At 47.5% G+C, this 72089-nt stretch overlaps 2 protein-coding genes across 2 annotated transcripts; both read left to right on the top strand.

Moving 5' to 3' along the window:
• The first annotated feature begins 16792 nt into the window (after nt 1-16792).
• Nucleotides 16793-54624, top strand: LOC123101462 (uncharacterized). Its single transcript, XM_044522910.1, has 6 exons — nt 16793-16847; nt 18213-18478; nt 52688-52928; nt 53332-53359; nt 53412-53580; nt 53804-54624. Exons 1-6 carry the CDS (start codon nt 16793-16795, stop codon nt 54362-54364), a joined length of 1320 nt encoding a protein of 439 aa, XP_044378845.1. The 3' UTR covers nt 54365-54624.
• Nucleotides 54625-54658: 34 nt separating this feature from the next.
• Nucleotides 54659-55824, top strand: LOC123101461 (uncharacterized). The gene is made up of 2 exons (XM_044522908.1): nt 54659-55430; nt 55511-55824. The coding sequence occupies exons 1-2, from the start codon at nt 54659-54661 to the stop codon at nt 55822-55824; spliced, it is 1086 nt and encodes a 361-aa protein (XP_044378843.1).
• Nucleotides 55825-72089: the final 16265 nt, after the last annotated feature.

Raw genomic sequence — 72089 nt, 5'->3', positions numbered from 1 at the left:
TATTCAGAGGCACATTTGAAAATATTCTCAACAGCCTAAAAATACTTTCAGGATTATTTGGGCATTTTAAAATATTTATAGGATTTAAATTGCCTAAATGCAAATAGTAGTGATTTAATCCAATGACCTTATGTGTCATGGAAAAATGTGAACCCATTTTGTCTGAGGTTCTAACCCCAAAACAAAAAGGGTGGACTTTTTAAAAGGGCATTTCAGGTTCATTGAAAAAGATTTTAGTAAACCCTAGTTGTTTCCAGGGGGTGCTGGGGGTTCTGCCATCCCCTTTTCAGTTTTCTGGTAAAATAAACATGATGCAACACTCTAATGCATGAACTAGCTAGGGTGTGACACCGATCACGTGTTTATATATTACTCCGGGATTACACGTGTTCGATTCAAACAACTATCGCACCAACTATACCGTTATAGACATATTTGCACAATCTTATAACAATACTAAGATCCCGTTGGGCACTTGGGCTTTACGTGTTGGCCTACTTTCATCATGAAAACTCAAGTTGATTATAACATCTACAGCAGGGCTCCTCAACCCCCCTCCCCCCCACACACACTGTACGTCCTTGCGGATGTCCGGTCAGTGACCGACCACAAAAACGTGACCCAGTCGGACTCCTCAAAGCGGCTCTATACGTTCGACCTGACTGGCATGCTTTATCCAGCCCAAATATGCGGTGGATGTGAGGAGGTCTGGACGCATCCGGGCACAATTGCCACGTCGGTTCCGACAAGGAGGACCCACCACAAATTGCACCAATCCCCCCTAACCGACCTTGTCGGATGAGACATTCGCCTCTCCTCTCTTCTCCCTCGTTCGCCCAGGCCCTCAACTAGCTTCGACGCAACCCTAGCACCGCCGCCATCCTGTCCAATCAGCGTCGTCGCCACCGCCATAAACCTCCTCCCCGGCCATCTCGCCTTTTCGGACACCATCACTGCCCCATACGCCGCTGCGGTATGTCTGACTTTTCTCGGACTGCACCTTGCCTGTATTTGACAAATTGATCGACCCGTTTTTTTGTGATTCTCTTGTTGGAAAATGATGGATTCAAATGGCTCATCTGATGAGGAGTATGGCAACATGGAGCTTGATGAGTTAATGCCAAAGGAATTCTTTGATTCATTTAAGTCCGATGAAAATGCCGTGATGTTGAAAATGATGAATATCTAGGAGGAAATGGAGAGGGAGGTGGAGCATATTTTGAATTTCAATGGTTCGATCGAAGGGAGAAGAATTTTGAACCGGGATAGGGTTCCTAGAGAATGGTTGCTCTACAAGGATTACTTCCAACCCATACCAACATTCCCTGATACATGATTTTGTCGACGCCTTCGTATGTGCAAGCCCTTGTTCTTGCATGTGGTGGAGGGATTGGAGGCACATGATTCCTACATTAATCTCACCAGGGATTGTTGCAGACAACTCTCGTTCTCTACTAAGCAGAAGTAAACGGTTGCTATGAGGATCCTTGCACTAGGTACCGCTGCTGATCTTGTTGTGAGATGGTCTGAATGGGGTGAGCACATGCCTCGAGGCCACAATGATATGCCCGCACCCTGGTGCGGGTGTTTGGAGCAAAGCATCTGAGAAAACCAAATGTGCAAGATGCAAAAAACTGATGGCTATTCGAGTGGTAAGAGGCTTTCCAGGTATGTTTGGTTCAATTCAATTGATTGCATGCATTGGCAATGGAAGAACTGTCCCAAAGGTTTGTGTAGGATAGGGTTGGGCCGACAAAATCCAAGGCCCTATGACAAACTCTATTATTGGCCCTACCTCACTATACAAAACTACATAAATATACCACAAAACTAGATAAATATAACTACAAAAATATAAAGATCACAATATCTTACATAGCAATGGGAAATATCAATAATCGTACATATTCTTGGTTGTAAAGTCTTCACCTAAATAACGTCATTCTTTTAGTCTTCTTTGAAATAAAATCTCCAATAATATCCTCATAATCAATCTTCTCCAATACTTCACTCTCAAGTGCTATTGTGGCCAAACCAGTAAGTAATTTGTAACGCCCGGATAATTAGGCTACAGTAAAACTCTCCTAATGATGCCATGTAATCGGTGATAACTGTTGCTAAACTTTCGTTAGTTCAAACCGATTCAAAAATCAATTCAGAAAATGGCAAACAACAAAAGTTTTTAAAGTTGAAACAAAAATGTTCGGTGGGTGCCAAATATTGCACTGGTAATTATGGTGAAGTAAACACATTATTAGAAAATGCCTAAATACTTTAAAATGAAATAAAACAGAAAAGAAAATAAATAAAAAGGAAAAGGAAAACACAGAAACAAAAGAACTAAAAAAGGAAAAAGAAAAAGGGGGAAGCACCCCCCCACTGGGCTCCGGCCCAGCAGGCCATTGGGCCACCCACCCGGCCGGCCCACCCTCCCCCCTCACTTCCCTTATCCACCCACCTGGTGGAACCCTAACCCACCCCGTCGCCCCACTACTCCCACTCGCCCCCACTCCCTCTCCCTCGCCCCCCTGCCTGATCTCGATCTGGATCGGGAGGGGCCGCACCGACGTCGCCACCACCCAACGCCGGCGCCCGCAGCTCGCAGTCATCGTCGTCACCTCACCGGCGACGCCTCCCCGCCCCTTCATCCTCCTCTGTGACTGGCCACCTCGTCGCCGCGCCCGTCGCCGTACCGCCTCCCTATCTTTGCCGACGTCCCCGTCCCCCACCACAACGCCCATTGCCATAGTCCCCACGCTCCCGTGGTGAGGCTCCGTCCTCTCCTCCTCCCCCACGCGCGCTCGCTCGCGTGAGACCGCAATCGAGCCTCCAGCGCTCAGCGCTTCACCGCCCGCGCCGTGACCCCCGCACCGGCCAAGCCTGCCACCGTGCCCGTCCGTGCTCACCGCAGCTCCGCGCGCGCTCGCGTCGTCGCCCCTCGCCCCCGCGCTTGCCTGCGCTGCCCTACGCCCGCAGTTCCCGCACGCGGCGGCAACCCCTCGCGCGGCCCGCCACACCTCTGGCCACGCGCCCTCGCGCACGCGCTCGCACCGGGCGCTCGCGCCCACCCAGCACTCGAGCTTCCCCGCCTCGGCTCGCCCATCGGCCGCCCGCGCCATCCATGGCACACGCGTGGCCGACCCCTGCTTCCCCCTCGACGCGCTCGCCCCCCGCGTCAGCCCTCCCTGGCCTCGCCCCGTCTACCGCGACTCACCCCCCCCCCACTGGCCGGCATTCTGGCTACCGGCGCCCACGCCACGGGCTGCGTCCCGGGCCAGCCCCGTTCGGCCTCGGGCACGGGCACCGCGCCTGCACCCGCACCCGCTATGGCCTCTATGCCACTGAACAGAGGGCCCCGCCTCCAGAACGTATGTCAAAAAAATAATAATTTATTAATTAAAGAATTAATTATTTTAAATAATTTTGATTAATTAAACTAAAACAACTAATTAAGCCTAACTAATTAACCTAATCCCTAATTAACTAAAACAGTCAATGACAGGGGGGTCCCACCCTTGTTGACCAGTCAAACGTTGACTGGTCAACTGGGTCCCTCTGGCCCACCTGTCATTCACTGGGTACACTTTTATGTACACTGTGCTGGGTGCGCCTAGCAATTTAGCAATTATTTTCGAATTAAAAATAATTACAGAAATTAATAAAATCTTTAGAAAATCATATCTTTTAATCCGTAACTCGGATTAAATTATTTTCAACATGAAAGTTGCTCAGAATGACGAGACGAATCCGGATACGCATCCCGTTCATCCGCCACGCATCCCTAGCATAGCAAAGACACAACTTTCCCCCTCCGGTTCATCTGTCCGAAAATGCGAAACACCGGGAATACTTTCCCGGATGTTTTCCCCCTTCACCGGTACCACCTCGTACCGCATTAGGGCACACCTAGCATCATGCTTTGTCATGTCATGCCTCATCATGCATTTGTTTGCATTATATTTATTGTTTCTTCCCCCTCTTCTCTCGCTAGACACCGAGCCCGACGCCGCTGCTACCCAGTATGACTACGGTGTTGACGACCCCTCTCTCTTGCCAGAGCAACCAGGCAAGCCCACCCCCTTGATCACCAGATATCGCCTACTCTTCTCTATACTGCTTGCATTAGAGTAGTGTAGCATGTTACTGCTTTCCGTCAATCCTATCCTGATGCATAGCCTGTCATTGTTGCTACTACTGTTGATACCTTACCTGCAATCCTACATGCTTAGTATAGGTTGCTAGTAATTCATCAGTGGCCCTACATTCTAGTCCATCTGCCATGCTATACTATCGGGCCGTGATCACTCGGGAGGTGATAACGGGTATATACTATATACTTTATACATAATACATGTGATGACTAAAAGACGGGTCGGCTCGTAGGAGTACCCGCGAGTGGATCTTTGTGGCGAAGCGACAGGGCAGGTTGAGACCACCTAGGAGAGAGGTGGTCCTGGCCCTGGTCGGCGTTCGCGGTTATTTCAAGATAACACGTTTAACGAGATCTTGGTATTTGATCTGAGTCTGGCTACTGGCCTATACTCACTAATCATCTACGCGGGGACAGTTATGGGCACTCGACGTCGTGGTATCGGCCGAAGCCTTCGTGACATCAGCGACTGAGCGGCGCGCGCCGGATTGGAACATAAGCATGCTCTTGTATTAAGGGGGCTAGTTCTGCTTCCGGCCACCCCGCGCAACGTGCAGGTGTGCAATGGGCGATGGGCCCAGACCCCTGCGCCATAGGATTTAGACCGGCGTGCTGACCTCTCTGTTGTGCCTAGGTAGGGCTGAGACGTGTTGATCTTCCGAGGCCGGGCATGACCGAGGAAAGTAAGTCCGGCCAAATGGGATCGAGCATGTTGGGTTATGTGGTGCACCCCTGCAGGGAAGTTAATCTATTCGAATAGCCGTGATCTTCGGTAACAGGACGACTTGGAGTTGTACCTTGACCTTATGACAACTAGAACCGGATGCTTAATAAAACACACCCTTCCAAGTGCCAGATACCACCAGTGATCGCTCTCTAACAGGGTGACGAGGAGAGGATCGCCAGGTAGGATTATGCTATGCGATGCTACTTGGAGGACTTCAGTCTACTCTCTACTACATGCTGCAAGACGGAGGCTGCCAGAAGCGTAATCTTCGAAAGGACTAGCTATCCCCCTCTTATTCCGGCTTTCTGCAGTTCAGTCCACATATGATATACTTATTCCATTTGATACCAATGCGTACCAATGTAGTGTAGCTCCTTGCTTGCGAGTACTTTGGATGAGTACTCACGGTTGCTTTTCTCCCCCCTTTCCCCTTTCTTATACCCGGTTGCTGCGACTAGACGTTGGAGTGCAGGAGCCAGACGCCACCGTCGACGACTACTACTACTACTCGGAAGGTGCCTACTACTACGTGCAGCCCGTTGACGGCGACCAGGAGTAGTTTAGGAGGATCCCAGGCAGGAGGCCTGCGCCTCTTTCGATCTGTATCCCAGTTTGTGCTAGCCTTCTTAAGTCAAACTTGTTTAACTTATGTCTGTACTCAGATATTATTGCTTCCCATGATTCATCTATGATCGAGCTCTTGTATTCAAGCCCTCGAGGCCCTGGCTTGTAATATGATGCTTGTATGACTTATTTTATTTGTAGAGTTGTGTTGTGATATCTTCCCGTGAGTCCTTGATCTTGATCGTACACGTTTGCGTGTATGATTAGTGTATGATTGAATTGGGGGCGTCACAAGTTGGTATCAGAGCCGACTGCCTGTAGGAATCCCCCTTCCACACTCCTTGGCCGAAGTCGAGTCTAGACATTGCAAAACTTTTTACTAACATCGTTGTGTGCCTTACGGGCCCACGTTGCCATCTGGGTGGTATTAGGATCTTTTACTCCTTGATCCTTACTCTGGGACTCTGAACTCTCTCCTACTAGGGTTAAACGATTTTACTAACTCTAACACTAGGATCCCGTGACCACATTCACCCCAAAGTTGGGTAAGCCCTAGTTATTCTTTAGAGTAGTATTTGAACATTATCCATATTGTCATTTGACTCCTGTGAAAACATCTTTGTTTTCAGATGGAACCCACGAGGCAGGTCGTGCGCCAGACGACGACCATTGGTGCCTCAGGATCACCTGCTGTGTTGGTTGACATGATGACCTATCTGGGTTATCGTTGGCACCCTGAGTACACCGTCTATGAGGAGTACCAGGACTTCAACCAGGAGCACTACCATGCCATCGTCCACCTCTACTCTCGGGAGTATGACTCCACTACCGTGCTGCACACTGCTCATGGTGTTGGAGTGACTATCGACATGGCGGTCCACGATGCTGCTTATGCTGCTCTGACACGTCTTCATGGAGAGTATCAGGAGTTGGACACCTCCCCCTTCAGGCACATTACTCTCGCATCTGATGTTGGTGCAGAGGGTTACTACACTGCGGCCTACTCCACTGTCACCCGAGAGCCCTTCTACGATCAGAACCTGGTTCTGCATGCTGATGGGCTGGATAGAGCTAACCGAGCTCTTCGCCACGAGCTGTACACCACCCGTCAGCACCTGTACCGTGCTCTGATGTTGTTGCACCCCTCTGTCCGATGTGGTGATCTGTCGCGTTCTGCGATCTATCCTGCCAGGACCGTGATGCCCCAGGGCGTCGGCTGGCCAAATGTGGGAGGCTACTCTCCTGCACTTGGTCCTCTCCTGCCACCTACGCATCGGGTTCCACACCAGAGTATCCGCGGACCCCAGGCTACTCGCGTGGAGGTCTTCCCTTCGCGTCACTACCAGCTGTCAGGCTACACCTACCTCCACAGTTCCTCCTGGGACTGATGTAGGCTTGCTTGTTAGTGTTAGATGCATTTGTATTGTTACTTTCTCATTACAAATTATCTTGCTATCAAACTACTCGCTACTTACAGTTTCAGCACTTGCAGACATTACCTTATAGAAAAGCGAGCCTGCGTGCCGCCTATGATGTATTAGTCTATGTACTGAACTCTGTGTACTAAACTCTATGCATGATCTCTTTTGTAAGATATGCCGACTACTATGTAGTATCTATCGTGCTGCTTTCATTGTGCATGTTTCATCATGAATGATTCTTGTCTTTGCAAATTTCTCGATGTTGAACTACCCCTGTTATATATTAGCAGGATGGTTAGACCAGGTGGTCGTGGACGTGGTGGCAACCTCCCACCACCGCCTGAGTACATGGCTGGTATGATCCAACAGCTTGAGATGAATCACCAGTTCATGGAGAATATGATGGCTCAGTTTCCTCGCCCCAATATGAACCAACAGCCAACCCCAGTAACTCTGCAGGATTTCATGCGCCCGAACCCAACTGTGTACCGCAGCTCAACTCAGCCTCTGGATGCTGATGACTGGCTCTGTGACATAACCTATGAGATGGAGTCTGCTGATGTAGCCCCTGCCAGCTATGTCACCTTTGCTTCCTTCTTCCTGAAGGGACCCGCAGCTCAATGGTGGGACAGCCACAGGCGTACTCTGCCAGTTGGAACAATCATCACCTGGCCAGACTTCCAAGCTGCCTTCCGTTCTCGCTTCATTCCTCAGGGAGTCATGGATCGTAAGAAGCGCGAGTTTCGCAACCTCACCCAAGGCAACAAGACTGTTAAAGCTTATCAGCGGGAGTTTCTTGACTTGTCCTGCTATGCTGAAAAAGATATTGCAACTGATGCACGCAGACAGGAGAAGTTCCATGATGGCCTTCAAGCTGACATCAAGCTTGCACTTCTAGTGCATGACTTTGCTGATTTCGCCACCCTGGTGAACAAGGCCATCAATGTCGAAACTGGTCTGCAGGACTACCAGAGTTCTCACAGGCGCAACCGTGACACGGGCTCATCTTCGGGCCCGTCCTTGCAGAAGCGCAAGATATGGATTCCCAATAGCATGTACCAGCCGAATGCACCTGCCCCAAGGCAGACCTATGCTGCACCTTGTCTGCCTGCTCCTCCAACTAGGCAGCCAAGACTTCCAGCTCCACCACCACAAGCCCCTGTTCCCACTCTCAATAATAGACTGTGCTACAAGTGTGGTCAACCAGGTCACCGTGCTAGGGATTGCAATCAGCACCAGAATCAACTGGCCCTCCCAGCAACTGGCCGTGGAAGCAACCAGCCCCGCAACAACAGTACCAAGTCTTATGGTCGTGTTCATGCCAACCACGTTGATCTCAATGAAGTTCTAGACCAGCCCGCTACCGTGATGGGTACACTCCTCGTAAATTCAGCACCAACATCTGTTTTATTTGATACAGGTGCATCACATTCATTCATGTCAGAGGATTTTGCATTCATGCATGGCATTAAAAGCGAGGACCTGAACACTTTGCTATTAGTGCACACTCCCGCTGGCCAATGTCGGACCTCCATGATTTGCAACAACGTCCCCGTTGAAATCGAAGGACTAGAATTCCTTGCCTCTCCCATCGTACTGAAGTCTTGTAGCATCGACCTCATTCTGGGAATGGATTGGTTGAAAGCGCATACTGCTTCTATAGTTTGCGCCACTAAGGTCGTCCATCTGCTACACCCTTCTGATGAAATAATTTCTTACCAAGCTCATCTAGTTCAGAACGCCGAGGCACGTCTTTATGCCTTGAATGCGTTGAACGCTGCACCACTCGAGGGCATTGAAAACATTCCCGTCGTTCGTGAATTCCAAGACGTCTTCCCAGAAGAACTTCCAGGGATCCCCCCTGCTAGAGCTGTCAAATTCATCATCGACTTGAAACCCGGCACCACCCTTATAGCCAAACGACCCTACAAGATGCCGCCACATGAACTCAATGAGCTTAAGGAGGAAATCAACAAATCTCTTGTCAAAGGTTTCATTCGCCCAAGTTGCTCTCCTTGGGGAGCACCTTCTCTCTTTGTTAAGAAGAAGGATGGGACAAACCGATTAGTCCAAGACTACCGTCCTATAAACCAAGCTACCATTCAGAATAAATACCCTCTTCCTCGGATCAATGATCTTTATGATCAACTGGCTGGCTCATCAGTGTTCTCCAAACTCGACTTGAGGTTGGGTTACCACCAGATCCGTGTTCGTGAAGAGGACATCCCAAAAACCGCCTTCGTGACTCGGTATGGATCATACGAGTACACCGTCATGTCATTCGGCTTAACGAATGCTCCCGCCACCTTCTCCCGTCTAATGAACTATATATTCATGGATTACCTCGACAAGTTCATCATGGTTTATATGGATGATATCCTTGTATTTTCCAAGAACAAAGAAGAACATGCTGAACATCTTCGTCTTGTGCTGGAAAAGCTTCGAGAGCATCAACTGTATGCTAAGTATTCCAAGTTTGAATTCTGGCTCCCCGAAGTAACCTATCTTGGGCATGTCATCTCCAAGGATGGTATTGCCGTCAACCCTGAACGAGTTCAGGCTATTCTCGATTGGACTCCACCGAAGAATGTCAAGCAAGTCCGAAGTTTTCTCGGTCTCGCCAGCTATTACCGTCGATTCGTCGAGAACTTCTCCAAGATTGCCAGGCCTCTGACTAATCTGTTGCATAAGGGTGTCAAGTTCGAATGGACAGACAAGTGTTAGGAAAGTTTCCAGGCACTCAAAGACAAGTTGACTTCTGCCCCAGTGCTTGCTCCACCTAATACTAAGAAGGACTTCGTCATTTACTACGGCGCTTCTCGTCAAGGATTAGGCTGTGTCCTAATGCAAGAGCGCAGAGTGATTGCTTATGCCTCTCGTCAACTGCGCCCTCATGAAGAAAACTACCCAGTTCACGACCTCGAGCTTGCTGCTGTCATTCATGCACTGAAGCGGTGGCGACATTACCTTCTTGATAATCATTGCGAGATCTTCACCGACCACCAAAGTCTGAAGTATCTGTTTACTCAGCCAGATCTGAACCTCCGTCAGCAGAGATGGATGGAGACTGTTGCAGACTTTGACGTGGGTATATCCTATACCCCCGGCAAGGCTAATGTAATGGCTGATGCCTTGAGCCGCAATTCTTACTGCAACCACCTCCAGGTTCACAAAGTTCACCCCTCGCTTGTCAAAGAATTTAGAAAGCTGAACCTTCATATTGTTCCTCCTGGAGCACTCGCTCCCCCTCTCCCGGAGTTCCGCAAGATGAATCTTCTTGTTGTTACTAAGGGTTCTCTAAATACCCTGGTTGTCGTACCAGATCTCGTAGCTGGTATAAAGACTATTCAAGGTTATGACTCTGAAGTCCATAAGATTAAACGCCATCTAGCAAAAGGAAAGCCCTCATTCTTCACTATCGCCAACGATGGCGCCTTGTACTTCAAAGGTCGCCTAGTGGTACCATGTTCGAAGAAAAACCTGGATAAGACTAAAAGGGTTATGCAAGAAGCTCATGATACGCCTTTGTCCATCCATCCTGGTAGTACAAAGATGTACCAGGATATTCGTCGACGATTCTGGTGGTCTAATATGAAGCAGGACATTGCTCGTTATGTTGCTGAGTGTGACATTTGCCGCCGTATCAAAGCAGAGCATCAAAGGCCTACTGGAACTCTGCAACCTATCTCTATTCCTGAATGGAAATGGGACCATGTTGAAAAGGACTTCGTCACTGGATTTCCCAAATCACAGAAAGGTAATGATGCTATTCTTGTCGTCATTGACCGGCTTTCTAAAGTTGCACATTTTCTGGCGGTCAAAGAGACAATCACTGCTAGTCAGCTTGCTACTCTCTACATGTCCAGAATTGTTTCACTTCACGGTATTCCACTGGTTATCAGTTTAGACCGTGGCAGCTTATTGTTCAGTACGGCGTTTCATCCTCAGTCGCAAGGATAGGTTGAACGTGTCAACCAAGTTCTCGAAGACATGCTTTGAGCTTGTGTAATTTCATTCGGCAAGAAATGAGAGGAATCTCTTCCATATGCCGAGTTCTCTTATAATAATAGCTATCAAGCTAGTCTGAAGATGTCCCCCTTCGAAGTGCTATATGGACAAAAGTGTCGAACCCCTCTGAACTGGTCAGAAACTGGGGAACGTCCACTCTTCGGTCCAGATATTATCCAATAGGCCAAAGAACAAGTTCGCATTATTCGCGAGAATCTCAAAACTGCTCAGTCACGTCAGAAAAGTCAGTCACGTCAGAAAAGTCAATATGACCGTCATCACCAAGATAATTAGGCTACAGTAAAACTCTCCTAATGATGCCAAGTCATCGGTGATTACTGTTGCTAAATTTTCGTTAGTTCAAACCGATTCAAAAATCAATTCAGAAAATGGCAAACAACAAAAGTTTTTAAAAGTTGAAACAAAAATGTTCAGTGGGTGCCAAATATTGCACTGGTAATTATGGTGAAGTAAACACATTTTTAGAAAATGCCTAAATACTTTAAAAAGAAATAAAACAGGAAAGAAAATAAATAAAAAGAAAAAGAAAAACACAAAAACAAAAGAACTAACAAAAAAAGAAAAGGGGGAAGCACCCCCCCCCCACTAGGCTCCGGCCCAGCAGGCCATTGGGCCACCCACCCGGCCGGCCCACCCTCCCCCCTCACTTCCCTTATCCACCCACCCGGTGGAACCTAACCCACCCCGTCGCCCCACTACTCCCACTCGCCCCCACCCCGGCGACACCTCCCCGCCTCTTCATCCTCCTTTGTGACCGGCCACCTCGTCGCCGCGCCCGTTGCCGTACCGCCTCCCGTCTTCGCTGACGTCCACGTCCCCCACCACAACGCCCGTTGCCATAGTCCCCACGCTCCCGCGGTGAGGCTCCGTCCTCTCCTCCTCCCTCATGCGCGCTCGCTCGCGCGAGACCGCGACCAAGCCTCCAGCGCTCAGCGCTTCGCCGCCCGCGCCGCGACCCCCGCACCGGCCAAGCCTGCCACCGCGCCCGTCCGTTCTCACCGCAGCTCCGCGCGCGCTCGCGTCGTCGCCCCTCACCCCCGCGCTCGCCTGCGCTGCCCTACGCCCGCAGTTCCCGCCCGCGGCCGCAACCCCTCGGCGGGCCCGCCACACCTCTGGCCACGCGCCCCCGCGCACGCTCGCACCGCGCTCGCGCCCACCCAGCACTCGAGCTTCCCCTGCCTCGGCTCGCCCACGGCCGCCCGCGTCGTCCATGGCTCACGCGTGGCCGACCCCTGCTTCCCCCTCGACGCGCTCGCCCCCCGCCTCAACCGTCCCTGGCCTCGCCCCGTCCACCGCGGCTCGCCCCCCCCCACTGGCCGGCGTTCTGGCTGCCGGCGCCCATGCCACGAGCTGCGTCCGGGGCCAGCCCCGTTCGGCCTCGGGCACGGGCACCGCGCCCGCGCCTGCACCCGCTATGGCCTCTATGCCACTGAACAGAGGGCCCTGCCTCCAGAACGTATGTGAAAAAAATAAAAAAATTAAATAAAATAAAATAAAATAAAAATAATCAATTGATTAATTAAAAATTAATTAACTTAATTAACTTTGACTAATTAGACTAAAACAACTAATTAAGCCTAACTAATTAACCTAATCCCTAATTAACTAAAACAGTCAATGACAGGGGGGTCCCATCCCTGTTGACCAGTCAAACGTTGACTGGTCAACTGGGTCCCTCTGGCCCACCTGTCAGTCACTGGTACACTTTTGTGTACACTGTGCTGGGTGCGCCTAGCAATTTAGCAATTATTTTCGAATTAAAAATAATTACAAAAATTAATAAAATCTTTAGAAAATCATATCTTTTAATCCGTAACTCGGATTAAATTATTTTCAACATGAAAGTTGCTCAGAATGACAAGACGAATGCGGATACGCAGCCCGTTCGTCCGCCACGCATCCCTAGAATAGCAAACACGCAACTTTCTCCCTCCAGTTCATCTGTCCGAAAACGCAAAACACCGGGAATACTTTCCCGGATATTTTCCCCCTTCACCGGTACCACCTCGTACCGCGTTAGGGCACACCTAGCATCACGCTTTGTCATGTCATGCCTCGTCATGCATTTGTTTGCATTATATTTATTATTTCTTCCCCCTCTTCTCTCGCTAGACACCGAGACCGACGCCGCTGCTACCCAGTACGACTACGGTGTTGACGACCCCTCTCTCTTGCCAGAGCAACCAGGCAAGCCCCCCCTTGATCACCAGATATCGCCTACTCTTCTCTATACTGCTTGCATTAGAGTAGTGTAGCATGTTACTGCTTTCCGTTAATCCTATCTTGATGCATAGCCTGTCCTTGTACTACTGTTGTTACCTTTACCTGCAATCCTAATGCTTAGTATAGGATGCTAGATTATCATCAGTTGTCCTACAATCTTGTCTGTCTGCCATGCTATACTATAGGGCCGTGATCACTTGGGAGGTGGTCACGGGTATATACTTATACATAATATATGATACTTGTGGTGATTAAAAGTCGGGTCGGCTCGTAGGAGTACCCGCCGAGTGATTCCGATGTTGGGGGCTGAAGGGGCAGGTGGCTCCCATCCCGGTAGAGGTGGGCCTGAGTTCCTAAAGGCCCCCAACGGTTACTTTGTGGCGGAGCGACAGGGCAGGTTGAGACCACCTAGGAGAGAGGTGGGCCTGGGCCCTGGTCGAAGTCCGTGGTTATTTCAGAATAACACGCTTAATGAGATGTTGGTATTTTGATCTGAGTCTGGCTACTGGCTTATACACACTAACCATCTATGGGGGGACAGTTATGGGCAACTCGACATCGTGGTATCAAGCCCGAAGCCTTCATGACGTCAGCGACTGAGCGGCGCGCGCCGGGTTGGACTGCGTAACGCAACTTCCTTTGTAATGGAGGTTGCTAGTTCTGCTTCCGGCCGCCCTCGCAACGTGCAGGTGTGCAATGGGCGATGGGCCCAGACCCCTGCGCCATAGGATTTAGACCGGCGTGCTGACCTCTCTGTTGTGCCTAGGTAGGGCTGCGACGTGTTGATCTTCCGAGGCCGGGCATGACCCAGGAAAGTATGTCCGGCCAAATGGGATCGAGCGTGTTGGGTTATGTGGTGCACCCCTGCAGGGAAGTTAATCTATTCTAATAGCCATGATCTTCGGTAACAGGACGACTTGGAGTTGTACCTTGACCTTATGACAACTAGAACCGGATACTTAATAAAACACACCCTTCCAAGTGCCAGATACAACCGGTGATCGCTCTCTAACAGGGCGACGAGGAGAGGATCGCCGGGTAGGATTATGCTATGCGATGCTACTTGGAGGACTTCAGTCTACTCTCTACTACATGCTGCAAGACGGAGGCTGCCAGAAGCGTAGTCTTCGAAAGGACTAGCTATCCCCCTCTTATTCCGGCTTTCTGCAGTTCAGTCCACATATGATATCCTTATTCCATTTGATACCAATGCATACCAATGTAGTGTAGCTCCTTACTTGCGAGTACTTTGGATGAGTACTCACGATTGCTTTTCTCCCCCTTTTTCCCCTTTCTTATACCCGGTTGCTGCGACCAGACGTTGGAGTCCAGGAGCCATACGCCACCGTCGACGACGACTACTACTAATCGGGAGGTGCCTACTACTACGTGCAGCCCGCTGACGGCGACCAGGAGTAGTTTAGGAGGATCCCAGGCAGGAGGCCTGCGCCTCTTTCGATCTGTATCCCAGTTTGTGCTAGCCTTCTTAAGGCAAACTTGTTTAACTTATGTCTGTACTCAGATATTATTGCTTCCGCTGATTCGTCTATGATCGAGCTCTTGTATTTGAGCCCTCGAGGCCCCTGGCTTGTAATATGATGATTGTATGACTTATTTTATTTGTAGAATTGTGTTGTGATATCTTCCCGTGAGTCCCTGATCTTGATCGTACACGTTTGTGTGTATGATTAGTGTACAATTAAATCGGGGGCGTCACATAATTGTTGTGTCATGTAGTGCGCATATAACACTTCACTAGTTTCAATTTAGAAAAGCTCAGTTTCAATGATGCAACAGTCAAAGGGATGGTCTAGAAAACTTTGTATGCAACACTTGCATTGAGAAAAAAATGATGCCGCTTTAAGAACTTTAGAATTTCAACTAGCCCAATATTTTCTTCTTGCAAAGCTAGACGCCTAATGGATGAAAGAATAAGATAGCTACAAAGTTCTAGCAAAACCATATATGGGATTGAAACTAAAACTCATAGTCAAGCTGTAGGGGTCGCGGAATCACCGGTTGCCGATAACGCTTAAGAATTGGAGACACTTTGAATTTTCGTGCCTTCCTGCTGGCTGCCACTCCTGATCTTGTTGTCCTCCATGTTATCGATCTAATCTCATGATCTGCAGCACGAGACAATGTTTGGGATGCTTGCCCTAGCCGCCGCACGAGAAAAGAAGGGAAGGGAGAAGGGACGATTCCCTCACTCGGTTGCTCCTATTGATGGCCATTCCCTTTTTAGCTGAATCTCGATTCGTCATTCACTAGTACACACGTGGATGTTGTACGCACGCATACGCTGAGATGTGAGGAGCAGAGGCGTTGCGATCGGGGGAATCCTATTCCGCGCATAGGTCGCTACTTAGCGACCTAGCACGTACCCCTCTCGCTCATCTTGTCCTCTATTGGGCCAGCCCATACCGGTTTTCTTGTTTTTCCTTTTTCTTCTTTCATGTTTTATTTTTCTTTCCTTTTAGTTTTTATTTTTCTTTTATGTGTCTTTTTTTTCCTTTCAGTTTTAAAATTATTTCAAATATTTTTTTATTTTTCATTTTGAACATTTTTAAAAATTAAATATTTTTTCGTAACCATGAACATTAAAAAATGTACATTTTTGAAAACCATGAACATATTTTGCAAATTCACAAACATTTTTTTAATTTCTGAACTTTTAAAAAATCATGAACATTTTTTGTATCGGCAAACGTATTTTGGAATTTGGGAACAATTTTTAAAATTCAAGAACATATTTTTTGGTTTTGACAGACAATTTTTTGAAACGCATGAACATTTCTTGTACCGATGAAGTTTTTTTTTCAAATTTGGGAACAATTTCTAAATTCAGGAACATTGTATAATTTTTGTGAACATTTTTTCAAAATTCATGAACATTATTTGAATTCATGAAAGTTCTTTCAAATTCATGAAAGTTCTTTCAAATTCATGAACATTTTGTGGATACGTGAACATCTTTCCAAACCGTGAGTATTTTTTGAATATGCGAACGTTTTTTTAAAAATCATGTTCATTTTTTAATCTATGAATAGTTTATGGTTTCTCAAAAAAAATTCAAAACCAGGAAGATTTTTTAAAATTTCATGATCATTTTTGTTATTTTTAATTTTTTTGATTTCGTGAACTATTTTTGCAATTCATGAACAATTTTTGCATTCACGAATAAAAACATAAGCAAAAGACAAATAGAAGAAAAAAAATCAGGGATCCCTGCCCCGCCCTTGGGCCGGCCTAAGTTCGTGCTTGGGTGCGAGGGGCGTGGGTTTGATCGGCACTGGCTGCGTATCGTGCGATATAGGAGCTCCCTTGTGATCTGATGGACATGCGTGCAGGCGCGGCATGAGAGTAGTCAGCAGCTGCCAGAGCAGAGATTGGTAGGCCCATCGATCAATAACTCAAAACGCGCTTATATTTCTTTACGGAGGGAGTACTACTTTGCATAAAAAAATATGAGGCCCTAAGCGGGCGCAGAGGTTACATCCCGCAAGACCGAGCCTGATGTGTGTGGGATGTACTAAGATCATACCAAATACGCCACCGTCATACATGAAGATGTGTCATCAGAAGAATTGTGGATTTGACATGTTTTTTTTGCAATGTCTGGTTCTCACAACAACATCAAAGTGCTCCAGCGATCTCACATGTTTAGGATACTTCGCAATGGGGAAGCGCCATGGTGCAACTACATTGTCAATGAGCACGACCACAACATTGGGTACTACCTTGCAGATGGTATCCATTTTCAGTGGACGGTGTTTGTGAAAAGCATATCCGATCCTCATGGCAACAAACAAAGCCACTTTATAGCAATGCAAGAAGCAACTAGGAATAGAAAGGATATTCAGAGTGCTCCAAACTCATTAGGGAATTGTTCATGGAGCTGCAATGATGATGGAATCAAAGACTTTTTTTTAAAGATTCAACATCGCTGGCATTTCATTGATAATAGTAGGAAGCAACGAAAAAACAACAAGATGATGAAGGTCCTAGGACCAGATCCGAAGATCAAAGAAAGAGAAAAGAAAAACAACAGCCCTAAAAGCTGCAGCCGAACACTCCATACAAACCATACTAAGGCAGCGCAGCTCCGACTCCGACGGTGAACTACTAAGAAGACTAGGAAGGGCTGGCGTCACGGAGGATCACCGAACGAGCTATCTGCCACGCGTCATCGTATACCACCGGCCCCCCACCGCGGTTTCGACTTCACAACAACAGGCAGTCCAGGCACACCCACGGACTCGCCGGAGAAGAAGAGCCGACTACCACGACCAAGGCCACGCTTCCAACATTGCTCATCGCCGTCATCGTTGCCACAGAAACCACCGTGCACGTCAAGTTGTAGGAAGCACCACGGGGATCAAAGTCTTCAAGACTGCCCTAAAGAGGGGAACGGCGTTGAAGACGATGCCACCGCCCGACCCTGCAGCAGGATCTGGTTTTCACCTGAAGGACTTGATCCGGGAGATCTGGTTGTGATATTCCCGACGGCGCCTCCAAGGAGAATAGCGATGCCCACAGGCGCCGTCGCCGTCGACCGGCCAGCACTGGCTAGGCTTTCACCGGGGGCAGCCACTCCCACGCAGCAGGCCGAGGACGACCCATGCCTCCATTGAACCGCACAACCCCCACACAGTGAGTGCGCCACCGCTGTGTAGGGCCACCACCAATCCTCCGTGACGGCGGGCCTCCATAGACTAGATCCGGTCCTGCACCCCGCATCTGACCACAACCAGAGCCTCTCTGCTCCAGCACCGCCTAGCGCCACATGTAGCCGTCCTTCCACGCAGCCTCGGGACCCCTCCTGGCTGCACATCTCGCTTGAGACTGGATCCGCGCTGCCACCGCCTCGCGAGATCCAGGACAGGCAGCACCGGCGCTGACCCCGCACGCCATTTCCGCGCGCCGAGCCGCGCACTGCGCACACCTCGCGATGTGCGGACCCGAACCTCCGCCGTGCACCGGCTACCTCCGCGTCCGCTCGCCCGCTCGCCGCGCACCGTCCACCGCCGCCAGCCCTGTCATGCCGCCCGCGCCAGCTCTGCACCTAACAACCCGCGATGCCGCACTCCCGCGCCAGATCCACGCCTGACGACCCGCGAGGCCGCTCTCCTGCGCCAGATCCGCGCCTCCGTGCGCTGCCTCGCCGGCCAGCTATGCCGTCCCGAGCGCGCGCAGTTGCTCGAGCTCCCGCCGCAGATCTCCGGCCCGCGCCAGCACCTCCGGACGGAAGGAGGAAAGAAGGGCCCCGCCGCCGCCCAGCCGCCCGGGCTTTGCCCGATGACCGTTGCCGGCGGCGGCGAGGGGAGGGAAGGGTGGTGGTTGTGGCTGCTGGAGGAGGCTAGGGTTTGCCCCCGAGCCGCCCGCGGGAGTGACGCGAGGGGCTCTCTAATCAAAGACTTTGTGGTAGTTAATGACACATGTTGTGTCATTTTGCACAATGTGACTGTCGATGACAAGGGTGAAGTGGCAATCTGAACCCATAATTTTGAGAAATACGAAGAACAAGTCCATATCCCGGATCAAGATGCAGACCAGATTATGAATTTTATGCCAATGCATCAGAATCTCTGAGATGAAGAGGTGTACATACAGTTCCTCAATGATTTTGTGGAGCATATGTAGACCCAGAATGAAAACCAAGGATTTTAGTGTTTGAATTGTGCACTTTAATAAATCTTATGTTTGAACTATGTTTACATTGTGGAACTACTCAATATCTTGTGATATTTATGCGTATAGCGGACGTATGTGGATGTGCATGGATTTGAGAATGTAGATATGAGGAGCACGGCTGTTCGACGAAACTATTGAGGGGCCATTCGTCGTCTCTGTAGATGCACCCGTGAATGTTTAGAGCAACTCCAATGGGGCGACCCATCGTCCGTGGCCGTCCATTTGGGTCGGCACGGACAGAAAAGGCGGCCCAACGCGCCAACTTAAACGGACGCGCGTCCGTTTTTTGTCCGTGGGCAACCCATTCCCGGCCCATTTTTGAGCCTGATTTACGTCGGCGCGGACACGCGACGGACGCGCGTGCGCTCGCCTACTCCTGCCCCCAGGCCCGCTGGTCTGTGGCACATTGGCCTCCCCTCTCACCCCCGGCTAACAAGCAACCCTCCTCCGTCACCGCCGCCGCCGCCCATTTTTGCCGGCGACTCTTCCAGCTGCCGGCGCCTCCACATCCGCCCAGCACGCCGCCCCTGTCCCTAGTCGCCCACCGTCGTCGTTTTGCCGCCGGGGAGCAAACTGGTTCCCGCCGCCGCTTCCCCCACCGCACAGTCGCTCGCGACCAAGAAGACGCCTCTCCGCCCCCGCCACATCCGACCGGCATGCTCGTCGGACGCCGTCACACTCGTCGGACGCCGGCAGGGCAGCTAGCTGGTCTATGGGCTCCCCGTCTCCCCTCGCCGGCCGTCTCCTTCTTCGACGCTCGCAAGTTGTTCGACAGTTTGCCAAGGTACGGAAATGGACTCTGCCGGCGAGTTCTTTTTCCACAATTTCCTTTGCGACTCCGACGATTCGTCAACCGACGACCAGGAGGAGATATTGGCCGCCGTATTGGTCCATCACCACCTCAACAGCTAGCGGCCGTTGTTCCGTGGCTCCATTCCGGGCCACCTTCAGGCGTTGAATCCTAACCGAGAGAGCGGGCATTTCCTTCTCTGGAAGGACTACTTTGATACAACAAACCCGTTGTTCAAACATCATAAATTTCGCCGCCGGTTCCGTATGAGTAGGCATGTTTTCAACCGTATTAGAGAGGGGAGTGGTCGGCTATGATGACTACTTCGAGTGCAAAGAGGATGCCGTCGGCATGATTGGTTTCTCCTCTTATCAGAAATGCACTGCGCCATCCGAATGCTTGCATACGGAGTGCCCGGTGATCTCATTGACGAGTACGTCTGTATGAGCGAGTCTACATGCCTAGAGTCCCTATATAAGTTCTGCAAGGCTGTGATTACCGTGTTTGGCCCTGAGTACTTAAGACAGCCGACAGCTGAAGATACAACCCGTTTGTTGGCGATGAATGCCAGCAGGGGCTTCCCGAGGATGCTTGGCAGCATAGACTGCATGCACTGGGAGTGGAAGAACTGCCCTTCTGCTTGGCAAGGGTAGTATAAGGGACATGTCAGGGCTTGCACTGTCATACTAGAGGTCGTGGCGTCTCAAGATCTCTGGATCTGGCACTCTTTTTTTTGGCATGGCTGGATCACAAAATGATATCAACGTGCTTCAACGCTCGCCGGTGTTTGCTAGGCTTGCCGAAGGCAACAGCCCACCGGTGAACATTCCTGTCAATGGCCACAACTACGACAAAGGGTACTATTTGGGTGATGGTATCTATCCTCAGTGGACCGCTATTGTCAAAACAATACCCAACCCTGTCGGAAAGAAAAGGAAAAGATTTTCCCAAGAGCAAGAGAGTTCTAAAAAGGATGTCGAGCGTGCCTTTGGTGTTTTGCAATCTCGATGAGGCATTGTTCGGTATCCTGCTAATACTTGGAGCACTCGAAAACTATGGGAGATGATGACTGCTTGTGTGATCATGCACAATATGATAGTAGAAGACGAGCGCCCGGAACGTCTGTACGATCAAGACTTTTAGTTTCAGGGTGAGAATGTTGTGCTTGAGCATGGAGTAGCAGCAACATTTGAGCAGTTCATTCAGTTTCATGAAGACATGCGTGATTGGGAAACTCACGTGCAACTGCAAAATGATTTGGTTGAGCATATGTGGACTCATGTTGACAACCAATAAATGTATCTTCTTTTATTCGTTTGCAAAACTATATGAAACAGTTTTATTTGTATTTGGCTTGTAAAACTATACTATTTATTTGGGCGGCTAAACTATTTTACTTGTTATTTCATTTCACAATATATTTGAATGCAAATCAATGTAAAATTGGGCGGCCAGCCGGCCACGCCTGTACATATGGGTCGGCGCGTTGGGCGCGCAGCCAACCCATATGAAAAACAGGGCGGACGCCGGGCGGACGGCCGACCCAAACAGACAAAAAACAGACGAAATCGCCGTCCGTTTTGGTTGGTCCGTTGAAATTGCTTTTAAGGGGTCGGATTTGCTAAGTCCAGATGTACTTGCTCTTGACTACCAACGTGGGTGCGACATGCTACAGCGGTCGTATACAATCGGCGGAAAATGGAACTAGCCAGGGTAGGAGCACGCGAAGCAGCAATAACGACAAACCGCAGCCCCGCCGCCCGGTCAAGATGCGGCGCGGCAATCCCGGGGAGCAGGAGTGGCGTAGTGTTGTCTCATCCGTGCACCGGCGTGGCGGAAAGGAACTCCTCGCTATGGCAAGCCGCACCATGGATCTGTATCTGTCCATCACGTGGACGCATGATACTCCTAACACGACCTATTAGCGCACTAATTCTCGTTTTGCCGGCAGCAAGGTGTATGCTTCACAAATCTGAATCGCAGCACAGTCCAGTCAAAGATGCCTCGCGTCACACACCACCACTTTGCATCTCCATGTTACGAGATGCAAATTACCCTAGTATAAGAAAGTGCCATCATCCATCAGCGAAGTATCCTGCTCTTGTATTGTATTTTGCGTCAACACATTTGTTTTTGCTCTGTCCACAGTTTCTGCAAAACTTCAGCCATTTGTGCAAACAGAGGCTTTTTCTGCACAAACAGAGGTTTTTGACTGAATGGACACACTCATTGCACCTACTATATGTTCGGTTGAATGCTTATTTGAAACAGTCGAATTTTACTCCGTGATCCTTGTCGACCTAGTTAATCTCAACCTATAGGCTATGGCTAGGAGCGCGGCGTACTTGCACATGGCAAGCAAGCGATCGGATCGGCGCCACATCTGTTACATGTGAACTTGCATAAGAGGGGTTCCATCGATAACTTTGTTTTATGGAAGTGGCGCCACACTTAACCGCATAAATCTACACGATCGTCAGTTTAATCTTGGATCCAGATCACTGCAGCAGGCCTGACCATTAAGCCCAAATCCCATCCATCCTAGCCAAACCTCCGTCTTTAACCACTGTCCACTGCCATTCTCTGCTTGCTTGCACACACATCCACCTGACCAGCGAATCGACCGCTCACAGTGCTAGTCATGGCCAGATTCCGATCTTTGCAGTCTGCAGCTCTCCTGCCAGTCTTCTGCTTCTTCTTCTTCTGCTGCTGCTGAGCGTGTCGCCGGTGTCGGCGGCAGCGCACCGCTCCTCCAGGAAGCTGCTGGTGACCGCGGCCCGAACCTCGTCGTCGGAAGAGCAGCAAGACATGGACGTCGGCAGCTGGCGGACGGTGGTGCCGTTCAGGGGAGCGGGGGCCGACCTCGGGGGCCGTCGGGTCCCGAAAACCCGCGCAAATCCGTCGCACAACTAGCTAGTGTAGCGGCAGGTAAGTACACCAGGACTCTGAATCACATCTCTTTTGCAAGCCCGTTGTAAAATTGCCCATTTCTCGGCCCAGCTGATCTGATTTCCTGTTTATTTCAGTAGGGCCGAAGGGCGAGCGGTGTGGTGAGATCGATCCTGATCAACCCTGCGGTAAGAAAGATCATCAAGCTTGGCCGAAGTTGAGCGACAGGCAGCTGGTTGTAGGTGGCAGGCGTTTAATCTAGAGATTTATTACTAGTTCAGTAGCTAGGTAGAGTAGCTTTTTCGTTGTATTCCCTCCATCCGGGTTTATTAGGTCTAAAGACAACTTCTCTTAGACCAAAACACATAGTAATTTGCTCACATTAATTCTTTCATTTCACTTTTAATGCACTCTCTCACATGCATGCAGCCAATGAAAAAACACGCATGAAGTGTATTAATTTTTCAGCCATGGCACCAACAACAATAGTTTTCAATGCAACCAATGAAATGGTTGCATGCATGCACCTTTCCAACACGGGGCTTTATAAAAGTGGACATGCTTGTGATGCTGAGAGGCGTAACAAATCCGGACGGAGAGAGTACATCATATTGTACTTTTGATTGACATATGTATGTATGTATGTATGTATGTATGTATGTATGTACGTACGTACGTACGTGAGATTAAGTTAATTTAACGCAATTTTTACAAGCAGAAGAATCGCTTTGAAATTAGCAAGGCCATGTAACAGTTAATTTTGAGGGTACAATATAATGACCTGATTGTTACTTTTATCAAAATACCTGTTTAGTGACTATGTCCATGACCTGTCTTAACTAGAGGATGCCCCACGCGGTACGGTGGGAACATTACTGGAATCAGGGCCTTTGCCGTCAGCCAGTTTTTTGCCGCAAAGAAGGTTTTTGCCGTCAGCTTACAGAAAACTGATGGCAAAGATCATATTTGCCGTTAGCCAGTTCTTTGTCGTCTGCTAGCAGACGGCAAAGAAAGTGACCAAGCTAACGGCCGTTCCCTCCGGCCCCACCCCACTAGCTAGGCTCTTTGCCATCTTCTAGCAGACGACAAAACTTCTATGCCGTCTGCCAGCAGACAGCAAAATAATTTGACCTAGCTAAAACAGTCAGCGCCCCACCCACCCCTCTCTCTTCCCTCACCTCACCCGCGCCGCCCTCGTAGCCCGAGCCGCCGCCGGCCCACGCCACCCCCGGAGCCCGAGGCGCCGTCGGCCAGCCACGCCCCCCGGAGCCCGCCCCGTCGCCAACCAGCCCGCCCGCCCCAGCTGGTGGAGCCAGGCCACGACGGCCGCCCTGTCCCACCCCATCGTCAGAGCCGCGTTGCACCGCGCCCCGCCGCCCTTCCCCGCGGCCTTCCTCAACCCGCACCCCTCCCCATGGCCTACATCCACGGGCCGACCTCGCCGGAGGTCAGTTTTCTTGTGTTTTTTTAGATTTAGTTTAGGTTAGTTTAGTTTAGTTTAGTTTTTTTTCTTCTGTTTTTTAAGAATAAACAAGAAGATGAAAAAAAAGAAGTAAAAGAAGAAGAGGAAGAAGAAGATGAAAAAAAGAACAATAAGTAGTAGAAGAAGAAGAAGATGATGATGAAAAAAGAAATAGAAGAAGATGGAAAAAAAGTAGGAAAAGTAAAAAAAGAGGGTCGCCGAGGGTCGAGGGTCGCCGAGTGGTCGAGGGGTCGAGGATCGAGGGTCGCCGAGGGGTCGAGGATTTGCCATCCCAACCCCGACACCCCGACCCGGACACGGCACCCCTGTCGGGGATATACCCCGCGGTATGACCCGACCGGAAGTATGACCCGTCTGGACTTGGGGATTCACTAGTGACCCGCCCTGACTTGGTGACTCACTAAGTGACCCATCCGGATCTCTCCACTCACTGATGACCCGCCCGGGCCTGGTAACTCATTGGTGGCCCGACAGGCGGGTCAGAGGAGCGACAAGACCCAGTGGCCTAGAAGGCAGCTCATGGAAGGCCGGCTCATGTTATAGTAGGCCGGCTTAAGAGGAAAGTATAAGGAATATTCCCTTACAAAGGAAGCAAGACTAGGACTTCACTTGTAATAGAGTAATCATAATCCTACTAGGACTAGTCATGTAACCCGTCCCTTCAACTTATATAAGGAGGGGCAAACACCCCAAGAGGGACAAGTTTCACAAGTTTAGACAGATAAGTCAATAACTCTCGAGATAGAGGTAGAGAAAGAGCACCCTTGTAATCGTGAACATTATCATCATCAATATCAATGAAGCAGGATGTAGGTTTTTACCTCCACCGTGAGGGGCCGAACTTGGGTAAAACCTCGCGCCTCTCGTCCCATTCAACCCCTCTCAAGCTATCACATAGATGTGTTGGCCTCACGACTAAGTCCTCACACTAAAGGCATCTGCCTGACAAATCTCCGACAGTTGGCGCCCACCGTGGGGCCTGCGCATGATGGTGTTGAGTTCTTGGAGGGAGCTCTTTAGGGTTCGAGAAGCTCGTGATTGACTAAATGAAAAAGAACTAGAAAAAAATCGCGCGGGATGACCTGGCATGAGCAAACTTGGATAGAGTCAGCTGATTCATTGTTTGATGATCAGATACGTCTAATCCGCCAGCCACGAGTTTCACAATCAAAAAGAAATCAAGATGACGTCGGATGCGTTTCCGCAAGTCGCCGAGTGATACGTCCATTTCGCATCATGCTTTTATATCGATATTTATTGCATTATGGGTTGTTATTACACATTATGTCACAATACTTATGCTTATTCTCTCTTATTTTACAAGGTTTACATGAAGAGGGAGAATGCCGGCAGCTGGGATTCTGGGTTGGAAAAGCAGCAAATATTAGAAACCTATTCTGCACAGCTCCAAAAGTACTGTAACTTTCACAGAAGTTATTTTCAGAATATATAAAAAATACTAAGCGCAAGAAGTACCAGAGGGGGGCCACCCACCAGCCACGAGGGTGGGGGGCGCGCCCTACCCCCCTGGGCGCGCCCCCCTGCCTCGTGGCCCCCCTGGTAGCCCTCTGAAGCCCATGTTCTGCTATATGGAATCTTTCGTCGAGGAAAAAATAATAAGCAAGCTTTCGGGACGAGACTCCGCCGCCACGAGGCGGAACCTTGGCGGAACCAATCTAGGGCTCCGGCAGAGCTGTTCTGCCGGGGACACTTCCCTTCGGGAGGGGGAAATCATCGCCATCGTCATCACCAACGATCCTCTCTTTGTGAGGGGGTCAATCTCCATCAACATCTTCATCAACACCATTTCATCTCAAACCCTAGTTCATCTCTTGTACCCAATCTTTGTATCCAAACCTCAGATTGGTACCTGTGGGTTGCTAGTAGTGTTGATTACTCCTTGTAGTTGATGCTAGTTGGTTTACTTGGTGGAAGATCATATGTTTAGATCCATTATGCATATTAATACCCCTTTGATTATGAACATGAATATGCTTTGTGAGTAGTTACGTTTGTTCCTGAGGACATGGGAGAAGTCTTGCTATTAGTAGTCATGTGAATTTGGTATTCGTTCGATATTTTGATGAGATGTATGTTGTCATCCCTCTAGTGATGTCATGTAAACGTCGACTACATGACACTTCACCATTGTTTGGGCCTAGAGGGAGGCATTGTGAAGTAATAAGTAGATGATGGGTTGCTAGAGTGATAGAAGCTTAAACCCTAGTTTATGCGTTGCTTCGTAAGGGGCTGATTTGGATCCATATGTTTCATGCTATGGTTAAGTTTACCTTAATACTTCTATTGTAATTGCGGATGCTTGCAATGGGGGTTAATCATAAGTGGGATGCTTGTCCAAGTAAGGACAACACCCAAGCACCGGTCCACCCACATATCAAATTATCAAAGTACTGAACGCGAATTATATGAACGTGATGAAAACTAGCTTGACGATAATTCCCATGTGTCCTCGGGAGCGCTTTACTTCATATAAGAGTTTGTTCAGGCTTGTCCTTTGCTACAAAAAAGATTGGACCATCTTGCTGCACCTTATTTACTTTTATTATTTGCCACTCGTTATAAATTACCTTATCACAAAACTATCTGTTACCGATAATTTCAGTGCTTGCAGAGAATACCTTACTGAAAACTGCTTATCATTTCCTTCTGCTCCTCGTTGGGTTCGACACTCTTAGTTATCGAAAAGGCTACGATAGATCCCCTATACTTGTGGGTCATCATCGAGTTCATGCTACTATCATTATTCATGGTCCGAATTTGTTTCTGCTACAAGCTGCTAGGGCATGTACAATGGTGCTATCTTAGGAATGTCACGTAGGATAAATGATGAGGTGGAGGAGAGAGAACTAAAAAAAGTTTTCTTCTCTTATTTAAGAGAAGACAAGAGATGATCTCTTAACACAATATGTCTCATCATATTTTTAGGAATGACTAGTTATTGAAGATAAGGCAAATAGATGACCCATTGTAGACCTTTTTTTGGTCATCTTTAAATTACATATAAAACTTAAGATAAAACTATCTTACCTACCATTGTATATGCCCTATACACCCGCTCAAGAGGACACTAGATCAAAGAGGGAAGCAAATCTCAGCCGGCTAGCTACGTCTGGTTCTTGTCCGTTTTTAAGTAAAGAACCAAGTGACCCGGATGTGGGTTATCCAATCACCACGACCTGGAGGAGGAATCGGTCCACCTCTGCTTCCTGCTTGCTTCGCCAGCGCCTTCTCGCGGACGCCCCCGCTCCGCGCCTTCTCACGCCCGCACCGGCTATGCATTCGCGCGCCCAACGTCGTGGCCTCAGGCCTCCTCTACAAGTTGCGATCGGGCCGCCCCGTGGCCGTCGTTGAACGGCCCGCCGGCTGTGACCCGGTCATCGGCGCCTAAGGGCTAAATTTGGTGTTTTGACCCTTTTTTAATACCTACTCGATATCTGATTCTAGTTTGAATTTTTTTGAGATCTGATCTTTTTGCTACCCCAGGGTCCATGGAGGTAGGGTATAACTGCCTACCGCTAAGGTCCCTGACGGTAGGGTTGCATGCCCTACCACAAAAAATTGCTAAATATTAAACACAATGCATGCTCGTCCCTACCGCCGAGCACCTTGGCGGTAGGGTTGTACATGCCGCTGCCATTCTATTTGACGATAGGGATGTTTCCTATCGCCAAGGTCCTTGGCAGTAGGCTGTTACACCCTACCGACATGGACCCTGGCGCACTTGTTCACTCCACCTCCAAGCTGCTGCGCCTTGAGCCGCTGCCTCCGTTGGCCTTTACTGCAAGCTTGCCCTCGCGGCCATCTCAGAGCCGCCACGCCTCGCGACGAGAGCCGCCTCCGCTGTTGTCGTAAGTCGCCTCGACCACGTGACAACCTGCATCAACTTGTGCCACCACTTGGCTGGCGCACGCCTGACCTGCCGAGCCTCTCCGCTCTACGCCGGTTCAGCTCGTGCCTCCCTTTTGCACCAGCGTTGGGTTCGGCCGCCCTTGTGCGACCTCGCGCGCGTAGCTCCGCACCGCCGCAGCTTGCAGCGTCATGTCTAAGCCGCCTGCACCACCCACTACTGCTGTTTCCCCTTGCTGACAGCTCCTTCACAGCGGAAATCCGCCCCCTCGGACCCGCTTCAGCTGTCGTTTCTGCTGGGGTCCGCGTCTGCCACCACGAGCCGCCGCAGTCGCCACCCGCCCTGTTCCGGACGGTGCCGGTGTGCTGCTGCCGCTCCAATTGGCTGTTTACACGGGCCGCCTGTTGCTGTAGCTACGGCTGCGCGCCAAGCCGCCTCCGTCGACCCTACCGTTTCCACCGAGCCGCCGCCACCGCCTTGAGCCGCCGCTCCGAGTCGCTGCCACGCCGACTCGGACTATCACGGGGAGGGAGCACGCCTTGGACCAGATGCTCATGCGGCTGGCCCTCGTCGGATGCCCGCCTCGCCCCGCTGCTTGCTATGGTCCTTGTATGTGGGCTGTGTGTGAGTGGCCAGTATGGGCCGGTGTGCGCGTGTGTACTGTGGGGTTGCACAGTTAAGTAGCTGCTAGGTAGCTGTGTGGGGCATTGTTGATTAACTGAACAAACCTTATCTTCTCCTTCCTCTGAATCAAGTCTTCCTCCTCGGCTCTTTCTTCCTCTCCACGTCTCTGTGTTGTGAGCAGTGGCGGAGGCAGGGGTGCCAGCAGGGGTCCTGGCCCTCCCTAACATCCTTAAATTCAAGCTAATATGCATGTCAGTAGCTGATTAATTCCTGCTAAAATAGTGTAGTTTGAAGGGCCGACCCTCCCCAACAAAACTAACCAACGCTTGCCCCCCCTTATTCAACTTCCATGGCTACGCCACTGGTTGTGAGTTCGACGATTCCATACCCCAGCCATGGCTAGGGAGTACTACCAGTCGGTAGCAACCTCGTCGTTTCGTTTCGCCCCGTTACTCCATCACTTCATTTCGCCTCCACCTTCGCGTCCGTACGCAAGCTTGCTATGGAGATACTCATCCACATCAACAAACATGTGAAGCACAGCCCTGAGATTTATATGCCCAGACTTGATTTATGGAAGTTCTATACTGAGTCTGCTTCCACGTCAATTGGTCGCAAATTCTGTATTGTTTACATTGAGATGGCATTTGAAAGAGAGGAGAAGGGAAGCATTGCATCTGATTTGTTAATCAATATATCAAAAGTTCCTGCTCAGTCTCAAGGAATTATTTTGAGACTTGTGATACAATACGCGTAAGGACTCTCAAGTTGCCCAAGTAAATCATTTTACTGGGAAGCTAGGGTTGAGAAAATTGGTGCAAGTACATCACCTAAACCGCCACCGTCTCTGCGGCGGGAGAGCCGCCGTCGCAGCAGGAGAGCTGCCGCCGCCAAGCCACCATCCGCCTCCGACGGCCATGCCGCGTACCATGGCCTTGTTCTGCCTAACCCGCCACTATCGTAGCGTACTTTGCCTCAGTGTCAAGCCGCCCGGACCGCTCACTTCGGCAGCGGCCTACTTTGAGCCGCCCCCGCGTGACCCGGCCGCAGCAGCCACCAGCGAGACGCTGTGGTTTCAGTTGCTGTTTTCCCTGCTTTGAGCCGGCGGCTTGTCTCTGTCACTGAGGCCTATTGTTAAACAACGGGAAATTGAAGATGAGCTGCTACAACACTGAAGGACCAAAAGATGCTTCTTTCACAAAAAGGGAAGGGGGAGGTTGACACAGCGTGGCACTCCTGGACAATCATTATTGAAAGAAAAGAAAAGGACATCTATATCCACCACACGTGTGGCCTAAAAGGCATTTGCCCACACATCGTGTGTGGCATGAGCAGGGGGCAAGCGACACGGGCTGTGTGTAAGCGAACAGTAGAATTGCCCACGCGTGTGGGCGCAGCTACTTCGTGCCACACGCCCAACAAATACTATTCATCCCTACTTCGCGCGAGTGGCACGAAGCAAATATGTCCACACGTCCTGGCGCAGCTACATTAGGTACCCGCGGGATGACGATTTAGTTGCCATCTGGGATGGCAGATGTAGTTATCCGGGATGGCAAATATGGTTGTAAAAGCATGGCAACTCTCTCTGTTTTGGTTAAGTATAGTTGTCATGTCTAATTTATGGTAGTTGACGCGTGTAATCAAACCATAGTTGTCATGTGTGATTAAGTACTTGTCACATGTGGTCAAACAATAGTTGCCATGTGTGTTTACCTAATTGCCATGTGTGGTTAATCACAGTTGCCATGTATGTTTATCTGATTGTCACATACGCGCAACTGCAGTTGCCATCTAGCAAACGATTCAAAGTTGCCATGTGTGTTTGCCTAGTTGTCATGTACGCGCAACTGCAATTGCCATCCACAACTGCAGTTCGTCCACACGCGCGTAGACTAGGTGGTGGCTGTGTGGACAGAAATTAGTTCACCCACACAGCGCAGTTGGCAACCATGTGTGGTGGGGCGTGTGAGCGACCTCTCCAACACCCACACACCGGCCTTGTCCTACATGGCACGCGAAAACCGCCTCGATGTGTCAAGATTCGTGCAAACTTAACTGGACGGTGATTCAAACGTGTGGACGAGTGGCAATGTTGTCACACGTGTGGACGTTAGCGTTTTCGAAAGAAAAAAACAAGTCTGCATGCAACCCTTCTACCCAATTGATAGCTATCCCCGTAAGCACTTCATGCACGTAATAATGTTGGGCGTCGCTAGCTATGAACGCATGCATGAGTTTAGTGGTAAGTGATAGACTTTAATGTTTCCCTAATAACTTGTTGCTTGTGGAAGGCCTAGGTGAAGGGAGAATTGGTGATGTGGCATAAAGCTAATGTGGACAGTGTGCATGATGAGAAAATAGGTAGAAGTGAGAAGCAACTTTTTAAAAATATTAGATGTGTGACAAGAGTAGGAGCATCCGACCTCCTTTGGATTGGACCTGGTTCTCTCTCTACTTTTTTCCGCAGTGGTCCTGGTTCTCTAAGAAAACTATCTGCACTACAGTGTGCAAATAATTCTAAGAGTAATTTTAAAGCAGAGTCGTTATATTGACCCAATTTTCATAATAACTGCCAATATAATGATTCTGATCAAATAACATTTTAGTAGAGTCATCGTATTTAAGAGAATCGCCATAATTTACGGCGCACCCGTCACACAGCCTCCATATTTGATGACAGAGTTGCTTTTGGATCGCACTCCATACGATAGTGGCATAATGCATGTGGCCTGGATGTGGCTAAAAGAAAACTTTGGGTGCCCCTTCACCTTCACTCGGGATGGTAGATAGGTTGGAGAAAAATGATAACCCAGTGTCAACTGGTTCCAGGATTATGGAGGTAGAAAATATGAAGACTCTAAGTTTGCGCGTTATCTCTCGAGCTTCCATAATTTTTGAAGTACAATACACAATGATCATGGAGCTTCCATTTTGATGACTCTCCTAGATTTGTTCTAATGGACCACGATTATGGGTAGCGGAGTGTCCTCAACAAATCGGTAGCTACCAACAAACAAGGAATCTTCCCACTTAACCCTGTATTCCTATCATTTTCAAATTACAACATTTAAGTTTATTGTATTAACAAACATGTAAATTAAAAAAACATTTCAATAACATTCAAGTATCTTTGTGCACAAAATAAAAATCAACTTTAGGAATTCAAACACTATCAAATACTTGAAAATTAAGACAAAAATAATTTCCCAGTGACATTAATATTTTTAGAAAATTAAAATACAAGTTCTAAATTTCTTCTTCTTTAAATAGCTTAAAACTATAATATCATTATTCTTCCAACTAGTTGCCAATTTTAGATTTTATATCAACGAAATTTCCTTTTGTCTCAACAAAGTTTCAGTGCCTGTTCAAATAAATTTAAGAACATTCGGAAATATTTAATAAATTTTGGAAACATTTAACCGACATTCCACACGAATATCAATTATGTTTTTCATATTTGTTTTCTTAGAAACAATCAACATACATTTCAAATACAGTTCACACTCATTTGGTTTCACAATCATTAACAAAGTGTTTTCACTTGCAAAAATTATTCCAATGACAGTTCAATTTTTTTGTTCAAATATTTCTTAGTTTAATAAGAGACGGAAGGAACTAGAATTTGTGTGGTATCGCCGTGAAATTTTTAGAAAAGGACTCAAGTGTGACTATAATAATTGAAATTTGTGTAAAATCTTGGTGTGATGTTAATGAAAATGAGATAAATAATTAAATATTTTATGTATTTTTTAAATATATTGAAATTAAGAGTGAAGTTATTGATTTTTTTTGTGAATACTATTTAAATACTTTGTAAAAATATTCAAACAATGAGCTCTCACTAAAATAATACAAAAGGTTGAAAAACCATGTCATTTTTTGTAATGCACCAAAATAATTGAACAAATTTGCATTGAATATTTTGATGGAAACTTAAAAATTAATTGAAAATGAAATGTTTCAATAGTTTATTTCAAATGGTAAATGTAATTAATTATAAACTTAATGAAAACCCATGACTTCTTATTCGAAGGCCTTGTCGTCATAGATGGTTGGATGACATTGTTCCCCAATGGTATTTGGTGTTGATGACAATGGGGTTAGGGTGACTAATGTTGGTTATGAAGTTTATCTCAGGACATTGGTTACTCGGTGGTTATTGAGGGAGATGGATGCCTCTAATTCAAAAAGGGAAAATGCATCAGTTTCATTTGAGCCATTGGGAAGCCGCACTATTATGTGTATAGGGATGACTATCTTGTTTTATTTTCTTGTACTCGTCGCTTTCAAGCATCATATGAAAGCAAAAAATGCTTGTGTGATGTTGATGCCATAATCAACAGCATATTCTGCTCCTCCCTTGTAACAGCCCACGTGTGGTCCGTCCTATTTTGTAACCTCAACCATCTTGTCATGAATGATTTCCATGTTGGTATTAATATAAGTGACTTCACCATCTTGTTTGTGCATGATCATGTTGAGTGCATTGTCATATCTTGCTTCTTGCTTCATGATCATCATTGTTTACATTGCATTGTGCCTCTTGTCATTTTGCATTTCATCATGATCACCATGTGCATTGCATTCTTCAGGATGTTGTCTTGCTTTATTCATGTTGTATGTATCAACCCCTTGCTACCTCTCTCAAATCTAGCCATGCACCCTCACCTTCTTCTTCTTCTTCTTATTCTACTACTTCTTTATGCAAGTGAATTCTTCCCTGCCCCATTAATGTTCATTCTTTTCCTATAAATCTTACACCATGGCCTACACCTCTTTGTAAAAATTTAGCTCTTTTGGACTTGTTTTGGCTGGGTTAAAATATGGCTCAAGTTTGAAGTTAATTCAAACTTGGAATATTTTTCTATCTCTAAAAATTGCCAAACCAATTTATTCAACTTGTACTTAATACAAGGATTCCAGGGATATTTTTATCTCTTCCATGGCCTTCCCGAAACTCCATGTTCTTTTCTTATTTTTTTCTGCTTGAGGAAATAAAAGAAAAAACAGAGGAGCAGCAGCTCAGCGCAACAGAGCCTCTCCGATGAGGTGTGAGTAGTTTAACTCAGACCTTCGGGTCCATAGTTATTAGCTAGATGGCTTCTTCTCTCTTTTTGGATCTCAATACAATGTTCTCCCCCTCTCTTGTGGAGAACTATTCGATGTAATCTTCTTTTTGCGGTGTGTTTGTTGAGACCGATGAATTGTGGGTTTATGATCAAGTCTATCTATGAACAATATTTGAATCTTCTCTGAATTCTTTTATGTATGATTGGTTATCTTTGCAAGTCTCTTCGAATTATCAGTTTGGTTTGGCCTACTAGATTGATCTTTCTTGCAATGGGAGAAGTGCTTATCTTTGGGTTCAATCTTGCGGTGTCCTTTCCCAGTGACAGTAGGGGCAGCAAGGCACGTATTGTATTGTTGCCATCGAGGATAACAAGATGGGTTTTTTATCATATTGCATGAATTTATCCCTCTACATCATGCCATCTTGCTTAAGGCGTTACTCTGTTTTCATTAACTTAATACTCTAGATGCATGCTGGATAGCGGTCGATGAGTGGAGTAATAGTAGTAGATGCAGGCAGGAGTCGGTCTACTTGTCTCGAACGTGATGCCTATATACATGATCATACCTAGATATTCTCATAACTATGCTCAATTCTGTCAATTGCTCAACACTAATTCGTTCACCCACTGTAGAATACTTATGCTCTTGAGAGAAGCCACTAGTGAAACCTATGGCCCCCGGGTCTATCTTCATCATATTAATCTTCCAATGCTTAGTTATTTCCTTTGCTTTTTACTTTGCCTTTATTTTACTTTGCATCTTTATCATAAAAATACCAAAAATATTATCTTATCATATCTATCAGATCTCACTCTCGTAAGTGACCGTGAAGGGATTGAAAACCCCTTATCATGTTGGTTGCGAGGAGTTATTTGCTTTGTGCAGGTACTAGGGGACGCGCGCGCAACCACCTACTGGATTGATACCTTGGTTCTCAAAAACTGAGGGAAATACTTACGCTACTTTGCTGCATCATCCTTTCCTCTTCGGGGAAATCCAACACAATGCTCAAGAGGTAGCATTTACCAGCCCTATTGTATACCTTAGCATCTTTCTGGCAAGGGAGTACAATAGTGATCTAGCAGTAGATCATTGGACAGCGGTCAAAATTATCCTTAGAGGACTAAGAAAATATTTCTCGGTTATGGAGGTGACAAAAGAGTTCGTCGTAAAGATTTACGTCGATGCAAGCTTTTACATCGATCTAGATGACTCTAAGTCTCGATATGGATACATATTCAAAGTGGGAGCAATTAGCTAGAGTATCTCCGTGCAAAGCATTGTAGACATAGAAATTTGGGAAATACATACGGATCTGAATGTTGCAGACCCGTAGACTAAACTTCTCTCACAAGCAAAACATGATCACTCCTTGGGTGTTAATCACATAGCGATGTGAACTAAATTATTGACTCTAGTAAACCCTTTGGGTATTAGTCACATGGAGATGTGAACTAATCACATAAAGATGTGAACTAGATTATTGACCCAATTGTCATAATAACTGCCAATATAACATTTTAGTAGAGTCATCGTATTTAAGAGAATCGCCATAATTTACGGCGCACCCGTCACACAGCCTCCATATTTGACGACAGAGTTGCTTTTGGATCGCACTCCATACGATAGTGGCATAATGCATGTGGCCTGGATGTGGCTAAAAGAAAACTTTGGGTGCCCCTTCACCTTCACTCGGGATGGTAGATAGGTTGGAGAAAAAGGATAACCCAGTGTCAACTGGTTCCAGGATTATGGAGGTAGAAAATATGGAGACTCTAAGTTTGCGCGTTATCTCTCGAGCTTCCATAATTTTTGAAGTACAATACACAATGATCATGGAGCTTCCATTTTGATGACTCTCCTAGATTTGTTCTAATGGACCACGATTATGGGTAGCGGAGTGTCCTCAACAAATCGGTAGCTACCAACAAACAAGGAATCTTCCCACTTAACCCTGTATTCCTATCATTTTCAAATTACAACATTTAAGTTTATTGTATTAACAAACATGTAAATTAAAAAAACATTTCAATAACATGCAAGTATCTTTGTGCACAAAATAAAAATCAACTTTAGGAATTCAAACACTATCAAATACTTGAAAATTAAGACAAAAATAATTTCCAAGTGACATTAATATTTTTAGAAAATTAAAATACAAGTTCTAAATTTCTTCTTCTTTAAATAGCTTAAAACTATAATATCATTATTCTTCCAACTAGTTGCCAATTTTAGATTTTATATCAACGAAATTTCCTTTTGTCTCAACAAAGTTTCAGTGCCTGTTCAAATAAATTTAAGAACATTCGGAAATATTTAATAAATTTTGGAAACATTTAACCGACATTCCACACGAATATCAATTATGTTTTTCATATTTGTTTTCTTAGAAACAATCAACATACATTTCAAATACAGTTCACACTCATTTGGTTTCACAATCATTAACAAGGTGTTTTCACTTGCAAAAATTATTCCAATGACAGTTCAATTTTTTTGTTCAAATATTTCTTAGTTTAATAAGAGACGGAAGGAACTAGAATTTGTGTGGTATCGCCGTGAAATTTTTAGAAAAGGACTCAAGTGTGACTATAATAATTGAAATTTGTGTAAAATCTTGGTGTGATGTTAATGAAAATGAGATAAATAATTAAATATTTTATGTATTTTTTAAATATATTGAAATTAAGAGTGAAGTTATTGATTTTTTTGTGAATACTATTTAAATACTTTGTAAAAATATTCAAACAATGAGCTCTCACTAAAATAATACAAAAGGTTGAAAAACCATGTCATTTTTTCTAATGCACCAAAATAATTGAACAAATTTGCATTGAATATTTTGATGGAAACTTAAAAATTAATTGAAAATGAAATGTTTCAAAAGTTTATTTCAAATGGTAAATGTAATTAATTATAAACTTAATGAAAACCCATGACTTCTTATTCGAAGGTCTTGTCGTCATAGATGGTTGGATGACATTGTTCCCCAATGGTATTTGGTGTTGATGACAATGGGGTTAGGGTGATTAATGTTGGTTATGAAGTTTATCTCAGGACATTGGTTACTCGGTGGTTATTGAGGGAGATGGATGCCTCTAATTCAAAAAGGGAAAAGGCATCAGTTTCATTTGAGCCATTAGGAAGCCGCACTATTATGTGTATAGGGATGACTATCTTGTTTTATTTTCTTGTACTCGTCGCTTTCAAGCATCATATGAAAGCAAAAGATGCTTGTGTGATGTTGATGCCATAATCAACAGCATATTCTGCTCCTCCCTTGTAACAGCCCACGTGTGGTCCGTCCTATTTTGTAACCTCAACCATCTTGTCATGAATGATTTCCATGTTGGTATTAATATAAGAGTAATTTATGTAACAACATATTCATGAATGATTTCCATCTTGTCATGAATGATGTAGAAGCCCTCCGTGATGATGGCCCTCTTCCGGCGGAGCTCCAGAACAGGCCCCAAGATGGGATCTGGTGGATACAGAAAGTTGCGGCGGTGGAATTAAGTTTTTTGGCTCCTATTCTGATCGTTTGGGGGTACTTGTGTATATATAGGAGGAAGCAGTACGCTGGAGGAGCAACGAGGGGCCCACGAGGCAGGGGGCGCGCCATAGGGGGGGCGCCCCCACCCTCGTGAACGCCTCTTTTGTTCCTTGGAGCAGGGTCCAAGTCTCCTGGATCACGTTCGGTGAGAAAATCACGTTCCCGAAGATTTTATTCCATTTGGACTCCGTTTGATATTCCGTTTCTTCGAAACACTGAAATAGGCAAAAAACAACAATTCTGGGCTAGGCCTCCGGTTAATAGGTTAGTCCCAAAAATAATATAAAAGTGGAAAATAAAGCCCAATATAGTCCAAAACAATAGATAATATAGCATGGAGCAATCAAAAAATATAGATACATTGGAGATGTATCAGGCATCCCCAAGCTTAATTCCTGCTCGTCCTCGAGTAGGTAAATGATAAAAAGAGAATTTTTTATGCCGAGTGCTACCTGGCATAATTTCAATGCAAATCTTCTTAATTGTGGTATGAATATTCATATTCAAAAGATTCAAGACAAAAGTTTATATTGACATAAAAATAATAATACTTCAAGCATACTAACAAAGCAATTATGTCTTCTCAAAATAACATGGCCAAAGAAAGTTATCCCTACAAAATCATATAGTCTGGCTATGCTCTATCTTCACCACACAAAGTATTTAGATCATGCACAACCCCGATGATGAGCCAAGCAATTGTTTCATACTCTAACTTTTTCAAAACATTTTCAATCTTCACGCAATACATGAGCGTGAGCCATGGATATAGCACTATAGGTGGAATAGAATGGTGGTTGTGGAGAAGATAGTCTCACATCAACTAGGCATATCAACGGGCTATGGAGATGACCATCAATAGATATCAATGTGAGTGAGTAGGGATTGCCATGCAACGGATGCACTAGAGCTATAAGTATATGAAAGCTCAAAAAGAAACTAAGCGGGTGTGCATCCAACTTTCTTGCTCATCAAGACCTAGGGCAATTTGAGGAAGCCCATCATTGGAATATACAAGCTAAGTTCTATAATGTAAAATTCCCACTAGTATATGAAAGTGATAACATGAGAGACTCTCTACTATGAAGATCATGGTGCTACTTTGAAGCACAAGTGTGGTAAGAGGATATTAACATTGTCCCTTCTCTCTTTTTCTCTCATTTTTTATTTGGGCCTTTTCTCTTTTTTTATGGCCTCTTTTTATTTGGGCTTCTTTGGCCTCTTTTATTTATTTTTCGTCCGGAGTCTCATCCTGACTTATGGGGGAATCATAGTCTCCATCATTCTTTACTCACTTGGGACAATGCTCTAATAATGATGATCATCACACTTTATTTTTCTTATAACTCAACAATTACAACTCGATACTTAGAACAAAATATGACTCTATGTGAATGCATCCGGCGGTGTACCGGGATATGCAATATGACAATGATGGAGTGTGTCATGATGAAATAGATGGTGGAAAGTTGCATGGCAATATATCTCGGAATGGCTATGGAAATGCCATAATAGGTAGGTATGGTGGCTGTTTTGAGGAACGTATATGGTAGGTGTATGATACCGGCGAAAGGTGCGTGGTATTAGAGAGGCTAGCAATGGTGGAAGGGTGAGAGTGCGTATAATCCATGGACTCAACATTACTCATAAAGAAATCATGTACTTATTGCAAAAATCTAGAAGTTATCAAAGCAAAGTATTACGCGCATGCTCCTAGGGGGATAGATTGGTAGGAAAAGACCATCGCTCATCCCCGACCGCCACTCATAAGGAATACAATCAATAAATAAATCATGCTCCGACTTCATCACATAACGGTTCACCATACGTGCATGCTACGGGAATCACAAACTTTAACACAAGTATTCTTTAAATTCACAACTACTCAACTAGCATGACTTTAATATTATCACCTCCATATCTCAAAACAATTATCCTGTTTCAATCTTTTCTTAGTATTCAACACACTTAAAAGAAAGTTTCACAAATCTTGAACACCAAGCATATTATTATTAAGAAAATTACCATGCTATTAAGAGACTCTCAAAATAATTTATGTGAAGCATGAGAGATCAATAGTTTCTTTAAACCAAATCCACCACCATGCTCTAAAAGATCTAAGTGAAGCACATAGAGCAAAATTATAAAACTCAAAAGATATAAGTGAAGCACATAGAGCAAAACTACTTAGCTCAAAAGATATAAGTGAAGCACATAGAGTATTCTATCAAATTTTAATTCATGTATGGATCTCTCAAAAGGTGTGTACACCAAGGATGATTGTGGTATACTAAGACACAAAGACACAAATAATACAAGAAGCTCCAAGCAAAACACATATCATGTTGGTGAATAAAAATATAGCTCCAAGTAAATTACCGATGGAAGTGGACGAAAGAGGGGATGCCTTCCGGGGCATCCCCAAGCTTTGAATTTTTGGTGTCCTTGGATTATCTTGGGGGTGCCATGGGCATCCCCAATCTTAGGCTCTTGCCACTCCTTGTTCCATGATCCATCAAAAGAATTCACCCAAAACTTGAAAACTTCGCAACACAAAACTCAAAATAGAAAACTCGTGAGCTCCGTTAGCGAAAGAAAACAAAAGACCACTTCAAGGTACTGTAATTAACTCATTATTTATTTATATTGGTGTTAAACCTACTGTATTCCAACTTCTCTATGGATTATAAACTAATTTACTAACCATAGATTCATCAAAATAAGCAAACAACACATGAAAAACAGAATCTGTCAAAAACAGAACAGTCTGTAGTAATCTGTAGCTAGCGCAAGATCTGGAACCCCAAAAATTCTAAAATAAATTTATGGACGTGAGGAATTTATCTATTAATCATCTTCAAAAAGAATTAACTAAATATCACTCTCCAAATAAAAATGACAGCAGTTCTTGTGAGCGCCAAAGTTTCTGTTTTTACAGCAAGTTCAACAAGACTTTCCCCAAGTCTTCCCAACGGTTCTACTTGGCACAAACACTAACTAAACACAAAAAACACAACCAAAACAGAGGCTAAATAATTTATTTATTACTAATCAGGAGCAAAAAGCAAATAATAAAAATAAAATTGGGTTGCCTCCCAACAAGCGCTATCGTTTAACGCCCCTAGCTAGGCATAAAAGCGAGGATAGATCTAGGTATTGCCATCTTTGGTAGGCAATCCATAAGTGGCTCTCATGATAGTTTCATATGGCAATTTTATTTTCTTTCTTGGAAAGTGTTCCATGCCCTTTTTTAATGGAAATTGAAATCTAATATTCCCTTCCTTCATATCAATAATCGCACCAACCGTTCTAAGGAAAGGTCTACCAAGAATAATAGGGCAAGAAGGATTGCAATCTATATCAAGAACAATGAAATATACGGGCACATAATTCCTATTTGAAACAATAAGAACATCATTAATTCTTCCCATAGGTTTCTTAATAGTGGAATCCGCAAGATGCAAGTTTAGAGAGCAATCATCGAAATTACGGAAATCTAGTAAATCACACAAAGTCTTGGGAATAGTAGAGACACTAGCACCCAAATCACACAAAGCATAAAACTCATGATCTTTAATTTTAATTTTAATAGTTGGTTCCCACTCATCATAGAGTTTTCTAGGGATAGAAACTTCCAACTCAAGTTTTTCTTCATAAGATTGCATCAAGGCATCAACAATATGTTCGGTGAAGGCTTTATTTTGACTATAAGCATGTGGAGAATTTAGCACGGATTGCAACAGGGAAATACAATCAATTAAAGAGCAATTTTCATAATTAAATTCCTTGAAATCCAATATAGTGGGTTTAGCAACATCTAGATTTTTATTTCTTTCAATCCCACTTTCATCAATTTCATCATTAAGATCTAAATACTCCGAATTTTTAGAACGCCTTCTAGGTAAAGGAAGATCATATTCAGTTTCATCAAGATTCATATTGCAAAACAAAGATTTAATAGGGGACACATCAATAACTTTTAGATCTTCATCTTGATTTTCATATGTATTTGGTTTAGCGGCCATCTTATTGCCTAAGGTGGCTTGCATATCTGAAATTTCAGCAGTCATTTTTTCTAGACGAGCAATTTGGGATCTTATACCATCAAATTCTTTAGACATATCATTTAGCTCTTTATTCATATAACTCATAAAACTTTTTTTCCTTAAGCTCGTTTCTAAAGAAATTATTATGCTCAAATTGCAAAACCATAAACTTCCTAACGTTGGTTTCGATCTCCTCTAACCTTTTGAGGTGGAGATCACCAAATCTCGGTTGAGCCATCGCGACAAACAAGCAATCTAACACACGAGCAAACAAAAAGCAAGCGGGCAAAAGTGGCAAATAGAGAGGGAGGATAGAAGAGAGGGCAAATAAAACGGCAAGGGTGAATTGGGGGAAGAGGAATACGAGAGGCAAATGGCAAATAATGTAATGCGAGAGATAGGGATTGTGATGGGTACTTGGTATGTTGACTTTTTGCGTATAGTCCCCGGCAACGGCGCCAGAAATCCTTCTTGGTACGTCTTGAGCTTGCGTTGGTTTTCCCCGAAGAGGAAGGGATGATGCAGCAGAGTAGCGTAAGTATTTCCCTCAGTTTTTGAGAACCAATGTATCAATCCAGTAGGAGGCCACGCTCAAGTCCCTCGTACCTGCACAAAGCGATAGCTACTCGCAACCAACGCGATTAGGGGTTGTCAATCCCTTCAGGTCACTTACGAGAGTGAGATCTGATAGATATAATATTTTTGGTATAAACATGCAAAGTAAAAAGTAAAAGCAAAGTAAAAAGCAAAACAAGATTAAAGTGACGGAGATTGATATGATGAGAATAGACCCGGGGGCCATAGGTTTCACTAGTGGCTTCTCTCAAGAGCATAAGTATTCTACGGTGGGTGAACAAATTACTGTTGAGCAATTGACAGAATTGAGCATAGTTATGAGAATATCTAGGCACGATCATGTATATAGGCATCACGTCCGTGACAAGTAGATCGAAACGATTCTGCATCTACTACTATTACTCCACTATCGACCGCTATCCAGCATGCATCTAGAGTATTAAGTTAAAAACAGAGTAACGCCTTAAGCAAGATGACATGATGTAAAGAGATAAATTCATGCAATATGAAATAAACCCCATCTTGTTATCCTCGATGGCAACGATGCAATACGTGCCTTGCTGCCCCTTCTGTCACTGGGAAAGGACACCGCAAGATCGAACCCAAAGCTAAGCACTTCTCCCATGGCAAGAACTACCAATCTAGTTGGCCAAACCGAACGGATAATTCGAAGAGACTTGCAAAGATAACCAATCATACATAAAAGAATTCAGAGAAGATTCAAATATTATTCATAGATAGACTTGATCATAAACCCACAATTCATCGGTCTCAAGAAACACACCACAAAAAGAAGATTACATCGAATAGATCTCCCCAAGAGAGGGGGAGAACTTTGTATTGAGATTCAAAGAGAGAGAAGAAGCCATCTAGCTACTAACTATGGACCCGAAGGTCTGAGGTAAACTACTCACACTTCATCGGAGAGGCTATGATGATGTAGAAGCCCTCCGTGATGACGGCCCTGTTCCGGTGGAGCTCCGAAACAGGCCCCAAGATGGGATCTGGTGGATACAGAAAGTTGCGGCGGTGGAATTTGGTTTTTGGCTCCTGTTCTGATCGTTTGGGGGTACGTGTGTATATATAGGGGGAAGAAGTATGCCGGAGGAGCAACGAGGGGCCCACGAGGCAGGGGGCGCGCCCTAGGGGGGGCGCCCCCACCCTCATGACCGCCTCTATTGTTCATTGGAGCAGGGTCCAAGTCTCCTGGATCACGTTCGGTGAGAAAATCACGTTCCTGAAGATTTTATTCCGTTTGGACTCCGTTTGATATTCCGTTTCTTCGAAACACCGAAATAGGCAAAAAACAGCAATTCTGGGCTGGGCCTCCGGTTAATAGGTTAGTCCCAAAAATAATATAAAAGTGGAAAATAAAGCCCAATATAGTCCAAAATAGTAGATAATATAGCATGGAGCAATCAAAAATTATAGATACGTTGGAGACGTATCAGCTACCAAACGTCACAACATAACTGGGTGATTATAAAGGTGCTCTACAGGTGTCTCCGATGGTACTTGTTGAGTTGGCATAAATCAAGATTAGGATTTGTCACTCCGATTGTCAGAGAGGTATCTCTAGGCCCACTCGGTAATTCACATCACTATAAGCCTTGCAAGCATGTAACTAATGAGTTAGTTGCGGGATGATGTATTACGGAACGAGTAAAGAGACTTGCCGATAACGAGATTGAACTAGGTATTGAGAAACCGACAATCGAATCTCGGGCAAATAACATACCGATGACAAAGGGAACAACGTATGTTGTTATGCGGTTTGACCGATAAAGATCTTCGTAGAATATGTGGGAGCCAATATGAACATCCAAGTTCCGCTATTGGTTATTGACCTGAGACGTGTCTCGGTCATGTCTACATAGTTCTTGAACCCGTAGGGTCCGCACGCTTAAAGTTTGGTGACGATTTGTATTATGAGTTTATGTGTTTTGATGCACGGAAGGTTGTTCGGAGTCCCGGATGATATCAGGGACATGACGAGGAGTATTGAAATGTTCAAGACGTAAAGATCGATATATTGGAAGGCTATATTCGGACATCGGAAAGGTTCTGAGTGGTTCGAGTATTTATCAGAGTACCAGAGAGTTACGGGAATTCGCCGGGGAGTATATGGGCCTTATTGGGCTTTAGGGGAAAGAGAGAGGGGCTGCCTAGGGCAGGTTGCACGTCCCCCAAGGCCTAGTCCGAATTGGACTAGGGGGAGGGGCGGCGCCCCCTCCTTCCTTCTCTTCTCTTTTCCCTTTCCTTCTCTCCTACTCCTACTACATGGAAGGGGGGAATCCTACTCCCGGTGGGAGTAGGACTCCCCAAGGCGCGCCATAGTAGAGGGCCGGCCATCCCCCTCCTCCACTCCTTTATATACGGGGGAAGGGGGCACCCCATGGACACACAAGTTGATCATTGATCCCTTAGCCGTGTGCGGTGCCCCCCTCCACCATAATCCACCTCGATCATATCATAGCAGTGCTTAGGCGAAGCCCTGCGTTGGTAGCAACATCATCACCGTCAACATGCCATCGTGCTGACGGAACTCTCCCGTGAAGCTCTGCTGGATCGGAGTTCGTGGGACGTTATCGAGCTGAACGTGTGCTGAACTCGAAGGTGCCGTGCGTTCGGTACTTGGATCGGTCGGATCATGAAGACGTTCGACTACATCAACCGTGTTCTCATAACGCTTCCGCTTACGATCTACAAGGGTACGTGGACGATACTCTTCCCTCTCGTTGCTATGCATCTCCATGATCTTGCGTGTGCGTAGGAATTTTTTTGAAATTACTATGTTCCCCAACTATCGCATTCGAGCCAGGTCTATGCGTAGATGTTATATGCATGAGTAGAACACAAAGGAGTTGTGGGCATGTGTATATACATATTGCTTGCCATCACTAGTTGATTCTTGATTCAGCGGCATTGTTGGATGAAGCGGACCAGACCGACATTATGCGTATGCTTACAGGAGACTGGTTCTACCGACGTGCTTCGCACACAGGTGGCTAGTGGGTGTCTGTTTCTCAGCTTTAGTTGAATCGTATTCAATGAACAGGGTTCTTTCTGAAGAGCAAAAAGCAATCACTATACCGTGTTGTGGTTTTTGATGCGTAGGTAAGAACGGTTCTTGCTCAGCCCGTAGCAGCCATGTAAAACTTGCAACAACAAAGTAGAGGACGTCTAACTTATTTTTGCAAGGCATGTTGTGATATGATATGGTCAAGATGTGATGATATATAAATTGTTGTATGAGATGATCATGTTTTGTTGAAGTTATCGGCAACTGGCAGAAGCCTTATGGTTGTCTCTTTATTGCATAAGATGCAAGCACCAAACAATTGCTTTACTTTATCGCTATGCGATAGCAATAGTTGCAAGAGCAATAGTTGGCGAGACGACCATGTGACGACACATTGATAGAGATTAGGATGATGGAGATCATGGTGTCATGCCGGTGACAATAGAGATCATGACGGTACTTTGGAGATGGAGATCAAAGGTGCAAGATGATCATGGCCATATCATGTCACATATTTTGATTGGATGTGATGTTTATCCTTTATGCATCTTGTTTTGCTTAGATCGACGGTAGCATTTTAAGATGATCTCTCACTAAATTTCAAGGTATAAGTGTTCTCCCTGAGTATGCACCGTTGCGACAGTTCGTCGTGCCGAGACACCACATGATGATCGGGTGTGATAAGTTCTACGTTCACATACAACTGGTGCAAGCCGGTTTTGCACACACAGAATACTCGGGTTAAACTTGACGAGCCTAGCATATGCAGATATGGCCTCGGAACACTGGAGACCGAAAGGTCGAGTGTGAATCATATAGTAGATATGATCAACATAGTGATGTTCACCATTGAAAACTACTCCATCTCACGTGATGATCGGACATGGTTTAGTTGATTTGGATCACATGATCATTTAGATGACTAGAGGGATGTCTATCTAAGCGGGAGTTCTTAAGTAATATGATTAGTTGAACATTAATTTATCATGAACTTAGTCCTGATAGTATTTGCATATCTATGTTGTAGATCAATTGCTTGCGATGTAGCTCCCTGTTTATTTTTGATATGTTCCTAGAGAAAAATGAATTGAAAGATGTTAGTAGAAATGACGCGGATTGGATCCTTGATCTGAGGATTATCCTCATTGCTGGACAGAAGAATTATGTTCTTGATGCACCGCGAGGTGACGGACCTATTGCAGGAGCATATGCAGACATTATGAACGTTTGGCAAAGCTCGGTATGATGACTAGTTGATAGTTTAGTGCACCATGCTTTACATCTTAGAACCGGGACTCCAAAAATATTTTGAATGCCACGGAGCATATAAGATGTTCCAAGAGTTGAAATTAGTATTTTATACTCATGCCCGTGTCAAGAGGTAGGATACCTCTGACAGTACTTTGCCTACAAAGATCCAGGAGAATAGCTCAACCAGTGAGCATGTGCTCAGATTGACTGGGTACTGCAATTGCTTGAATCAAGTGGGAGTTAATCTTCCAGATAACATAGTAATTGACAAAGTTCTCTAGTCACTATCACCAAGTTACTAGAACTTAGTGATGAACTATAATATGCAAGGGATAACAGAAATGATTCCCAAGCTCTTCGTGATGCAGAAATCGACGAAGGTAGAAATCAAGAAAAGCATCAAGTGTTGATGGTTGAAAAGACCACTAGTTTCAAGAAAAGGGTAAAGGGAAGAAGGGGAACTTCAAGAAGAACGACAAGCAAGTCGCTGCTCAAGTGAAGAAGCCCAAGTCTAGACCTAAGCTTGAGACTAAGTGCTTCTACTGCAAAGGGACTGGTCACTGGAAACAGAACTGCCCCAAGTATTTGGCGGATAAGAAAGATGGCAAAGTGAACAAAGGTATATTTGATATACATGTTATTGATGTGTACTTTACTAGTATTTATAGCAACCCCTCAGTATTTGATACTAGTTCAGTTGCTAAGATTAGTAACTCAAAACAGGAGTTGCAGAATGAACGGAGACTAGTTAAGGGTAAAGTGACGATGTGTGTTGGAAGTGGTTCTGAAATTGATATGATCATCATCACACACTCCCTATACTTTCGGGATTAGTGTTGAACCTAAATAAATGTTATTTGGTGTTTGCGTTAAGCATGAACATGATTTGACCATGTTTATTGCAATACACTTATTCATTTAAAGTCAGAGAATAATTGTTGTTCTGTCTGCATGAATAAAACCTTCAATGGTCATACACCCAAGGTGAATGGTTTATTGAATCTCGATCGTAGTGATACACATATTCATAATATTGAAACCAAGAGATGCAAAGTTAATAATGATAGTGCAACTTATTTGTGGCACTTCCATTTAGGTCATATTAGTGTAAAGCGCATGAAGAAAATCCATACTGATGGGCTTTTGGAATCACTTGATTATGAAATAGTTGATGCTTGCGAACCATGCCTCATAGGCAAGATGACCAAGACTCCGTTCTCCGGAACAATGGAGCGAGCAACTGACTTATTGGAAATAATACATACTGATGTATGCGGTTCGATGAGTGTTGAGGCTCATGGCGGGTATCGTTATTTTCTGACCTTCATAGATTGTTTGAGTAGATATGGGTATATCTACTTGATGAAACATAAGTCTGAAACATTTGAAAAGTTCAAAGAATTTCAGAGTGAAGTGGAAAATCATTGTAACAAGAAAATAAAGGTTCTGCGGTCTGATCGTGAAGGAGAATATTTGAGTTACGAGTTTGGTCTTCATTTGAAACAATGCAAAATAGTTTCGCAACTCACGCCACCTGGAACACCACAGCGTAATGGTGTGTCCGAATGTCATAACCATACTTTATTAGATATGGTGCGATCTATGATGTCTCTTACCGATTTATCACTATCATGTTGGGGTTATGCATTAGAGATAGCTGCATTCACGTTAAATAGGGCACCATCTAAATCCATTGAGACGACACCATATGAACTGTGGTTTGGCTAGAAACCTAAGCTGTCGTTTCTTAAAGTTTGGGGCTGCGATGCTTATGTGAAAAAGTTTCAACCTGATAAGCTCGAACCCAAATCGAAGAAATGTGTCTTCATAGGATACCCAAAGTAGACAGTTGGGTATACCTTCTATCACAGATCCGAAGGCAAGACATTCGTTGCTAAGAATGGATCCTTTCTAGAGAAGGAGTTTCTCTCAAAAGAAGTGAGTGGGAGGAAAGTAGAACTTGATGAGGTAACTGTACCTGCTCCCTTATTGGAAAGTAGTTCATCATAGAAATATGTTCCTTTGACTCCTACACCAATTAGTGAGGAAGCTAATGATGAAGATCATGTAACTTCAGATCAAGTTACTACCGAACCTCGTAGGTCAACCAGAGTGAGATCCACACCAGAGTGGTACAGTAATCCTGTTCTGGATGTCATGTTACTTGATCATGACGAACCTACGAACTATGAGGAAGTGATGATGAGCCCAGCTTCTGAAAAATGGCTAGAGGCCATGAAATCTGAGATGGGATCAATGTATGAGAACAAAGTGAGGACTTTGGTTGACTTGCCCGATGATCGGCAAGCCATCGAGAATAAATGGATCTTCAAGAAGAAGACAAATGCTAATGGTAATGTTACTGTCTACAAAGCTCGACTTGTTGCGAAAGGTTTTCGACAACAAGTTCAAGGACTTGACTATGATGAGACCTTCTCACCCATATCGATGCTTAAAAGTTTGTCCGAATCGTGTTAGCAGTTGCTGCATTTTATGAAATCTGGCAAATGGATGTCAAAACTGCATTCCTTCATGGATTTCTTAAAAGAAGAGTTGTATATGATGCAACCAGAAGGTTTTGTCAATCCTAAAGGTGCTAACAAAGTGAGCAAGCTCCAGCGATCCATCTATGGACTGGTGCAAGCATCTTGGAGTTGGAATATATGCTTTGATAAAGTGATCAAAGCATATGGTTTTATACAGACTTGCGGTGAAGCCTGTATTTACAAGAAAGTGAGTGGGAGCACTACAGCATTTCTGATAAGTATATGTGAATGACATATTGTTGATCGGAAATAATGTAGAATTTTCTGGAAAGCATAAAGGAGTGTTTGAAAAGAGTTTTTCATAGAAAGACCTCGATGAAGCTGCTTACACATTGAGCATCAAGATCTATAGAGATAGATCAAGATGCTTGATAAGTTTTTTCAGTGAGTACATACCTTGACAAGATTTTGAAGTAGTTCAAAATGGAACAGTCAAGGAAAGAGTTCTTTCCTGTGTTGCAAGGTGTGATGTTGAGTAAATACTCAAAACCCGACCACAGCAGAAAATAGAAAGAGAATGAAAAGTCATTCCGTATGCCTCAGTCATAAGTTCTATAAAGTATGCTATTGTTGGGATCTCATCTCAGATTTCATGGCCTCAAGCCATTTCGTGGAATCTGGGCTCATCATCGCTTCCTCATAGTTCGTAGGTCTGTCATGGTGAAGTAACATGACCTCTAGAACATGATTACCATACCACTCTGGTGCAGATCTCACTCTGGTTTACCTACGAGGTTCGGTAGTAACTTGATCTGAAGTTACATGATCATCATCATTAGCTTCCTCACTAATTGGTGTAGGAGTCACAGAAACAGATTTCTGTGATGAACTACTTTCCAATAAGGGAGCAAGTATAGTTACCTCATCAAGTTCTACTTTCCTCCCACTCACTTCTTTCGAGAGAAACTCCTTCTTTAGAAAGGATCCATTCTCAGCAACAAATATCTTGCCTTCGGATCTGTGATAGAAGGTGAACCCAACATTTTCTTTTGGGTATCCTATGAAGACGCACTTCTCCGATTTGGGTTTGAGCTTATCAGGTTGAAACTTTTTCACATAAGCATTGCAACCTCAAACTTTAAGAAACGACAGCTTAGGTTTCTTGCCAAACCATAGTTCATACGGTGTCGTCTCAACGGATTTAGATGGTGCCCTATTTAACATGAATGTAGCTGTCTCTAATGCATAACCCCAAAACGATAGCGGTAAATCAGTAAGAGACGTCATAGATCACACCATATCTAATGAAGCACGGTTACGATGTTTGGACACACCATTACACTATGGTGTTCCAGGTGGCGTGAGTAGTGAAACTATTTCACATTGTTTTAACTGAAGGCCAAACTCGCAACTCAAATATTTTACTTCTGCGATCATATCGTAGAAACTTATATTTTGTTACGATGATTCTCCACTTTACGCTGAAATTCTTTGAACTTTTCAAATGTTTCAGACTTGTGTTTCATCAAGTAGATATACTCATATCTGCTCAAATCATCTGTGAAGATCAGAAAATAATGATACCTGCCGTGAGCTTCAATATTCATCGGACCACATACATCAGTATGCATGATTTCCAACAAATCTGTTGCTTGCTGCATTGTTCCGGAGAACGGAGTCTTAGTCATCTTGCCCATGAGGCATGGTTCGCAAGCATCAACTGATTCATAATCAAGTGATTCCAAAAGTCCATCAGCATGGAGTTTCTTCATGCGCTTTATACCAATATGACCTAAATGGCAGTGCCACAAATAAGTTGCACTATCATTATTAAATTTGCATCTTTTGGTTTCAATATTATGAATATGTGTATCACTACGATCGAGATCCAACGAACCATTTTCATTGGGTGTGTAACCATATATGTAAACAGAACAACAATTTATTCTCTTACTTAAATGAATAACCGTATTGCAATAAACATGATCAAATCATATTCATGCTCAATGCAAACACCAAATAACACTTATTTAGGTTCTACACTAATCCCGAAAGTATAGTGAGTGTGCGATGATGATCATATCAATCTTGTAACCACTTCCAACACACATCCTCACTTCACCCTTAACTAGTCTCTGTTCATTCTGCAACTGCCGTTTCGAGTTACTACTCTTAGCAACTGAACCAGTATCAAATACCGGGGGGTTGCTACGAACACTAGTAAAATACACATCAATAATCCGTATATCAAATATACCTTTGTTCATTCTGCCATCCTTCTTATCCGCCAAATACTTGGGGCAGTTCCGCTTCCAATGACCAGTCCCTTTGCAGTAGAAGCACTTAGTCTCAGGCTTAGGACCAGACTTGGGCTTCTTCACTTGAGCAGCAACTTGCTTGACGTTTTTCTTGAAGTTCCCCTTCTTCCCTTTGCCCTTTTCTTGAAACTAGTGGTTTTGTCTACCATCAACACTTGGTATTTTTCTTGATTTCTTCCTTCGTTGATTTCAGCATTACGAAGAGCTTGGGAATCGTTTCCGTTATCCCTTGCATATCATAGTTCATCACGAAGTTCTACTAACTTGGTGATGGTGACTAGAGAATTCTGTCAATCACTATCTTATCTGGAAGATTAACTCCCACTTGATTCAAGCGATTGTAGTACCCAGACAATCTGAGCACATGCTCACTGCTTGAGCTATTCTCCTCCATCTTTTAGCTATAGAACTTGTTGGAGACTTCATATCTCTCAACTCGGGTATTTGCTTGAAATATTAACTTCAACTCCTGGAACATCTCATATGGTCCATGACGTTCAGAACGTCTTTGAAGTCCTGATTCTAAGCCATTTAAGCATGGTGCATTAAACTATCAAGTAGTCATCATATTGAGCTAGCCAAACATTCATAATGTCTGCATCTGCTCATGCAATAGGTCTGTCACCTAGCGGTGCATTAAGGACATAATTCTTCTGTGCAGCAATGAGGATAATCCTCAGATCACGGATCCAATCTGCATCATTGCTACTAACATCTTTCAACTTAATTTTCTCTAGGAACATATCAAAAATAAAACAGGGGAGCTAAACGCGAGCTATTGATCTACAACATAGATATGCTAATACTAATAGGACTAAGTTCATGATAAATTAAAGTTCAATTAATCATATTACTTAAGAACTCCCACTTAGACAGACATCCCTCTAATCTTCTAAGTGATCACGTGATCCAAATCAACTAAACCATAACCGATCATCACGTGAAATGGAGTAGTTTTCAATGGTGAACATCACTATGTTGATCATATCTACTATATGATTCATGCTCAACCTTTCGGTCTCAGTGTTCCGAGGCCATATCTGCATATGCTAGGCTCGTCAAGTTTAACCTGAGTATTCTGCGTGTGCAAAACTAGCTTGACCCGTTGTAGATGGACGTAGAGCTTATCACACCTGATCATCACGTGGTGTCTGGGAACGACGAACTTTGGCCACGGTGCATACTCAGGGAGAACACTTTTATCTTGAAATTTAGTGAGAGATCATCTTATAATGCTACCATCAATCAAAGCAAGATAAGATGCATAAAAGATAAACATCACATGCAATCAATATAAGTGATATGATATGGCCATCATCATCTTGTACTTGTGATCTCCATCTTCGAAGTACCGTCATGATCACCATCGTCACCGGCGCGACACCTTGATCTCCATCGTAGCAGCGTTGTCGTCTCGCCAATCTTATGCTTCCATGACTATCGCTACCGCTTAGTGATAAAGTAAAGCATTACAGCGAGATTGCATTGCATACAATAAAGTGACAACCATATGGCTCCTGCCAGTTGCCGATAACTCGGTTACAAAACATGATCATCTCATACAATAAAATTTAGGGCCCGTTCGGAAGCAGTCCACGAGCTGGCTTCCGAAAATCGCTCCGAGAAGCCGCACTGAACGAGTCCACTTCAAGAATCTGGCTCCGCGGAGACGAGGATTCGACAGTGCAAAAATCACAGAGACGAGAAGCTGGCCAGGCCCAGCTTCGCAAATATCAGAAGTGGGAGTTGCTCAAAATTATGGTAGCAATGCCACCCCGAAGTAAACTACTCGAATCCTTTTCCTCGACGTCTCCTCTGCTCTCGCACCTCAACTCGTACTCTGCTCGTAGAGAAACGAACGGGGCGACCTCCTCTGCTGTCGCAACCCTAGCCGCCGCCCCGTCACCGGTCGGCCGCCGCGCCGCCGTCCGCCGCCGCTCCTCGGATCTACAGCCCGCCCCGCAAGTCTCTGTCCATCGACGCTCGCAGTAGCCGCCCAAAGTCCCCGTGGTGTTGTCTCCCCATCTGCCGCCACTCCCTCCATTGGTCGTCGCCGGCAGCCGCACGAAGTAGAGGTCCCGACGGGCCTAGCCACAAGATCCACGGTATAGAAGCCATTCCCCCAGGTCAAGGTGAGCAGCCACCTCCCCCCTCTTGTAGTACTCTGATTCAGCCTAGTTCATGCGCTGTGTGTGGACAGCCCCAATTTCCTGTGATATGAACCTGATGTGTGGACTTTTTGCGTATATATGTGTAGTGCAGTCTGTAGTGATATGAATTGATTTCAGATAAAATCAATAATTTCCTTATGTTGGTAGTACATGTTCATGCTGGTATTGTTTATTTTCCATATATTTGGGGACATGATTATATACTGATGGATGATGATTGTTTGCTACATATTCGTGCTGCTACTGATTGTTTGTGAGATGGTAGTGATTGTTTCCCGGAAAATTGGACACATGATTTATACTAATGGACACTGATTGTTGCTACATGTTCATGATGCTACTGATTTTGGTATCTATTTGTGAGATGGCACTGATTGTTTGGCATATATTTTCGAGGAAATGTGTATCCGTAAAGTAACATCATTTTTGTATAGAAATGTCGTCAACTGGGTCTGCCGAATGGACCGATGAGAATACTCGGATTATCGTGGAGTTGTTTGTGAAACAAGTGAAGGCTGGAAACATGCCAACCACTCATTTGACACCCAGTGCATATGATGAGGTGGGAAAGGAGTTCTTGATGAGAACTGGGCTTGAGTACACACCAAAGCAAGTGAGGAACAAATGGACCAAGTTAAAACGTGAGTACAACACATTCAAGAAGCTCAAGTTGCGCGAGACTGGAGGGGGTTGGGACTTTGAGAAAAACACTGTTAAACAAGATAATGAGTGGTGGAAAAAGGCGAAAGTTGTAAGTTCGCATGCTTATGTTTCTCAGAAAATAAAATCTGAACTTGTCATGCTTTATGTACTAATGTCTCTCTTTCATACAATAGGACCTTCCAGGTTGTGGCAAGTTCAAGAAGCATGGACTCCGTAACGAAGAAGGCTTGCGCGTCTTGTTTGAGGATATCAGTGTTGATGGCACTGACCATTGGAACCCCGCATCTGGTCTGCCTCCCCCCTCTAGTTCGGCATTGAAAATAGCCTTGAATGTTGACGAAATCACCGATCTTGATTTGGAGGATGATAGTGAAGAGCAACCTTCTCCGACAGTAGCTAGTTCATCTAAAGTGAGGCTTGGGGTCACGATTCCAGAGAAGAACAAGAAATCGAAGACTTCACAAGTGATGCAAGAGGAGATTAGAAAGATTAGTTCTATTGCCCAAGCTTCACACACATCGTTTCAGTCTTTTCTACAGAAAGATGAGACCATTTCTGTTGCCTCTACCATGGATTTAGTTCGTGCTTGTGGTGCAATAGACGGCACTGATGAGCATTTCATTGCTACTGAGCTCTTTCTGAAGAGAGAGCAAAGAGAGATGTTCTTGCACATGACATCCAACTCTCGAAAGGGTTGGTTGCGTAGGAGGTTTGACCTCAAGTATGGGAACTAGTTTGTTCTATCTTATCTTAGCTATGGGAACAATATTTATGCGTATGTTGGCGAACCTATTATTATCTTGTGCTATCGGTACAATATTTATGCCTATGTTGGCGAACCTATTATTATCTTGTGCTATCGGTACAATATTTATGCCTATGTTGGCGAACCTATTATTATCTTGTGCTCGGAACAATATTTATGCTTATGTTGGTGAACCTATTATTATCTTGTCGGTGAACATATTTATTCTTATGTTGGTGAACATATTGTTTTGCTTGATGCTAACTATTGTTTGATATGGCAGATGTCATCGGATAGTGATAGTGAGGATGACAATAGTTATGAAACAATGAGGAATTTGGTTATGCATCAACAACATAATATGAACATGCTTTGTTCAGGTGCAGCAGTCATATTTGGCAAGTATTGTGAAAGTTGGGTGATGAAGGCTGAACCTCGGAAATCTATTTTGAGTGGATTTGGATGGCTTCAAGAGACTATTGCCACACCGGGAGAGACCTACACAATGTTGAGAATGACGGCAAGTGTGTTCTTTGATCTTCATGACTTGTTGGTACGTAACTATGGTCTAAAAGAAACAACCTTTGTTAGCACTTATGAGTCTCTTGCTATGTTCTTGTGGACATTGGGAGGTTGTGAATCAAATAGAAGAACTCAAAATCGCTTCAAACATTCAGCGGATACTATCCATCGTAAATTCCATGAGGTTCTACAATGTGTAGTGAACATGGCATCTCACTACCTTAAGCCACAAGACCCAAACTTCCACATTGTGCATGATCTAATTAAAAAGGATAGGAGGGCTTATCCTCATCTCAAAGATTGCATTGGTGCAATTGATGGGACTCATATAAGAGCTTCTATTCCCGATGGGCCACCAAAAGTTAGGTACATTGGGAGGACGGGCATGACAACTCAGAATGTGATGGCGGTATGTGACTTCGATATGCACTTCACTTATGCTTCAATTGGGCAACCTGGTTCTATGCATGATACAAATGTATTATACCATGCAATTGAGAAGGACAGGCCCACCTTCCCCCATCCTCCAAAGGGTGAGCATTTCTTTTCATTACAAGTTTACACATGATGTTCTCTATCCTCCAACTAACATGTATGTGTGTTGTCAATTTAGGCAAGTATTACCTTGTAGATGCCGGGTATCCTAATAGAGATGGATATCTAGCACCATACAAAGGAGAACGGTATCATGTCCCTGACTTCCAAAGAGGTTCACCTCCAAATACTCCTAAGGAGAAGTTCAACAAGATTCACTCTTCCAAACGCAATTGCATAGAGAGAACCTTTGGAGTGTGGAAAATGAAATGGCAAATTCTCCTCAAGATGCCAAACTACTCGTTCCAAACACAGATGAAGATTGTTGCAGCTACTATGACATTGCACAACTATGTTCGCCTCCATGACAAAGATGATCTCCACTTTATTTGATGTGAAAGAGATCCGGATTATGTGCCAACAATTCCGGATAGATATAAGAAGTATGTTATTCCTCCGAGTGCATCGGATGCTTCAACTTCAGAGGCAAGTGCTCCTGACATGGATAGGTTTAGGAATGAACTAGCCACGGCCGTTGCTCTTGGTTGGTGAAGTCATGCTTCTGGTCCATACTATTTGTTCCCTGTTTGATTTGCAAACATATGCAAATTTGATGCAGCTTTTGTGGTACTGCATATGTCAAACCTTGTGGTTCTTCATCTTAACTTGAGGGAATTCAAAACTCTACATGTTCAGTACATTTTTTTGCATTTGTGCTAGCTAAAACTGCTCTCTGTACAACCAAAACTGCTCTCTGTACAGCCAAAACTGCTCTGTGTACATCGAAATATCTCTCTGTATAGCCAAAATTGAAGGAATCTGTACAGACAAAAAAAAGAACCTACTTCTAATCTGGCCTGCAGCGCACATGTGAGCCCAGCCGGCTTTCACTACTGAAATGGGCTTTACACCTGTCCACCTGAATGGGCTTGATCCTACCTTACTAGGCTGCCAGCCCATGCATACGCAGCTGCTCCCCACTGCTGCACCGAACGCTCGCTGGCTCCACGAGAATCCAGCTAGCGCCAGCTTCACGAGAAGTTGGCTCGTTTCGGAAGCCAGCGAGCTTCCGAATGGGACCTTAGCATCATGTCTTGACCATATCACATCACATCATGCCCTGCAAAAACAAGTGAGACGTCCTCTACTTTGTTGTTGCAAGTTCTACGTGGCTGCTACGGGCTTAGCAAGAACCGTTCTTACCTACGCATCAAAACCACAACGATAGTTTGTCAAGTTGGTACTGTTTTAACCTTCGCAAGGACCGGGCGTAGCCACACTCGGTTCAACTAAAGTTAGAGAAACTGACACCCGCCAGCCACCTGTCTGCAAAGCACGTCGGTACCAGTCTCGCGTAAGTGTACGCGTAATGTCGGTCCGGGCCGCTTCATCCAACAATACCGCCGAACCAAAGTATGACATGCTGGTAAGCAGTATGACTTATATCGCCCACAACTCACTTGTGTTCTACTCGTGCATAACATCAACGCATAAAACCTGGTTCTTATGCCACTGCTGGGTAACGTAGTAATTTCAAAAAAATTCCTATGCACACACAAGATCATGGTGATGCATAGCAACGAGAGGGGAGAGTGTTGTCTACGTACCCTCGTAGACCGGCAACGGAAGCGTTGACACAACGTAGAGGATGTAGTTGTACTTCTTCCCGATCCGACCGATCCAAGTACCGAGCGTACAGCACCTCCGAGTTCTGCACACGTTCAACTCGGTGACGTCCCTCGAACTCCGATCTAGCCGAGTGTTGAGGGAGAGTTTCGTCAGCACAACGGCGTGATGACGGTGATGATGTTCTACCGACACAAGGCTTCGCCTAAGCACCGCTATGATATGACCGAGGTGGAATATGGTGGAAGGGGGCACCGCACACGGCTAGGGAACGATCATGAAGATCAACTTGTGTGTCATGGGGTGCCCTCCTGCCCCCGTATATAAAGGAGGGAGAGGGAGAGGTGCGGCCGGCCCCTAGGGGTGCGCCTGGAGGAGTCCTACTCCCACCGGGAGTAGGACTCCCCCCTCTTGCGTTGTTGGAGAAGGAAAGGGGAAGGGGAAAGACGAAAGGGAGGCGCCCCCCTTCTTCCTTGTCCTATTCAGACTAGGGGGAGGGGGCACGCGGCCTGCCCTGGCCGGCCCTCCTCTTCTCCCTTAGGGCCCATGTAGGCCCATTAACCCCCGGGGGGGTTCCGGTAACCCCCCGGTACTCCGGTAAAATCCCGATTTCACCCGGAACGTTTCCGATATCCAAATATAGGCTTCCAATATATCAATCTTTATGTCTCGACCATTTCGAGACTCCTCGTCATGTCCGTGATCACATCCGGGACTCCGAACAACCTTCGGTACATCAAAACACAAAAACCCTAATTACGATCGTCACCGAACTTTAAGCGTGCGGACCCTACGGGTTCGAGAACTATGTAGACATGACCGAGACACGTCTCCGGTCAATAACCAATAGCGGAACCTGGATGCTCATATTGGCTCCTACATATTCTACGAAGATCTTTATCGGTCAGACCGCATAAAAACATACGTTGTTCCCTTTGTCATCGGTATGTTACTTGCCCGAGATTCGATCGTCGGTATCTCAATACCTAGTTCAATCTCGTTACCGGCAAGTCTCTTTACTCGTTCCGTAATACATCATCCCGCAACTAACTTATTAGTTGCAATGCTTGCAAGGCTTGAGTGATGTGCATTACCGAGAGGGCCCAGAGATACCTCTCCGACAATCGGAGTAACAAATCGTAATCTCGAAATACGCCAACCCAACAAGCACCTTCGGAGACACCTGTAGAGCACCTTTATAATCACCCAGTTACGTTGTGACGTTTGGTAGCACACAAAGTGATCCTCCGGTAAATAGGAGTTGCATAATCTCATAGTCATTGGAACATGTATAAGTCATGAAGAAAGCAATAGCAACAAACTAAACGATCAAGTGCTATGCTAACGGAATGGGTCAAGTCAATCACATCATTCTCCTAATGATGTGACCCCGTTAATCAAATGACAACTCATGTCTATGGTTAGGAAACATAACCATCTTTGATCAACGAGCTAGTCAAGTAGAGGCATACTAGTGACACTCTGTTTGTCTATGTATTCACACATGTATTATGTTTTCGGTTAATACAATTCTAGCGTGAATAATAAACATTTATCATGATCTAAGGAAATAAATAATAACTTTATTATTGCCTCTAGGGCATATTTCCTTCAGCTATGTTGTTTACTGATACATCTCCAACGTATCTATAATTTTTAATTGCTCCATGCTATATTATCTACTGTTTTGGACATTATTGGGCTTTATTTTCCACTTTTATATTATTTTTGAGACTAACCTATTAACCGGAGGCCCAGCCCAGAATTGCTGTTTTTTTGCCTATTTTAGGGTTTCGAAGAAAAGGAATATCAAACGGAGTCCAAACGGAATGAAACCTTCGGGAACGTGATTTTCTCACCGAACATGATCCAGGAGACTTGGACCCTACATCAAGAAACAAAGGAGGAGGCCACGAGGTAGGGGGGCGCGCCTACCCCCCAGGCGTGCCCTCCACCCTCGTGGGCCCCCTGTTGCTCCACCGACGTACTCCTTCCTCCTATATATACCTACGTACCCCCAAACGATCAGAGACGGAGCCAAAACCCTAATTCCACCGCCGTAACTTCCTGTATCCACGAGATCCCATCTTGGGGCCTGTTCCGGAGCTCCGCCGGAGGGGGTATCCATCACGGAGGGCTTCTACATCAACACCATAGCCTCTCTGATGAAGTGTGAGTAGTTTACCTTAGACCTTCGGGTCCATAGTTATTAGCTAGATGGCTTCTTCTCTCTTTTTGGATCTCAATACAATGTTCTCCCCCTCTCTTGTGGACAACTATTCGATGTAATCTTCTTTTTGCGGTGTGTTTGTTGAGACCGATGAATTGTGGGTTTATGATCAAGTCTATCTATGAACAATATTTGAATCTTCTCTGAATTCTTTTATGTATGATTGGTTATCTTTGCAAGTCTCTTCGAATTATCAGTTTGGTTTGGCCTACTAGATTGATCTTTCTTGCAATGGGATTAGTGCTTAGTGTCGGTGTCAAAACCGGCGGATCTCGGGTAGGGGGTCCCGAACTGTGCGTCTAGGCCGGATGGTAACAGGAGGCAGGGGACACGATGTTTTACCCAGGTTCGGGATCTCTTGATGGAGGTAAAACCCTACGTCCTGCTTGATTAATATTGATGATATGGGTAGTACAAGAGTAGATCTACCACGAGATCAGAGAGGCTAAACCCTAGAAGCTAGCCTATGGTATGATTGTCTGTTGTGATTGTTGTCCTACGGACTAAAACCCTTCAGTTTATATTGACACTGGAGAGGGTTAGGATTACACAAGGTCGGTTACAAAGGAGGAGATATCCATATCCGTATTGCCTAGCTTGCCTTCCACGCCAAGTAGTGTCCCATCCGGACATGAGACGAAGTCTTCAATCTTGTATCTTCATAGTCTAACAGTCCGGCCAATGGAGATAGTCCGGCTGTCCGGAGACCCCCTAATCCAGGACTCCCTCAGTAGCCCCTAAACCAGGCTTCAATGACGATGAGTCCGGCGTGCAGTATTGTCTTCGGCATTGCAAGGCAGGTTCCTTCTCCGAATACATCACAGATGAATTTGAATACGAGGATAGTGTCAGACCCTGCAAAATAAGTTCCACATACCGCCATAGAGAGAATAATATTTTCGCAATTCCAATTTGCTGACTTGTTTTGGCAGCATGACGTTATGTCATGGCCCGGTGATTATTCGAACCGTTTTTCTTCAACCAGCTCCACACATAACGCGAGGCGGTTTCTTGACACGTCTTGTCAAAGTAGAGATCGTGTTCCCCCAATTACGGGATTCTCATTAATGCGGTCGTTGATGAAACTATGTACCTAGGGTAGGGTCATGGACCTGTCCTAACTGCCCTACCCAAGGACATCTCTAGAAGAAACCACCTTTCAATCGACTTGGAGGTGTTCCACTCGACAGACTCGAAGACCCTCGACCAAGAAGCAATCACTCGACCAAGATCCAACCACTCGACGGCCAGGAGACCTGAAGTCACTCCGCATGCTAACGGTCGATCATTAAGTAGCTTTTATGGTCATCATAGCACTTTATTACTAGCATTACCAGTAACGCCCTGCCTTAATGTACATTGAACCCTTTGTAACGTGGGCTGGCCGGGGTCCTGGCACACTCTATATAAGCCACCCCCTCCTCCAAGACAAGGGTTCGCACCTCTGTAACTCATACTCACATAATCCAGTCGACCGCCTCCGGGCTCCGAGATGTAGGGCTATTACTTCCTCTGAGAAGGGCTTGAACTCGTAAACCTTGCGTGCTTACAACTTCTCCATAGCTAAGATCTTGCCTCTCCATACTTACCCCCCTACACTACTGCCAGACTTAGAACCACGACAGTTGGCGCCCACCATGGGGAAGGTGTTTTAGCGTTTGTTGGAGGAGTTGCGACCTTTTCCGACCCGAATCATCATGGTTTTCAGAGGAGTTTTGGTGGAGGGCCGCGAGATACGTCTCGGCGCGCTCATGTTTATCGTCGACGACTCTGCTTGGCTCCAGGAGGCTCCGCTCGACGTGGACGCACTCCCTGCTCGCGGGGCAACGCACTTTAGCACGTGCGTCCGCGGCGTTCTCCTGCGGCAACCGTCGACCCCCTACTGATCGGCTCCTATGTTGTCCTCCCTCCTCGATTCCCGCCGGCGCAAGCGCTCCGGTCGGTCGAGACTTCAGCGGTGGGTGAGGCACGCGGTGGCATGTCAGTCGGCCACCCCTCAAGTTGCGGCAATCGAGCTCGACGAATCCCTCTACGGCCTGTTCGACTGGCTCCGCAGAGACCACATCCGAGTGCGACAGCAGCGATCCGGCGGCGAAGGTTCTGATGGTCGATGGACCACCCAGTCCTCCCGGTTTTCCCCGCATCGACGGAGGCGCAGGTGGAGGCGACCCGTCGCGTCTCCATGAGGAGTATCTAACCGAGCCTCTCATGTCGCTGCAGAGAGAAGAACTTCGCCGCCGGAACATGGATGCACTGCACACTCCTATCGTTGGAGAAACCCCCGAGGCTCGCGCCTTGGAGGGCGCGCGCCTGGCAAACTTGGCCGAGCGCACTCGACTGGAGAACCTCCAGCGAGCACTCGACGAGCGTGCACGACAACGGGTTCCCGAATCCAGTCGACGTCAGCTCTTCCCGCCCCCGTAGGTATATCGAACTCCAATTCAGAATTTAGCAGTTGCGGCCCGTATAGCATAGTCGATTCAGCCTTCCCAGTCGGAGGCTGGCAGAGGCTTGCTGCAGATCAGAGCGTTACTCTGGGCAGCAGGAGATCAGAATTCCGCTATTTCTCAGTCGTGGAATAGGATTCACAGCAGATCCGTTGCCGCAGACACAGTCCAGTCGGCTCACAACCCGAGATCGCCCCCGAGGCGTGAGGGACGTGGAGACTGGCATGACCAGTATGGGAACCATGAGCAGTATGATCACCGAGTCGATCGTGACGGTCGACGTCGAGTGCCCACGCCTTCCCCGAGGAGCGGGTCGTATGTGCCTCGCCAGCAGGATGACAGGCGCCCTCATAGTGGTGGGCGAAGGATTCCAGTCAACCCCCGAGGGCCAGGCTTTGACGCGAGATCCATTCTCGTCCAGGGTTTGGTCGACAGGAACAGGGCTCACCGAGAAGGTCACGACAGAGATGCACTTACCAGCAGTAGAGTACATGTTTCGGGGCTAGAGTGTTTTAGTAGAGCCATCAGGGCCGCTGTGATTCCTCCCAACTTCAGGTTGGTGACTGGAGTCAATAAGTTCACTAGCGAGTCCAAGCCCGATACTTGGCTTGAAGATTACCGAGTGGCCATCCAGATCGGCGGCGGCAATGATGAAGTGGCCATGAAGCACCTGCCTCTCATGTTGGAGGGCTCGGCCAGAGCGTGGCTGAAGCAGTTAGCACCTAGCAGCATTTACACTTGGGAGGATCTCTCCCGAGTGTTCGTCACCACATTTGAAGGCACGTGCAAGCGACCGGCAGGGCTGACGGAACTGCGGTCTTGTGTACAGAAGCTGAAAGAAACTTTGAGGGATTACATCCAGAGGAGGATCACGTTACATCACTCAGTGGAGAATGTGCCTGACCACCAAGCAGTTTGTGCCTTCAAGGAAGGCGTCAAGTATAGAGAACTGAATTTGAAATTCGGTTGAACCGGGGATATGTCCCTGAATCGGATGATGGAGATTGCCACCAAGTACGCTAATGGCGATGATGAGGACCGACTCAGGAGTGGCAAACTCAAGTCAGTCGCCCAAGAACCCGGAGGCAATTCCAATCGGAAACAGAAGCGGAAAGCCGAGCCAGTGGCTCCCGGGGAAGCCTTGGCTTTAACCCAAGGAAAGTTTAAAGGGAAACCTAAAGGGCCTTGGAACCCCAAAAAGGTTAAAGACCAGGACAGAAATGATGTGTTGGACTTGCCATGTCTCGTCCACACAAAGAAAGATGAAGAGGGTAATTTCATTTACCCGAAACATACCACTCGACAGTGTCGACTCTTGATCCAGCAGTTCCAGGGCAAGCAACCCAAAGGTAAGGAAAAGGAGACGAAAAAGGTCGAGGACAAAGAGGACAGTGACGACGGATACCCTCAAGTCAATTCCACCTTGATGATTTTTGCTGATGTTGAGAGCAAAAGTCGACTGAAAGTCATCAACCGAGAGGTGAATATGGTTGCTCCGGCGACACCAAGTTATTTGAAATGGTCCCAGACTGCCATCACGTTCGACCAGTCCGATCACCCAACGCATATTGCCACCCCTGGGAGGTAAGCTCTGGTGGTCGACCCAGTGGTTGAAGGCACTCGACTGACCAAAGTCTTGATGGATGGTGGCAGTGGTTTGAACATATTGTATGCTGAGACGTTGAAAGGGATGGGCATTCCGATGTCCAGACTCAGTGCCAGCAACATGAGTTTCCATGGAGTCATTCCTGGGAAGAAGGTTGAATCACTCGGCCAGATTGCTCTTGATGTGGTTTTCGGTGATTCCAAGAATTACCGCAAAGAGAAGTTGACATTTGAAGTTGTAGACTTCCAGAGTGCCTACCATGCTATTTTGGGCAGGCCGGCTTATGCATGCTTCATGGCCCGACTATGTTATGTGTATCTCAAATTGAAGATGCCTGGCCCCAAAGGTGTGATCACTATTACGGGCAATCGGAAGAAAGCGGAAGAATGTTTTCAAAAAGGTTCGAAGATCGCCTACGTTCAGATGGCAGTGGTGGAGTTGCAGGAATACCAGAAGACTGCAGACCCGAGTGATTTGTTGCGAGCCAAGAAGCCCGCTACGGAGTCAGCTTTTCAGTCGACTGGCGATACAATGACAGCTCATATCCACCCGACCGACCCCAGCGCTGCTCCAACTCATATCTCGACAGCACTCGACTCCAAATAGGAAGAAGCGCTCATCCAGTTCCTCCGTGAGAACTGGGACATTTTTGCATGGAAGCCCTCTGACATGCCGGGTGTTCCCAGGGAGCTGGCTGAGCACTGCCTAAGAGTCGACTCAAAAATAAAACCTATCAAGGAACATCTCCGACGGTCCGCCGTCTAGAAGAGAAAGGCCATTGGCGAAGAGGTAGCTCGTCTCTTAGCGGCAGAGTTCATCCGAGAAATCTACCACTCTGAGTGGCTCGCCAATGTTGTCATGGTCCCCAAGAAGGACAAGTCACTTCGCATGTGCATTGACTTTAAACATATCAATCGGGCCTGCCCGAAAGATCATTTTCCTCTCCCCCGCATCAACCAGATAGTCGACTCGACTGCGGGATGTGACCGACTGTCTTTTTTAGACGCCTATTCCGGGTACCATCAGATCCGTCTGTATGGACCTGACGAGATCAAAAGAACTTTCATCACTCCATTCGGGTGCTTCTGTTATGTTACCATGCCATTCGGCCTCAAGAATGCCGGAGCCACATTCATGAGGATGATTCAGAAGTGTTTGCTCACCCAAATCAGTCGGAATGTGGAGGCATACATGGATGATATTGTGGTCAAGTCATGGAAGGGTTCCGACCTGCTGACTGACCTTGCTGAAACCTTTGCCAACCTCAGAAGGTTTGATATCAAGCTTAACCCATCAAAATGCACATTCGGGGTTCCTGGCGGAAAGTTACTCAGTTTTCACATTTCTGAACGAGGAATCGACGCCAATCCAGAAAAAGTCGGTACTATACTCCGAATGAAAAGTCCTGTGCGAGTGCACGATGTTCAGAAGTTTACTGGTTGCTTGGCCGCCCTAAGTCGATTCATATCTCGTCTCGGTGAAAAGGTGTCGGATTTCGGGTTCCGGCAGACCCTTGAGGTTCGAACACTGGGGTGCGCGCAGAGATTTTGCTTCCTACCTACCTGCACCCCTCCGCCTCGCTAAGATCTTAGCTATGGAAAGAACAACACAAGGGACACAAGGTTTATACTGGTTCGGGCCACCATTGTGGTGTAATACCCTACTCCAGTGTGTGGCGTGGTGGATTGCCTCTTGGGCTGATGATGATGGATGATACAAGGAAGAACAACCTCGCGAGGGTCTGTTCTTGGCTGGGGCGATGAACTGCTGGGAGGAGTCCAGCCACCCTTCTCTCTCTCTCTGATCGAACCACCCACTCTCCTCTGTGGGTGGCTGGTCCTATTTATAGAGGCCTTGGTCCTCTTCCCAAATATCGAGCGGGAAGGGAGCCAACAATGGCGGGCTAATTTGAAGGGGGACAGCTAGTCCTAGCTACCCTGACAAAAGTAGTCTTCGCCTGCACAAAGCTCTAGTGGTGACGCCGTCCTGGGCTCCACGGTGACCTCCGTCTTGCAGTCCTCCTGGTCTTGGTCTTGTTGCACCAAAATGGCAACCTTTGCCTGTCGGTACTCTGCGGCCGCTCTTCCCCCTTTGCACCAAAGAGGAAAGGAGGACACTGCGCGGGCTCGCACTCGCCTGGCGCCCTTGGTTGTCATGGCTTGCGTCACGGGCACCTTGTGAGGTACCCCGCCTTGATTTCTCCGCCTCCTCGCGAGCCAGCCTGATGAGGCCGTGCCTGAGGAAGCTTCGTGTCGTCTGCCCCGCGAGGCTTGGCCCCTCGCGAGGGTCTTGGGTCTGTGTTGATGAAGATGGGCCGTGCTGGGCCCCCCTTTGAGCCACGCCGCAGGCCGCAGGCAGGCAAGTCTGGGGACCCCGTTCCCAGAACACCGACAGTAGCCCCCGGGCCCAAGGCGCGCCCGGACTTGGCTGTGCAGGGAGGCGGAAGGGCAAGAGCGAAGCGCCGCGGGCCCTAACAGCCTGCGGCCTTGGGCGCCGCGTGGCGGTTGACTGGATGTGGGCGCCTGAGCAACCGCGCGAGTTGATAAGGGAGCGGCATCTGCCCAAGCTTTGCTTTTTGCTTTCTCCGGTTGCTGCTCAGATCCCCTTTCTTATGCCTCTCCTTCCTTCCTCCAAAATCTCCAGATCTACTCCGATCGCGTGACCTAGGAAGCCATGGCGCCTCGTCAGTCCCCGGCCGGAGCTTGGTACTTGTCTGCCCTGGACTCGCCAAACGTGTCGGAGGCGAGCCTTGCCCGGTTGCGCCGGATGGTGGCGGCGCAGGGCATCAATGGGGCGAAGGTGCTCAAGGCCGGCTCCGCCACCACAGAGGGCCAAGGGAGCACCTTCTATCCGTTCTTCGTAAGTGCCATTGCCGCCGGCCTGGTGCCTCCCTTCTCTGAGTTCTTCTTCTCTGTCCTCCGCCATTACAAGCTACAGGCTCTGCATCTCCACCCCAACTCCATGCTTCTCCTGGCAATCTTCGCCTATTACTACGAGGCTCACATAGGGGTGCAGCCCTCAGTGGCCTTGCTGCGCCACTACTTCTACCTCCGGACCTCTCGCGGTCCTGCTTCCGCGTGCGTGAGCTTCATCGCGTACGGTGGCGCCATTGCCATCTCGAACCCCGGGAAAAGGATTGAGGGCTTCAGGAGCAAGTGGGTCTTGGTGGATGCTGGGCGCATCCACCCTCGGCTGATCTTGCCCACGGAGCAGCCCACGAGCTCCAGCGATTGGGGTCGAGCTGAGCTCGCGGACCCCCGCGCGAAGCTGGTGCTGGAGAAGATGGACGCGGATCTGAGGCCGACCAACATGGCAGCAGCGAAGCTGACCGGCGCGTCGCTGCTGAGGGAATTCCTGGAGCACCAGCTGGCTCCGCTTCGGCGGTACTCACTTCCGATGTGCAGGCCCCATCCGAGCCCCGCGGCCTGGGCCGATGGAGATCTGGCTCCAGTCCTCCAATCTCTGGTTGGGGGCGATGTGGCGAGGTTGGAGGGCGCTCCTACGCCCTTGTTCCTCCGCGACGACTGGGAGCAGGTAGTGGAGTCCATGCCCGTCTTCAACGGGGATGGGCTCGTGCCCATGGAAACTCCCGAGGAACCGGTGGACGTGCCCTCCGATGATTCCAGCGAAGAGGAGGAAGGAGGGGAGCGGGAAAGAGGGCCTGACTCCGAGGCGACTGACGGAGAGTCGAGGGCTCCCCTCTCCCGGCGCAGGCCCCGCGTTCTCCGCCTCTCTCCGAGCGATGACGACGAGGATGACGACGAGGATGACGGCGAGCAGGACGGCGGGAGCTTTCCCTCGATCCCAAAGAAGGACAGGACCGGGCTGATCTCCCGCGGGTCTACCCCGGCCCCGAGGCGGACCGCAGGCGCACCTTCCGCTTCCAAGCTTCCCGAGGTTGACCCTTCCAGCCGGCTTTCAGGCTTCAAATTTGGCCGAAGGCCGCTCGAGCTCAGCGACGATGACCCATAAGCGTTTGATCCTTGTCTTTATTTCTTGTCCTGCTTCTGAGGCTTGACGTCCACATCTCTTGGATAGGCTGGCGCCCGCAGCAAAGAAGCCGAAGGGAGCTCCTGAGGTTCCACCCATGGCAGCGCCTCTGCCCGCGAAGGAGGGTGACCGCGACGCACGGGCCTCTCCTACCCGGTCATCCTCGCGAGGCCAGGCGGAGCCGGCTGGGGCGAACTCAGCCCCCACGGCCCATGTGACTCCCGAGGTGTCCTTGCCTGCCGCCGCCACTACAGCTGTTGGGGCGCAGCAGACTCCGCCTCAGGACGTTGTGGCCGCGCTGCCGCCTTCTCCTCCTACTCCACCGGCTGCTGTCTCTCCGACTCCTTCTGCCGTTCTGGAACATGCTGCTGCTAGGCTGGACCGACTGCAGCTGGATCTTCTCGGCGCCGACCCTCGCTTGGTGGCCGAGCGCTTGGAGCTGGCTTCAGGATGGGTTCACTCCGACGCTTCGATTCAGGCGGCACTGGTCTAGGCCTCGACGGCTTGCGATGAGGAGAAACAGGTCATCCTTGAGGCGAAGGCTGCTCGTGATGCAGCCCTGGGGGAGGCGGTCGACGCCCGTGGTCGCTGCAAGGTGCTTGAGGACGAGCTGCAAGGCCTGCGGGACTAGCTTGCGAAAGAGGCCCGCCTTCGCCAAGAGCAGGAAGAAGGCGTGAAGGCTCGCGAGGCGGCCGTCAAGGAGAGGGAGGTCAAGCTCAGGAAGCGCCACGACCGCCTAGGCGTGCTGGAGCAGGAGTTGGGGGTGAGGAAGGCCGAGCTGGACGACAAGGCCCTGGTTCTTGCTGAGGACCGCGTGGCCTTCACGGAGATGGAGGCGAAGGCTCGCTCCTCGCTGAGGATGCTTTACGACAGCAGCCTGGAGAGCCTGCTGGCTGGCGCCGAGGACGGCCCCGCCAAGCTGCTTCCCTTCCTGGTTCGTGCTCTCGAAGATGTCGCCCTTGGCCTTGGCCCCACGGCTAAGGCCGAGGCGCGTGTCCTGTCTTCTACAGCACTAACGCGGGTCCTCACCCACATCTACCTTCGCGATCCCGGCGTCGACCTCGACAGCCTGCTGGAGCCAGTAAGCGGCGAGCGTGCCGCTGCCGCTGCCGAGGCCGTGAAGGGTCGCGCGGAGGCTCTGCTGGGGAAGTTCTGGGCCTTCAGCACCAAGCCGAAGCAAGGCGCTGCCGACCCCACTACTCCGTAAGGCGAACCCATTCTGCGCTGCTCCTCCGCCGACAGGTGACTCCGTCATGGCTCCTGTCCTGCCTTTAATTCCTGCACATGTATCATGCCTCGGGGAGGCGTTTAAACTTGCGTTTGGCATTGAGATAACAGTGTGGACTGTAATATTTGCTTTTGAATTCCTCGAAATTTGCGCTTTTCCTTCCTACTTGCTTATGTTCTACGCCGGCAGAGCCCAGCCCCGCGCATACCTCACCCAACGTTAGTCCCGACCGGAAACCAGGACGGGGCCAAGGAGTGAGGGGCTACGTGACAAGTTAGGCTCCTGAGTCGCGATGCTTAGGAGTCCCCCTTGGCGCACGAACAGCAAGTAGGGAGGTGTGAAGTGGGTGGATCTACCGTTCTACGTCTGCAGAGCCCGGCCGCGCGCATACCTCACCCAGCGTTAGTCCTCGACGGAACCAGGACGGGCAAGGAGTGAGGGGCTACGTGACCAGTTAGGCTCCTGAGTCGCGATGCTTAGGAGTCCCCCTTGGCGCACGAACAGCAAGTAGGGAGGTGTGATGTGGGTGGATCTACCGTTCTACGTCTACAGAGCCCGGCCGCGTGCATACCTCACCCAGCGTTAGCCTTTCGGAACTAAGGAGTGAGGGGCTATGTGACTAGTTATGCTCCTGAGTCGCGATGCTCAGGAGTCCCCCTTGACGCTCAAACGGCCTTCGTACCTTGGCTCCGCTCGGGGAGAGACGCGCGACGAACCAGGCCCCCCCCCCCGGGGGGGGGGGGCTGGGCGGCGTGCGTCTGGGCGTGACCCAGGTGCAGCCCCCGTGCCCAGCCCCCTCGCGCGGCACTCCCGAGGGGAGGCGTTACGATGAGGGTAGACACTGAGCTCTGGGCTCCCTGAGGTTGATGCGGCCCGGGGGCCACCCTCAGTTGTTTATCACCAGCGCGTAGCATAGCGCTTCCGTATGTGTACGGGCATAGCCGCTCCTCAGCAGTATCGTCAGCCAGCGCGGAGCATGGTGCTTCCACTGGTACGTGGGAGGGGGCCCCCTCCGGGAGGAGCCCCCGGGGCGTGTACAGCCCCGCCCTGACATGTGGCTGGCACGGTAGGGCCTGGCGAGGTGTATCTGGGCACCCGTGAGCCAGCGCGGGACTCACGGGGCCCTACCTCTAGGCGGGTTGCGCCTGGCACTGGGCCTTATCTTGTGATGTGTCCCTGCAAATTCGGTTAGATGTCGGCACTCTACGTCCTCGGGTCCTGGCCCTCGAGCTGGTCTCAGCCGTCGCTGGTATGCCAGGTCGCGATGCCGTGGACAAGGCCAGAGGGTGAGGGCTGGAGAGCCAGTAAGAGCCCTGAGTCACGATGCTCAGGTACCCCCCCTTTAACGTGCAAGTGGTCGGCATGGAGAAGAAGAGGTGCCGTGGACCGGCATCAAATAATCTAAGCATGGTGGGTATAACGCATAACCGGGAATAAACGCAAATGGGATACATGCCGCTGGGTCTGGCCCAAGCGACTTGGGGATCATGCAGCCCGAGGGGCGCCCCCAATAAGGTAAGCTAACAACATGAAATAAAAGGGATACATGCCGCAGGGACGGACCCACGCGGCCTGGGAATAATGCAGCCCTGGGGGGCGCTCCCAGCTGGAAGTGAAACTTGAAAGATGTCACCTGATGACGTTGAGGACGAAGGGGTGTTGGTGTAGCAGACTCGGTGGGCTGCGGAAGCCGATCCTCACGAGCCCCCAGGCCCGGGGGCCTCGGGAGGCTCCGGAGGTGCTGGCGGCTCCCCGCGGACCATCTCCATCTCCGCCAGGGCTGCGGAACGCCTGGCCTCTTGTGCCTCCATGATGCCCCTCATGAGGCGCTGGTACATGGCAGCCGCGTTCGGCAAGCCGTAAGGCATGCGAACGTAGCTGTGGGGTGGACCTCCGCAGCGCCCCACTCGCGAGGGCCAGAGGCGCTCCAGAGAGGCGACTCGGTTGAGCCCTGGTATGTCGATGCAGACGCGCAGCCCACCATCCTCGCCTGGATGGGGAGCCACTGCTGGTAGACGGCGGCCGCCTTTCATGACTCTTGACTCCTGTAGCTCCTGAATGGCCTTGCTGACGAACTCCTGAGGGTCTGGCTCTCCTTGCCTTACTCCTTCTTGAGGGAAACGTGCTTCGAAACACGCCTCCATGTGGTGCCCAAGCGCCTCCCTCATGACCCTAGCCAGGTCGGTGGCCCTCCAGGGGAGAGCCCCCGAGCCCTGCCTGAGGAGGGCACCGGGCGTGCTTTCCTATGCGATGGAAGGAGGTTCCCCCTGGGCAGGCACGGGCCCTGAGGGGCCTGCCTCCTGAGGAGCCGGGCCGGACGATGTCTTCTTCTTCTTGGGGGCGGTCTCGGGAAGCCTCCTGCTTCCGCGATCCGGGTCTTCCAGTGACGCGGCCTGAAAGGCTCGTTCCAGGGAACACACCGCATCCTTCTCTTCACAGGGCACCGTGATGACTCTGCCACTTCCTGGCATCTTGAGGACGTTGTAGCCGTGGTGGGTTACGGCCATGAACTTGGCCAGCGCTGGGTACCCGAGGATGGCGTTGTACGGCAGGCGAATGTGAGCGACGTCGAAGTCGATGAGCTCGGTGCGGTAGTTGTCGCGTGCCCCGAAGGTGACAGGGAGGCGGACCTGCCCAATCGGGACCGTGGAGCCGTCGGTGACTCCGGAGAAAGGCTTGGTTGGCTGAAGCTGGCTGTAGGGCACTTGGAGATTGTTGAATGTTTCCACGGACAGGACGTTGAGCCCTGCCCCGCCATCGATGAGGGTCCTGGTGACCACCACGTTGCTGATGATTGGGGAACAAAGCATCGGGAGGACTCCGGCTGTAGCCGCACACTTGAGCTGATCTGCTGAGCTGAACGTGATGGCGCACGCCGACCACCTGAGAGGGCGCGTGGCTTCGAGCTTGGGGAGGACTGCATTCACTTCGCGGGCGAACTGCTTGAAGATGCGTTGAGAGGCTGGGGCTTGAGCCCCGCCCAGGATGCAGGCGATCGCGCGCGGCTCCTGGAAGCCCCCAGCCTCCTCGTCCTGGTGGCGGTCCTCGTTTCTCCTTGGTTGCGGCGGCAGCGGAGGGAGGCCTGCGTTGCCTTGCGGGCGATCCTCGCGAGGCCGACCCCTCCAGTCTCCCTCGCGAGGCGGGTCTTGCCAGCGATCCTCGTGAGGTTGATCGCGCCACCCTTGGCGCGGGCCACGGTCTTCCCAGCGTCCTGCGTTCCTTCCTCCTCCTCGACCGTAGCCCCGGTCACCGCGGTCGGGGCGACGACCGATCCTTCCTTCTCGCACGGCTCGGAGCTCTTGACATTCGTTGGTGTTGTGGGTGTGGAGGTCGTGGTACACGCAGTACCGGCTGCCCTTGGAAGGCTCGGGCTGATCTCTGCCCCGCTTGGTGTCTGGTTCTGCCGCGAGCACGGCAGCCCCCTTGCGCTTCACATCCTTGGCCTTGGGCTTCTTCTCTTCCGGGTCCGCGGCAGGCAGCTCGAGGAGGGAGAGACGCCCTTCCTCAGCCCTGGCGCACTTGGTTGCCAAG

Source organism: Triticum aestivum, chromosome 5A (genome assembly GCF_018294505.1).
Source record: "Triticum aestivum cultivar Chinese Spring chromosome 5A, IWGSC CS RefSeq v2.1, whole genome shotgun sequence".
NCBI classification, from domain to species: Eukaryota; Viridiplantae; Streptophyta; class Magnoliopsida; order Poales; family Poaceae; genus Triticum; species Triticum aestivum.
This window is presented reverse-complemented; position numbering and strand designations above follow the sequence as displayed.

Bases quoted from the DNA above. Each gene is read 5' to 3' on its own strand.
- LOC123101462 (XM_044522910.1), top strand. From the start codon at position 16,793: ATGGGGAAGCGCCATGGTGCAACTACATTGTCAATGAGCACGACCACA. The intron at 18,479-52,687 runs GTTTGCCCCCGA...TCGCAACCCTAG, and splicing joins GGCTGCTGGAGGAGGCTAGG to CCGCCGCCCCGTCACCGGTC. The intron at 53,581-53,803 runs GTGAGGAACAAA...TTCATACAATAG, and splicing joins TTGAGTACACACCAAAGCAA to GACCTTCCAGGTTGTGGCAA.
- LOC123101461 (XM_044522908.1), top strand. From the start codon at position 54,659: ATGTCATCGGATAGTGATAGTGAGGATGACAATAGTTATGAAACAATG. The intron at 55,431-55,510 runs GTGAGCATTTCT...TTGTCAATTTAG, and splicing joins CTTCCCCCATCCTCCAAAGG to GCAAGTATTACCTTGTAGAT.